The sequence below is a fragment of the Oreochromis niloticus genome, unplaced genomic scaffold, assembly GCF_001858045.2.
Source record: "Oreochromis niloticus isolate F11D_XX unplaced genomic scaffold, O_niloticus_UMD_NMBU tig00000734_pilon, whole genome shotgun sequence".
NCBI lineage: Eukaryota > Metazoa > Chordata > Actinopteri > Cichliformes > Cichlidae > Oreochromis > Oreochromis niloticus.
Window position 1 is genome coordinate 782,901 of NW_020327228.1, and position 72,089 is coordinate 854,989.

General features: G+C 42.4%; 1 protein-coding gene and 1 long non-coding RNA gene across 2 annotated transcripts; one reads left to right on the forward strand and one right to left on the reverse strand.

Moving 5' to 3' along the window:
- Positions 1–13,076: 13,076 nt before the first annotated feature.
- Positions 13,077–35,528, reverse strand: LOC102078980 (uncharacterized). Its single transcript, XR_002059649.2, has 5 exons — positions 35,467–35,528; positions 34,402–34,550; positions 33,531–33,670; positions 32,706–33,038; positions 13,077–13,334 (listed from the first exon to the last, which is right to left on the reverse strand). It is a non-coding gene; the product is annotated as an uncharacterized LOC102078980 (long non-coding RNA).
- An 18,310-nt stretch (positions 35,529–53,838) lies between these two features.
- On the forward strand, positions 53,839–59,678 carry LOC109199186 (CD226 antigen-like). The gene is made up of 4 exons (XM_019354520.1): positions 53,839–53,855; positions 56,912–57,176; positions 58,088–58,426; positions 59,338–59,678. Exons 2-4 carry the CDS (start codon positions 57,041–57,043, stop codon positions 59,676–59,678), a joined length of 816 nt encoding a protein of 271 aa, XP_019210065.1. The 5' UTR covers positions 53,839–53,855; positions 56,912–57,040.
- The last annotated feature ends 12,411 nt before the right edge of the window (positions 59,679–72,089 follow it).

Consider the following 72,089-nt stretch of genomic DNA (forward strand, 5'->3'; position numbering starts at 1 on the left):
AGAATGGCGCAATGAAAACAGAATAAGATAAGATGAATTTTTTCGAGTAGAATATAGGCAGTAAGAGTTTTGTAATTAACTTTAAATTATGTTTGCCAAAGACAATGCAGTAAATTAACCCAGTTCTACCTGCTAGCTAAAGATGTTATGCTTCTCCCCCTATTACCGTTTAGGACGACTATAGAAAGTTACTAAAATAACCATTGATGAAAACTTAGAAAACTTTAAGTATTTACCTTTGTCATAGTTTTCGATTCTTTGGTATCCTTTTGTCCTCCACTTTCTCAAACACCAGGGACAGAAAAGGCGCAACTGACGAAAGACCGCGAAGACTAGACGCTAGGCGGTGCAATCTGCTCCTCCCTCTTTTTAAACGAGCCAATAGGAGCTGCTCACATTAAAAACAACTTTATTTAAAAAGTCATTTTATACCTGATACAAAAATTTTAAAAGTCAAACAATGCACAAGTTTAAAAGAACAATTTTATTTATTTAAGCATAGGGATGGTTAATATGTTTAAAAAATAATACATAATATTTATCAAATAATTGTCACCCAAATCAACATCATAATAAAATATAATTAATAAAATATATAATAATGATAAGAAGAATAATAACAGTTTACCTAAAAGCTCTTCTAACATTAGACTGCTTTTGAAAAGTTTCAATAGTGTCAATACACCATAAGGACAAGGGAGTTTCACAGTTGAAGTGTGACTGCTTTAAAGACCCCATTCCCTCTCCTTTCCACTAGTTCAAAGAAAATATAAATTATTTCTGGTTATATAATTTGAGGTCACAAGTTTGAAGAGTAACATTTTAACAGATCGGTAATATACTTCAGGAGCTTTACTGGATCTGATTAACCAAAACTTCCAACTTCCATGTAGCTAACTGTCTTTTCTCTAATACAGTAGAGTGTCTCTGATCTACTAAAAATCCTCAATTGCATGTTTGCTCAAGTAAATAGTCTTAATTGTTTGAACAACCAGTAATCCTTAATTTGCAAATGCCAAATCTGGATTTTGTCTGTGTAATTCACTTTTATCTTAGGTTTTTTATTTGTATTTTTTGCTTTTCTTTTTTTCTACTCTTGTGTCCGTTTTAATCACTTATTATTGCTGCTGTGACAAGTGAATTTACCTAAGAAGAATCATGAAGTCCTTATTTTATCTTATCTGAGCCTCACCATGCAGAGCGCTGAAAGTTCAAATTAAGTACTTAAAATGAAATCTAAAATGAAAAAGTAACCGGTTTCAAACCAGTTATTTGGAATAGTGTGCAGAGTGTTTTGAGTAACATTGAATGTTCAAAAACATCAAAGTTCCTATAGTCTCACTTGACAGCTGGGTTGTAGTGTCTGATAACACATAACATCTTGAGGTCTCAACGTGGACTAAGTACATTCGCTAGCCAAGGCTAAATACTGAGAGGGTCAAAAATGAAGGGTAAAGAACATCTGACTGTACGTAAGGATAGCAAAAGTGATAGACTGAGGTTGTGCCAAATATGTTAAAGTTAGGGTGATTCGTTAGAGAATGGTATCCCATGAGTGCCGTCTGCAGGTTATAAAAGAGAGTTACTTTCTTTTGAGATTCTTTTTACAATTTGACTTTCAGAACTCCCTGGGTTGTGTGCAATCTGTGATGGGCTTGTTTGGAATAAATCCTCCTTTATTCAAATAACACTTTCTCAGGCTCTTCACAGAAGAAGAATCCTCACATAAGCATGTGCTACCATTTTGAACCAATGTAGACATTTACCATCACTGACCCAACTAGGACCTACATTGGATGCCCACCCATATGGATTTAATGTTAGAAACCCATGTGGGTCCCATATATACTAAACAATCTTGAGCCCATGTAAAATATATGCCCATATTAACTTAACATAACCCATTTGGGGCCCACATAGACATGTTTTCAGGGTCTGACTTGCATTTGCCTATGTGTGACACATATAGTTTGACCAGGTGGCCCCCACCTATGTCATCAGTACCAAAAAATATATACTGATTACCTAACTTTGCCCCACCTGGGGCACACAGCAAATGCTTTTCTTTAAATGACTGTGTTTGCCCATGTCTAACCCAGCCAGGACCTACTATATGTTTCCACTTGGTTTTGCCCATATGGCTTTCATGTGAGAAACCCAAGTGGGTCCCATATGTACTAAACAATCTTGAGCCCACGTAAAATATATGCCCATATTAACTTAACATAACCCATATGGGGCCCACATAGACATGTTTTCAGGGTCTGACTTGCATTTGCCTATGTGTGACCCATATAGTTTGACCAGGTGGGCCCCACGTGTGTCATCAGTGCTAAAAAATATATTGACTACCTCACCTTTGCCCCACCTGGGGCCCACATAGACATGTTTTCAGGGTCTGACTTGCATTTGCCCATGTGTGACCCATATAGTTTGACCAGGTGGGCCCCACCTGTGTTTTCAGTGCTAAAAAATATATTGATTACCTCACTTTTCCCCATATGGGGCACACAACAGCAGCTTTTCTTTAAAAGACTATGTTAGCACATGTCTAACCCATGTGGAAAACCCAAGTGGGTCCTATATGTGTTTCCCATTTTGGACCAAGTGAAGTGTTTCCCATGTTTGACCCAGCCAGGACCTACTATATGTTTCCACTTGGTTTTGCCCATATGGCTTTCATGTGAGAAACCCAAGTGGGTCCCATATATACTAAACAATCTTGAGCCCACGTAAAATATATGCCCATATTAACTTAACATAACCCATATGGGGCCCACATAGACATGTTTTCAGGGTCTGACTTGCATTTGCCCATGTGTGACCCATATAGTTTGACCAGGTGGGCCCCACCTGTGTTTTCAGTGCTAAAAAATATATTGATTACCTCACTTTTCCCCATATGGGGCACACAACAGCAGCTTTTCTTTAAAAGACTATGTTAGCACATGTCTAACCCATGTGGAAAACCCAAGTGGGTCCTATATGTGTTTCCCATTTTGGACCAAGTGAAGTGTTTCCCATGTTTGACCCAGCCAGGACCTACTATATGTTTCCACTTGGTTTTGCCCATATGGCTTTCATGTGAGAAACCCAAGTGGGTCCCATATATACTAAACAATCTTGAGCCCACGTAAAATATATGCCCATATTAACTTAACATAACCCATATGGGGCCCACATAGACATGTTTTCAGGGTCTGACTTGCATTTGCCCATGTGCGACCCATATAGTTTGACCAGGTGGGCCCCACGTGTGTCATCAGTGCTAAAAAATATATTGACTACCTCACCTTTGCCCCACCTGGGGCCCACATAGACATGTTTTCAGGGTCTGACTTGCATTTGCCCATGTGTGACCCATATAGTTTGACCAGGTGGGCCCCACCTGTGTTTTCAGTGCTAAAAAATATATTGATTACCTCACTTTTCCCCATATGGGGCACACAACAGCAGCTTTTCTTTAAAAGACTATGTTAGCACATGTCTAACCCATGTGGAAAACCCAAGTGGGTCCTACATGTGTTTCCCATTTTGGACCAAGTGAAGTGTTTCCCATGTTTGACCCAGCCAGGACCTACTATATGTTTCCACTTGGTTTTGCCAATATGGCTTTAATGTGAGAAACCCAAGTGGGTCCCATATATACTAAACAATCTTGAGCCCACATAAAATATATGCCCATATTAACTTAACATAACCCACCTGGGGCCCACATAGACATGCTTTCAGGGTCTGACTTGCATTTGCCCATGTGCGACCCATATAGTTTGACCAGGTGGGCCCCACCTGCGTCATCAGTGCTAAAAAAATATATTGATTACCTCACTTTGCCCCATCTGGGGCACACATAGACATGTTTTCAGGGTCTGACTTGCATTTGCCCATGTGCGACCCATATAGTTTGACCAAGTGGGCCCCACCTGCGTCATCAGTACTAAAAAATATATTGATTATCTCACTTTGCCCCACCTGGGGCCCACATAGACATGTTTTCAGGGTCTGACTTGCATTTGCCCATGTGCGACCCATATAGTTTGACCAGGTGGGCCCCACCTATGTCATCAGTGCTAAAAAAATATATTGATTACCTCACTTTGCCCCACCTGGGGCCCACATAGACATATTTTCAGGGTCTGACTTGCATTTGCCTATGTGTGACCCATATAGTTTGACCAGGTGGGCCCCACCTGTGTCATCGATACTAAAACATATATTGATTACCTCACTTTGCCCCACCTGGGGCACACAACAAAAGCCTATCCTTAAATGACTGTGTTTGCCCATGTCTATCCCAGGTGGAAAACCCAAGTGGGTCCTACATGTGTTTCCCATTTTGGACCAAGTTAAGTGTTTCCCATGTTTGACCCAGCTAGGACCTACTAAAAGTGCCCACTTGGGATTGCCCATATGGGTTTAATGTGAAGAACCCAAGTAGGCCCCATACAAAAAGCCCAGTTTGAGCCCATGCCCACATGGTACCCATCCAGCCCGAGCAAAAACCAGGTGGGGCCCATATATACATGTTGGCTGGGAAACGGTGCATGCTGCCACATACTCTCTCACGTCTCTTTCTAATGTATCCCACCAAAAATGTCTCTTAAGATAGGAAGCAGTCCCACCTTGACCGGGGTGGCAGAAAAATTTGGCAGTGTGCACCCACTCTAACACATTAGAGCGGCCAGATATGGGCACAAAACACGGGCCTGGGGGACCTGTGCCCAGATCTGGTTCAGTTCTGAGAGCCCGACCTATGGCATACTGTATCTCCCATGTGACTGCCCCGATTTTGCAGGTGGCTGGGCGGATGGGTGGGCACTCAGAGGGCTCCTCATCCACCTTGAACTGCCATGAGAGTGCGTCGGGCTTGATGTTTCTGGAACTTGGGCGATAGGAGATTGAGAAGTTAAAATGAGCAAAAAATAACGACCACTGGGCCTGACGTGCATTAAGTCTCTTCGCATTTCTTAAGTAAGTCAAGTTCTTATGATCTGTCGAGACAACAAATGGGTGTTCAGCACCCTCCAATAGGTGCCACCTCTCCTCCAGTGCTAATTTCACGGCCAGCAGCTCCCGATTCCCTACATCATAATTCCTCTCTGCTGGGGACAGGCGGCAGGAGTAATAAGCGCAGGGTTGTAGTTTTGATGTGGTGTCGGAGTGTTGGGACAGAACAGCACTCACCCCCACATCGGAGGCATCCACCTCCACCACAAAAGGTTTACTAGGTCTGCTTGGGTAAGGATGGGTGGATGGCAAACTGGTGTTTCAGTCTATGGAACGCTGCCTCAGCCTCAGGTGTCCAGCTAAAGGGGAGTTTTGAAGAGGTGAGGCGAGTGAGTGGGGCTGCCACTAAACTGTAGTTCTTGATAAAAAGTCTGTAAAAGTTGGCAAACCCCAAAAAACGTTGTAGTTGTTTCCGATTGGGGGGCTTCCGCCACTCAGTGACTGCTTTCACCTTCGCCGGGTCCGTCTTCACCTGCCCCCCTGCCAAGATGTATGCAAGAAAGGAAACAGACGAAGCATGGAATTCACATTTTTCTGCTTTGACGTACAATCTGTTTTCCAGCAGTCTTTGGAGCACCGCTCGACCATGGAGAACATGTTGTTGTAAGTTCTTAGACTAAAGCAGAATGTCATCTAGATAAACGAAGACAAAACGTACCAGGAAGTCCCGTAGGACGTCATTTACCAGAGCTTGGAAAACTGCGGGTGTGTTTGTTAAACCGAAAGGCATCACTAAGTATTCAAAATGGCCTAAGTGTGTATTAAATGCAGTTTTCCACTCATCACCTGCTCGTATTCGTACTAAATGATACACATTGCGTAAGTCCAGCTTGGTGAACACTGTGGCGCCCTGGAGTGACTCAAAAGCCGAGCTAATCAGAGGCAAGGGATATTTGTTCTTAATCGTTATGTCATTTAAGCCCCGAAAATCTATGCAGGGCTGAAGTGACCCATCCTTCTTCCCGACGAAGAAGAATCCCACCCCCACCGGCGAAGATGATGTTCTGCTCGTGCGCTCCTAATATGGAGCTATATTAGGAGTGCGGTTCGAGTGGGGTCTGCAGAGTCCGTAGTGGCCAGATCGTGCTGTCACGGCCTGAGGCCAGTGGGAAAACGGACTCTAAGGCAGACAACACTCGGAGACGCTGGGACTGAGGGTGACAAAGTTTTATTTACAGTGGTGCAATTAAAGTAAAGAGCGAACAACGGTGAGGGGTGCTCAAAGTGCTTACCATAACTTAGAATTGCTCAAAGCAAACAAGAAATAACTCAAAAAACACTCACGAGGAACCGAGGGCTAGGAGCACCCCAAATAAACTTAAAATGCGCTAGAAACTACTCTACTACTCTGGAACATGAATTTAAATGTAATTTTAGCTTAAAGGCACACTATAGCTGTGTCCCAAAACGTCGGCTGCATCCTTCGGAGGACCCTGCCTTTGCGGTCTACATGGGCCGGGTCCTTCGAAGACCGAGAAGGCCGCAAGTGCGAGGCTGTGAAATGGGACGGTCTAGCCTTCAGATTTGCGTCACCGCTGTGTCAGTGGAGTTTAATAAACTCGGCCGTCTGCTCCTTGCTATCTAAAATATAACAGGACACTGGCGTAAATTCTCGACCGTCTCACACTTCTGTTTAATCAGTTTTCTGTTTGACGTTTATTCAGCTGTGTGAAAATCCCGGAGGAACCCACCCGATGGATTAATAAAGTTTTATTTGATCTAATAATCTAATAACTTTGATCTCAGCCAAACCGATTTACTCCAGAACAAATAAAACACAGAAAAAAGCTTAACAATTACATTTTTAAGTTATCCGAGTGACTTATATATCATGTTTAACCTGAGTAGCGAAAGAGCGGGGGTCTGAAAACGATGAAGCTGGGAGTCCACTGCTCTCGCCGGCTCGAGTGACCATTGAACCCCCCGGCTTGCTATTGTGCGGGTGCGTAACAGACGTCTCCGAAAACGTTGGCGCACTTTTGCAAATATGCAATGTCTTGATAAGCCAAGCAGATATTTGGAATTTACACAGGTACTTTCTCGCCTGAAAACATGTTAATATGAAAAAAGTTTATTTTGTGACCCAGAAAGATTAATAAGAGTAATTGTAAAACTTAGTAGCAGCCGCCATTGTTGGAAACTGAAATTGGCTGGGCCGTGCTATGAATTCTGGGATATGGTGGGCCACGAAGGACACACCCGTCCCATCCTTCAAATTCAGGGAAATGAAGGACGCATTTGTCGGCCGCATTTGAAGAAGTCGACGAATTGGGACAGCCTTTGTCACCTTGCTGTGACGTAATCGGCCTTGAAATGCGGCCTCCAGAGGATGCAGCCGACGTTTTGGGACACAGCTTATGATTCATAATACTGGAGACGCACAGCTTTAACTCAAAAAATTCATAACCTTTTACTTTGAAACACACATGTGTGGGGAGTGAGGGTTTAGTCACTGAAAGTGGGGAGAACAGGTGTTAGATGCAGGACACGACAAGCTGGTCCAAAAGCACTCGCAGTGACAGTAAGCAGTCTTACGGTGTGTTCACACCGAGCGCAATAGAGGCGGCTAGAGCGTCAGGTTTACATGTAAAGTCAATGGAAAAGAGCGATGACACGCGATTGCGGGTCCCGCAAAAATTCGGAAGCATATTTGCGTAGCCAAAACGCCAAAACGCCTGAAACGTGCGTCAGTGTACCGCATCTGCCGCATTTGACTCGCAAAAAAAACACGTGCGTCAGTTTTCGTGTTGCATTTTGTGCATACGCGTGTTTCGCCTCTACCGCTCGAGTTGGAAAAATTTGAACTCCAGCGTCAAATCGCACCGTCACAACCAAAGGGGCAGATCCAACCAAAGCCCTTCATTCTTCAATGGAGGGAAGGCTAATCAACACCGTAGCAAACAACCCGGAGCTGTACGACACCAGCTGCTTTGTGTACCGAGACAGGAATATAAAGGACCGAGCTTGGAGGAAGAAATGTGAAGAGATCGGGCAACCTGGTAAGTTGATTCATTTCTCTTTTTACATTTTTCACTGAACTGGGGAAGCCGCACAAAAGCTAGCAAGCCACCGCTATTTTCCCACTAATATACAAATACCATTCTGCTTTTATGCATGTTGTCATATAGGAATATATTTTGTTTATTAATAAACAGCACACAGTGGTCCCGCTCATCCGTCACTGCCTCGCTTTTTCGCTGATTTTTCTTTTTTGCACAGTACAGCATTGCATTCTGCAGCCTGATTGACAAATCTCCTCCGTGTCGTGTCTCCTGCGCTTGTCAAATTTATCATGTTTGGTTTTGATAACCATCACGTTGTCAGGTTTGCTGAGTGGAGGTGGAGTAGAGGACTCAAACGCAGGACTCACGGTGAAGGTTCAGGGTGTTTATTGTGAGGGACAAATGGCAAGAACACGAGATGGCTGACTAACTGAATAACTGAACTGAAAGAATGGCTGACTGATCTGAACTGAAAGGCAAACGCCAGGACTGGACAGTAGTGACAACATCCACATTAACATCAATGACACGACAGAGAAGTGGTAAAACTGAGGAACTTAAATACACAGACTGGATGATGACGATAATTGGACACAGGCGAATACACAGCTGAACATAATGAAACAGGAAATGGCAGGAGTGGTGAAAACAGAACATGAACTGAAAACGCTGGGTCAATGACCCAGGAATCCTGACAGTACCCCCCCCCCCTCAAAGGCCGGCACCCGACGGCCGAAAGAAAGGAAAACCAGACCTTGGCGGGAGGAGGGGTCCAGGACGGAGGGACGGAGTCCAGGCAAAGACAGGTCAGTTGGGCGGCCACGTGGCCAGTGGCTGAGCTGAAACAGTTCCGGTGGGCGGCCGCGAGGAAGACGGCGGCGGCCACTGAGCAGGTCCGGTGGGCGGCCGCGCCGGCGACGACATCCAGAACATGGCCTGGGTGACGGCGTGGCAGCCGCAGGACCAGGTGAGGCTAATGCAGAGGCAGAAGCTGAACCATGCAAAGCAGAAGCTGGGCCAGGCGAAGCAGAAGCCGGCGAAGCAGAAGCTGAAGCTGAGGCTGGACCAGGCGAAGCGGAAGCTGGAGCCGAGGCTGGACCAGGCGACGGCATGGGAGCCGGCGGTGACGGAGCAACAGCTTCGGAGGCTGGGCCAGTAGGCGCGGAAACCCCTGGCTGAGGAGCGGCCGGGCCAGCGGGTGTGGAAACCCCTGGCTGAGGAGCGGGAGAGCTCACAGCTGGCTCTGGATGCTGTGGCTTCGGGTCCGGGAACTGAAATGGATGGTGAATGAGTGACTGGACTACAGAAGACTGGACTACAGACGGTGAGAGAACGGGTGACTGAACTACAGGATGCTGGATGGCAGACTGAACTGGCTGGACAGGCTGGAGAGGACAAGACTGGAGGACAGGAGACTGAGCTACAGGGGCCTGAGGAACAGGAGACTGGGCTGGAGCGGGCTGGACTGACTGGGCTGGAGCGGACTGGACTCACTGGGCTGGAGCGGGCTGGACTGACTGGAGTGGAGCGGGCTGGACTCACTGGAGTGGAGGCTGAACAGCAGGCGAGTGAACTGACTGGAGTGGGGGTGCTAAGGGACGAACAGAGGTGGGTGAGGCTGACAACGGAGCTGAGGTTGGTGTGGCTAACGGCTGAGCTACAGACTGAGCTAGTGACGGAGATAAAGCTACAGCCTGGGCTAGTAAAGCTGGTGCCTGAGCAGGGGACACCTCAGCTAGCCTAACCCGGGATAGTGCGAGGGCGTGAAAGGCTGGATCAGGAGGTGGATGAAGTGGTGGACTGATGGGTGAGCAGGCTAGCTCTTCCGAGCCTCCAGAGCATGAGGGCACTGGCTGGAGAGCCTCGGCTGGGCCTCTGGCATGGTCAGGTTGGATTCTGGCTGCCCTCAGCCTAGGCGCTGGGACAGGCACGGGGGTGGCTGGACACCAGTCACCCCCACCCGAGAAACAGGAGCGGGTGTGGAGGTATACTGGGTCACAGCTGCCCTCGTCCTGGGAGCTGGCACAGGTGTGGGTATAGGCTGACTAATGGGAGTGGAAATACTGACTGGGAGAGTGATACTGACAGGTTTAGGTGACTGAGTATTTTTAACAATGGCCTGAGCTGATGAAACCGGAACAGGCTGATAGGTGGACGAAGGAGCAGACTCAGATAAAACAGTGCTAGAGTGACCAGGCCTAGGGTTTGCATACACAGGGACGGTAACGGATTTATCAGAGGTTGCTCTGGCCTTTCTGCCATCACCATTTACAGTCTTTGGGGGAGCAGAACAAATCTTCCCAGTCCACAGAATCCTCCAGGAGGGAAACATCCCATGAATCAGCGATGGGTTTATTAGTGGTTTTAAGTGAAGAATCAAATGAGGGTGGAAAACAGTCACTAGGACTGACTGCCGGGAGTTGCTGAAAATAGTCCATGTTATGGCGGCGTGTGTGCCGCTTTCTCCGGGAAGAGGAAGCGGGCGGGGTACACAGGCGAGCGTCTGGCACGGGAGCCTCTGTTGAGCCGAGGTGGGAGGCGTAGCCGCTGTGCAGGGGCGAAGTGGAAGAGCCGGTGAGTAAAACGGCTGGCGGGCGAGCGAGGAGCGGAGCAGCGGGAGAGCGAGCGGCCGAAGCTCGGCCTGTGACGCCCACTCTCCGCGGCGAATGCTCCAATGCAGGTGAGGCAGCAGGTGGAGAACCGCGGCGTCTCCGAGGCCCGCCCAGAGCCAGACGGGTCCCCTCAAAGACGTGCTCCCTCTCTGAGAAGAGCCGCTGTTTCCCCCTGAGCTTCTCCGCCCAAATGGAGAGCGCTGCGTCCTGCCACTCGAACAGGTCTGAATCTGCTGAGTCCACAGCGTGTCGTTGTGGCACGGGTCGTGTCATTCTGTCAGGTTTGCTGAGTGGAGGTGGAGTAGAGCAGCGGTCCCCAACCTTTTTTGCGCCACGGACCGGTTTATGCCCGACAATATTTTCACGGACCGGCAATAAGGTGTCGCGGATAAATACAACAAAATAAAACTAGTGCCGGTACCGAAAAAAAGAAGATTTATTCATAACACACGTGAAAAGACCCAGGAAAACCGAGTTAACGATAAAAACGATAACAAAATAACGCTGAAAACCGATAAAAACCCTGAAAACCATACATTTCACACCTGAGCCTCAACTCTCGCGGCCCGGTACCAAACGACTCACGGACCGGTACCGGTCCGAGGCCCGGGGTTGGGGACCGCTGGAGTAGAGGACTCAAACGCAGGACTCACGGTGAAGGTTCAGGGTGTTTATTGTGAGGGACAAATGGCAAGAACACGAGATGGCTGACTAACTGAATAACTGAACTGAAAGAATGGCTGACTGATCTGAACTGAAAGGCAAACGCCAGGACTGGACAGTAGTGACAACATCCACATTAACATCAATGACACGACAGAGAAGTGGTAAAACTGAGGAACTTAAATACACAGACTGGATGATGACGATAATTGGACACAGGCGAATACACAGCTGAACATAATGAAACAGGAAATGGCAGGAGTGGTGAAAACAGAACATGAACTGAAAACGCTGGGTCAATGACCCAGGAATCCTGACACGTCCAATAGAAAAAACAGCGCAAAAACACCCATAACTATGACCCTCATTCGGAAATAGACACCTGCAATGCGAGGGAAAAAGGCGCACAAAAGTGGCAGGCAGACGAAGACAAAACACGGCATGATAATACTTTTACGTTTTGCAATCTACGAAGGTTTGCACTTTGAGAATCAACTTGTGAGAACTGTGACTAATGTTCATGTGTGTGGGGAAAAAGTGTATAAAGTGCGTGGCGAGGGGCTAGTTATTCTGACAACCCCTGCTGCAATAAATGAGGGACCACTGTATATACTTTCTCTATGACTATTGTTTAAAACCTGTTAACATTTAATATTATCTGGACAGAGCCAACTGATTCTGCAGCAGAGCATCCCCTGTTGCTTCTCCTTGCTCCCCAGTCCCTGAGCTCCTGCTGCTGCACCCACAGGTATGTAATTGTAGCATCAGATCTACAGCAAGCACTGATAGCTTTTTACTCGGTGGGATTCCCTTGTGATCACCTTTACTAAATATCTACAACTAATCTGATTATATCCTGTTGTTGTTTTTTTTCCAATGTTGAAATTAAAATCTAGTAGCAGCCTTCTCATTTCTTTGTGTTTTGTGCTGTTTTACAGGCCCACAGAGGAGGACAGCTCCGAGGCAGATGAGGGACGGGTCCCAGGACGGTCCATCGGCGGTGGAGCTGGCCATCCTGGTGTCCCTGAAGAGGCCACGCCAGTCTCCAATGGAGCATTTCCTCCTCAGCCTTGTTCCTGCTCTGGAGAGCAGCTGGGTCCTTTTTATTCCTGTCTCTCTGTAAATACTTATATTTTATATATTTATGTTTAATGTTTTTCTGTTTGAGAATTTTAATATTATTTCAAATAAATTTTTATAATGACTAATGTCTCAGTTCTACTACACAGCAAATGTTGGCACACGACTTGACACATGTAGAATTTATTTCATATTATACTAATGACAAAATATATTAATACAGTGGGATGCAAAAGTTTGGGCAACCTTGTTAATAGCCATTATTTTCCTGTATAAATCGTTGGTTGTTACAATAAAAAATGTCAGTTAAATATATCATACAGGAGACACACACAGTGATATTTGAGAAGTGAGAAGAAGTTTATTGGATTTACAAAAAGTGTGCAATAATTGTTTAAACAAAATCAAGCAGGTGCTTAAATTTGGGCACCAAAAAAAAATGAATGGAATAAATATTTAGTGTATATCAATGTGTGTGTCTCCTATATGGTCAAAGGAGTTTGCAAAGAAAAGCGTCTGGACTTCTTTAAGTTGCTTGAAGACGTTTCACCTCTCATCCGAGAAGCTTCTTCAGTTCTTCAGAATCGGTGTGTCCACGGTGTGGATGAGAGGTGAAACGTCTTCAAGCAACTTAAAGAAGTCCAGACGCTTTTCTTTGCAAACTCCTTTGACTACGATGACCTGAATGACTGAGAACCTTCACAGACATGTCTCCTATATGATATATGGGGTGCCTTTGTCTGGACGTGCTTCCCATCCAGAGTTCCACAGCAGAGAGGGAAGTTCCAGCGCTCCTGAAATCCCTCTGTGATGGACCGCCAGTCTCCAGGTGAAGACACAGCTATGAAGTCGTCCACTAGACAGTCCCAGATGGCCGTCACTACCTGGGGGGTGATCTGGCACACCGTGGACACACCGATTCTGAAACTGAACGCAATGGTCCTGAAGGAGTCCCCAGGTGGCAAGGAACCTGGACAGAATTGTTCAAAATTAGTATTATGTGTACTGCAGTTACAAAATGCATTATTCAAATTCCAAAATACTTTTGTGATGTCAGATTTAAATTACAAAACATAAATCTTACATAAAACATTTTGTAATTATAAGGATAATTACATAATATATATTACATATAATATAAAACAGTCAGTTGTGTTTTGTTTTAACTTTACCGTATCATAATTTGATTGGTAACAACTTTTACCACTACAGTGAGCCAATCACTCATAATTCCTCAACATGTCAATCAGGTAGGAATGAAGTAAGACATTAATAGAAATAAAGAGTTGTATGTTGACATGTAGCCCTTTCCTTGCTTAAATCATTGTTAATATTTTTGAAAAATTAACCTGTGATAAGACAGCTTATCAAGATAGAATATGCTAGATAGAACCATATAACTAAAGATGAACCAAACTGTTCACAATGTTATCTAACTCTCAGTTTGAAGAAAGGCTGCTGACCCCTGTTATAGAGTCTGACAGCTGCGGGGATTATATACAAATATTCAACTATACCAGAATTAAACCAGGTCTAAATAAAGAAAAAGGAGTGAGTATCACTACAAAGATTACCAACAGTGGTCCTCATACCACAGTTTGATATCAGCAAACACCGAGAGCATACACTGATAGACACCACAACCATGCTATCATTGTTAACATTGATAACAGCATAAATTGAATTAAATCGGGACTTGATGAGACCTTTCGAGTATCACTAGAAATATTATAAACAGTCGTCTCCATACCACAGTTTGCTATCAGTAAACACCGACGGCATTCACTGATAGCATACCACAGCCATGTTAGCAGTGTATAAACTAGAGATGGACCGATCCAATATTACGTATCGGTATCGGTCTGATACTGACCTAAATTACTGGATCGGATATCGGCGAGAAATAAAAAATGTACTCCGATCCATTAAATATCAAAAAAGCACCTCACCAAACTTGCTACACGGCGTAACTCGGCTCATAACAGTAGCGCGTTGCAGCAGTATGCGTCACGCAGGCACGTGCAGAGGGGGGGGCTAGAGGGGCTTGAGCACCCGCCCCTTTCCTGATGAGTGCCCAAAGTGCCCTTTTGTTGAGGCAACTTAAAAAAATGTATTTATTTATTTTTTATGTGTGTGTGTGTGCGTGCGGAGTCCTGTCAGTGCCCTCAACAATAATATTTAACTATTAATAACAGTTTTGCTAAATAAAAGGATCTGGCTTGCATCAGTCACATGATCACATTTAACCAATGATCGCCCTTGACGGCAGAACGCGCTGGTTACGAGCCGGGAAAGAGCTCACAAAGAGCACGCGCATTTTTTGCGGTCCGGAGCTGTAGGAGAAACACATTAACTCAGAGACACAGACTGATGCGACAAAACCAGTAAGTAGGTGTACAGCGCACACTGTAGTGTGTAGCACACAGGAGTATTAGCTTATTACGTACACGTTGGCAAGTTGTCTTGTTGCAAATGACGAACTGAAACAAACGAGCGTGCTGTGTGTGCAACAGCGCGACAAACTTTACCTGTCCTTTTATTAACTGCACAAGTAGTGCTGGTCATAGCTGCTGGCTACCTGTGTAAGGCTGTCATGGGTCTGTAGCTCTGTCACCGTTTTAGGGAACATATTTAGTTTTAAAGTAAGTTACAGGGCTTTTCCTGCCTTTCTGGAGGGATTATATTTCACTAAAAAAATGATCTAATATGCATGTCCACATAATTATGCATTCTTATAATTATAATATATTAAAAAACACGCTGTATTTTAAAGAACATACATTAAGAAGCAGATTATATTAGATTTATATTTTAAATAAGACAAAATTTGGATTTTACAGCAGTAAAATTATTGTATCTCTACAGTTTAAAAATGTAATAAGCTTTCTGCCTACACAGACTGGATAGTGAAACAAATGGAATCATCATAAATACATTATTTCATATTTATTACTTCCCCCTCCTCAATGCTTTATTATTGTAGCTCTAGTAATAAATAATAATGTAAGGATTCTGGATCAACACCGTGATGCCCATAGTATATACAGTATTCTGAAGAAGGTCTAAAATGTCACTGTGTGTGCGTACATGTGTGTGTTTTATTTAGATGGATTAAAAAAAATTATTATTCATGATATAACATTGTCCAGACATGCCTGGTAAGGACATGAGGAGGAAACAGTAGGAGCTGTGTGAGGCTACTAAAGGCAGTGCTATAACATTTTTCTGTCATCATTGTATTATTGATTAAGTGCAAGAGTTGTTAGGTGTGGATAATTAAATTATAGTTTATTGCAATAGCAAGTTGTGCCTTGTTCTCTGATAGACAGCAAGTGGAGAGTGATATGTGAAATGATTGGATGGAAGGAAGAAAAGAAGCAAAGAGTGATTCACAGGCAGAGCCTAAATTATTTCTCACAGTTTTTGTTGCCTTATGGTTCCAAGCGCAATCTTTGCATTTTGTTATTATCTCATGATACTTGTTTAATCAGCTACCATCTCTCCTGTGGACTTTTTAATGTCTACAGTCTCAGATCAGCACAGCCCTGCCCTCCAGCACCATCAGCAGCAGGAGCACCCCTCAACAGCAACATTGTACCCATCAGGCAAAACATAGGCTACGTTTGCTTTGCCTTGTTGCCCATATTAGATTCTTGATGAATGTGTGTTGTTGTTATTCAGCCTCGTTCAATGTGCCCCTTTTTAACTTTGAGCACCCGCCCCTTTAAAAGTCTCTGCACGGCCCTGGCGTCACGTGATAGAGTGGCTGTGTGTATGAAACCAGTATTTCATCTCCAAGGAAGTTATCCCAGAGAGAAGTAAAGCAAGTGTATAAGTTCATCTCAATGTTTGTAAAGCGTTCCCACGTTAAGCTTAACAACCGATATATGGAGCGAGTGCCTCTTCTTGCTGCTACTTCAATCGTGAAACTGCTTAATGATCAGCTGATCGGCTTTTCTGTCACGAGTCCGTCTCTCTTGTTTGTTTTTGGCCCACTTTGCACCAGAAAGAGGAAACCAGCGGCTGAACAACAGCAGCACGTTTAAGCTTGATATGCTGTTGTTAGAATTTATTTAATATTACTTTCTACACCAGGATCCCTTTCTACGTAGCTGACGGCTGGTAACTGTGCAGGGGCGGATCTAGCAAAGTTTAGCCGGGGGGGGGGCGATAGAGCATGAACAGGGAAAAGGGGGCACAAAGACATACTTTTCTTTCTTATTCTCATTTAAAATGTCTAGCTTTTAATAAATAATTATCTGAATCTTACAACCAAAGTTTTAATCTGATGTAAAATATATAGAAGTCCATTGCTGTATATAGTAACTGTTAAGTCTAATATACCCTAGTAAGCTATAGTACTTTTTCCTTTGGGAAAGTACCATTTGTGAATTCTGCAATTCTGTTGAAGAAAGATGTTGAATCTATTTAATTATTCTTGAAAAATAATTTATTTCTGTGCCTTTTTTTTTTTTTTTACCCTGCATCAAATTAAAGTTGATTACATCGATTAAGCATCATGAGGTGGAGGGTGGGTGGTTGCATATTCTTTGTCATATAAGCCTGCATGAATAAACTTTCTGAATCAGTTATCATCCGCAACTGAAAATAGTTGTGCATGATTACTATACCTTTCTAATGTGATGTTGTTGTCCCTGGCTCTCTTTCTCCGCCCCTCCCCCTCTTCCCAGCGCAAAGCACAAGCCTCGCATGTGGAGTGAAGCGGAAGAAAAGGGCAAGAGAGAGGGTGAGAGAAAGAAAAAAAAACCCACGGCTCGCGATAAGGAGCCGACTTGCGTCGTTCACGTCAAAGACCCGGCTCTAAGAGCCGTTTCGTTCGCGAACAGCACATCAATAATCCAAAGTTTAGGCGCAGCAACCACAAAGGCCTGGTCTCCTCTATGTTTCAGTCTGCTTCTAGACACAATGAGAAGCAACTTATGAGCTCTCTTTGGAGTTTTGTTTTCAGTATTTTTAGTTAAAAGGACAGAGAGGTACGAGGAGACTCATCCATTTAGAGACTTTACAACAAGCAATAAAATCTTAAAATCAATTCTAGAACATACTGCAAGCCAGAATAAATGAGCCAAGACTGGGGAAATATGGTCGTGGTTAGGTGGTCCTGTCAAGACTCAAGCTGCAACAAGCCGAAGAGGAGAGAGCAGACGCTGGCTGGTATCAAAATAAAGACTATTACGGTAATCAAGCAATGCATGAATCAATTTCCCAAAGTCAGCAGATGACAACGTTCTTAATTTTTGCAAGGGCCCTGAGTTGGAAGAAGCTGGCTTTTACAAAGGAGTTTATTTGTTTCTCAAATGAAACCTTGTGTTAGGGTTCAGAAATTGAAGGAGGAATACAAAATAATGACCATTGATCCGGCCGGGTAAAGTTAGACGAAGATTTAATGACACACGTGTGGAGAGATCTAACCCTGTTCGCAGACAGCATCAGATCTCTGTCTACCAATACTCAAACAAAGGTTTTATAGGGTTGGGGTAATACAGCCCCCCCCTTTCATGCATGAAGCAGACACAATACAGCGTACGTCAACCCAAAACCACAAACGTTCAGTTTGACAACTTGTGACACAGTTCAAAAAGAACATCACGTCTTCGCCTCCATGCAGGTGTCTTCCCCCACAGCTCGTCTCACCGCTGTCGCTTATCGCTGGAATCAGCAGATCGGTTTCCTGAAACAGCTCGGTCGCGTACGCCGGCACTCTTGCAGTTATAGCAGAATTAAATCTGAACTCTTTACCACAAAATGAGCCTACTACTATGTGTACGTATGTGTGTGGTTATGGTAAATGGCCTGTATTTATATAGCGCTTTAACAGTCCCTAAGGACCCCAAAGCACTTTACATATCCAGTCATCCACCCATTCACACACACATTCACACACTGGTGATGGCAAGCTACATTGTAGCCACAGCCACCCTGGGGCGCACTGACAGAGGCGAGGCTGCCAGACACTGGCACCACCGGGTCCTCTGACCACCACCAGTAGGCAACGGGTGAAGTGTCTTGCCCAAGGACACAACGAGCGAGACTGTCCAAGCTGGGGCTCGAACCGGCAACCTTCCGATTACAAGGCGAACTCCCAACTCTTGAGCCACGATCGCCCCAGTTATGTCATAACCGCAGCTGCACTTTGTCTCACCTCTCACCTTCTCCCCAGACAGATTTTTTTGTAACAGGAGTTCTGGACTTTTTACAACAGAATGTATTTGTTTCTAAAATGAAAAACTGCCACCAGAGAACACTCCCAGATTTTTTTACAACAGAAGTTCTGCACTTTTCTAGAGGACAAAGTTCACCCTTAAGAGAAGAACATGGGTCAGAAGGTCCAAATAGACAAATCTTGTTTTTTGATCATATACATTGAAAAAATGTAATGCCAACCATGATTTAATGTCATTGAGGCAGTCTAGCAAAACATTTAAACAGCCTGTAGAATTCTTTTTAAGAGGAAAGTAGAAACTGTTTCGAGGTGACCAACTGGGAGACACTCTGTGAGCCTCACGCTGAGGACATCAATGGGCTTACTGAGTGTATCACAGACTACATAACTTTCTGCATCAACTCCATTGTTCCAGCTCAGACTGTTCATTGTTACCCAAATAACAAGCCGTGGGTGACTAAGGACATCAAAGCCCTCCTCAACAACAAGAAGAGAAGAAGACCCTGGAAAGGCTCATCCTGGACCAGCTGCGACCCATAGTAAGACCACATCTGGATCCCCTTCAATTTGCTTATCAGCCTCGTCTCGGAACAGAGGACCTGCTCAATCGTGTATACACCCATCTGGACCAGCCGGCGAGCACTGTGAGGGTCATGTTTTTTGACTTTTCCAGTGCTTTCAAACCATCTGGCCGACCCTCCTGGGAGATAAAGTTAACAGCGATGCAGGTGGATGCTTCTCTGGTGTCCTGGATTGTTGATTACCTGACAGGAAGACCACGATATGTACGTCTCCCACAGTGTGTGTCTGACAAGGTAATCAGCAGCATAGGGGCACCACAGGGGACTGTCCTCTCCCCCTTCCTCTTCACCCTCTACACCACAGACTTCAACCACTGCACAGAGACCTGCCATCTTCAGAAGTTTTCTGATGACTCCGCGGTGGTTCGATGCATCAGCAGGGATGATGAGACAGAGTACTGGGCTGTGGTCGCCTCCTTTGTCACGTGGTGTGAGCAGAATCATCTGCAGCTCAACGTGGCAAAGACCAAGGAATTAATAGTGGACTTCAGGAAGACCAGGAAACACTTGACCCCTGTTTCAATCCAGGGGGTCAGTGTTGACATTGTGGAGGACTATAAATACCTTGGAGTACACATTGACAATAAACTGGACTGGGCTCAAAACACCACAGCACTTTACAGAAAGGGCCAGAGTCATCTCTATTTTTTGAGGCGACTGAGGTCCTTCAACATCTGCCAGAAAATGCTCAGGATTTTTTTTACGAATCTGTTGTGGCCAGTGCGATCCTCTATGCTGTTGCATGCTGGGGGAGCAGGCTGAGGGTCACAGATGCCAACAGACTCGATAAACTGATCCGTAAGGCCAGTAGTGTTGTGGGGATGAAGCTGGACTCCCTCAAGGTTGTGTCGGAGAGGCAGATGTTGTCCAAGATAAAGATAATGTTGGATTCAATTCAATTTTATTTATATAGCGCCAAATCACAACAAAAGTCGCCTCAAGGCGCTTTATATTGTACAGTAGATAGCACAATAATAAATACAGAGAAAAACCCAACAATCATATGACCCCCTATGAGCAAGCACTTTGGCGACAGTGGGAAGGAAAAACTCCCTTTTAACAGGAAGAAACCTCCGGCAGAACCAGGCTCAGGGAGGGGCGGCCATCTGCTGCGACCGGTTGGGGTGAAAGAAGGAAAACAGGATGAAAGACATGCTGTGGAAGAGAGACAGAGATTAATAACAGATATGATTCGATGCAGAGAGGTCTATTAACACATAGTGAGTGAGAAAGGTGACTGGAAAGGAAAATCTCAATGCATCATGGGAATCCCCGGCAGCCTACGTCTATTGCAGCATAACTAAGGGAGGATTCAGGGTCACCTGATCCAGCCCTAACTATATGCTTTAGCAAAAAGGAAAGTTTTAAGCCTAATCTTGAAAGTAGAGATAGTGTCTGTCTCCCGAATCCAAACTGGAAGCTGGTTCCACAGAAGAGGGGCCTGAAAACTGAAGGCTCTCCCTCCCTTTCTACTTTTAAATACTCTAGGAACAACAAGTAAGCCTGCAGAGCGAGAGCGAAGTGCTCTAATAGGGTGATATGGTACTACAAGGTCATTAAGATAAGATGGGGCCTGATTATTTAAGACCTTGTATGTGAGGAGCAGGATTTTGAATTCAATTCTGGATTTAACAGGAAGCCAATGAAGGGAAGCCAAAACAGGAGAAATATGCTCTCTCTTTCTAGTCCCTGTCAGGACACTTGCTGCAGCATTTTGGATTAGCTGAAGACTTTTCAGCGCGTTTTTAGGACATCCTGATAATAAAGAATTACAGTAGTCCAGCCTGGAAGTAATGAATGCATGAACTAGTTTTTCAGCGTCACTCTGAGACAGGATATTTCTAACTTTAGAGATGTTGCGCAAATGGAAGAAAGCAGTCTTACATATTTGTTTAATATGTGCATTGAAGGACATGTCCTGGTCAAAAATGACTCCAAGGTTCCTCACAGCATTACTGGAGGCCAAGGTAATGCCATCCAGAGTATGAATCTGGTTAGATACCATATTTCTAAGATTTTCAGGGCCAAGTACAATAACCTCAGTTTTATCTGAATTAAGAAGCAGAAAGTTAGCGGCCATTCAGGTCTTTATGTCTTTAAGACATTCCTGCAGTTTAACTAATTGGTGTGTGTTACCTGGCTTCATGGATAGATAGAGCTGCGTGTCATCTGGATAGCAGTGAAAATTTATGCTATGTCTTCTAATGATGCTGCCTAAGGGAAGCATGTATAATGTAAATAGAATTGGTCCTAGCACTGAACCCTGTGGAACACCATAACTGACCTTAGTGTGTGAAGAGGACTCTCCATTTACTTGAACAAATTGGAGTCTATTAGATAGATATGATACAAACCACTACAGCACAGTACCTGTAATACCTACAGCATGTTCTAATCACTCTAATAGGATATTATGGTCAACAGTATCGAACGCAACACTAAGGTCTAGCAGGACAAGCACAGAGATGAGTCCACTGTCAGAGGCCATAAGAAGATCATTTGTAACCTTCACTAAAGCTGTTTCTGTGCTGTGATGAGCTCTGAAACCTGACTGAAACTCTTCAGATAAGCCATTCCTCTGCAGATGATCTGTTAGCTGTTTGACAACTACTCTTTCAAGGATTTTTGATATGAAAGGAAGGTTGGAGATTGGCCTATAATTAGCTAAGACAGCTGGGTCTAGAGATGGCTTTTTAAGTAAAGGTTTAACTACAGCCACCTTGAAGGCCTGTGGTACATAGCCGATTATTAGGGATAGGTTGATCATATTTAAGATTGAAGGATTAATTAATGGCAGGACTTCTTTGAGCAGTTTTGTAGGAATGGGGTCTAAAAGACACGTTGATCGTTTGGAGGAATTAATTATTGAAGTTAACTCAGAAAGATCAATTGGAGAAAAAGAGTCTAACGTAACATCAATGGTACTAAAAGTAGCTGTAGATAATATTACATCTGTGGGATGATTATTGGTAATTTTTTCTCTAATGATAAAATTTGTGAAGAAAATCATGAAGTCATTACTAGTTAACGTTAAAGGGATTGTTGGCTCAGTAGAGCTCTGACTTTTTGTCAGCCTGGCTACAGTGCTGAAGTGAAACCTGGGGTTGTTCTTATTTTCTTCAATCAGTGACGAATAGTAAGATGTTCTGGCTTTGCGGAGGGCTTTCTTATAAAGAAGCAAACTATTTCTCCAGGCTAAATGATGATCCTCTAAATTTGTGACACGCCATTTCCTCTCCAGCTTACGAGTTATCTGCTTTAGGCTACGTGTTTGAGAATTATACCACGGAGTCAGGTACTTCGGATTTGAGGCCTTGGTTTTCACAGGAGCTACAGTATCCAGAGTCGTATGTAGTGAGGAGGTAAAATTATTAACAAGATAATCGACGTCTGTTGGAGTAGCGTTCAGATAGCTGCTCTGCTCTATGTTGGTACAGGGCATTGAAGATGATAACAGTGGGTGGATTATATTCTTAAACTTAGTTACAGCACTTTCAGAAAGACATCTACTTTGATAAAGTCTACTCTCCACTGCTGTGTAATCAATTATTGTAAATGTAAATGTTATCAGGAAATGATCAGACAGCAGAGGGTTTTCAGGAAACACTGTTAAATGTTCAGTTTCTATGCCATATGTTAAAACAAGATCTAGAGTGTGATTAAAGTGGTGGGTGGGTTCTTTTACATTTTGAGAGAAGCCAATTGAGTCTAATAACAGATTAAATGCCATGTTGAGGCTGTCATTTTTAGCATCTACATGGATGTTAAAATCACCCACAATAATTATTTTATCTGAGCTGAGCACTAAATCAGATAAAAAGTCTGAGAAATCAGAGAGAAACTCTGTGTAAGGCCCAGGTGGATGATAGATGATAACAAGTAAGACTGGTTTCTGAGTTTTACAGCTGGGGTGGACGAGGCTAAGCATCAGGCTTTCAAATGAATTAAAAGTCTGTCTTGGTCTTTCGTTAATTAATAGACTGGTGTGAAAAATTGCTTCCACACCACCCCCTCGGCCTGTGCTTCGAGATTTCTGGTAGTTAGAATGACTCGGGGGTGTTGATTCATTTAAACTAACATACTCATCCTGCTGCAACCAGGTTTCTGTAAGGCAGAGTAAATCGATTTGTTGATCAATTATTAAGTCATGTACTAACAGAGACTTGGAGGAGAGAGACCTAATATTTAATAATCCACATTTCACTGTTTTACTCTTTGGTTCAGATGTGGATACTGTATTGTTCTTTCTTTGTGGTTGTTTATGTTTAAGTTGTTTATTGCTGGTTTTTGGTTTGTTTTTTGTCTTTTTGGGAGCTGACACAGTCTCAATGGAGATGGGTTTTTGGGGGGGTAGCAGGAGGAGAGAAGCTGCAGAGAGGCGTGTAAGACTGCAACTCTGCTTCCTGGTCCCAACTCTGGATAGTCATATTTTGGGGGGTTTAATAAATTGGTCCATATTTCTAGAAATGAGAGCTGCTCCATCCAAAGTGGGATGGATGCCGTCTCTCCTAACAAGACCAGGTTTCCTCCAGAAGGTTTGCCAATTATCTATGAAGCCCACATCGTTTCTGGGACACCACTCAGACAGCCAGCAATTTAAGGAGAACATGCGGCTAAACATGTCACTCCTGGTCTGATTGGGGAGGGGACCAGAGAAAACTACTGAGTCCGACATTGTTTTGGCAAAGTTACACACCGATTCAATATTGATTTTAGTGACCTCCGATTGGAGTAACCGGGTGTCATTACTGCCGACGTGAATTATGATCTTACTGTATTTATGTTTACCCTTAGCCAGCAGTTTTAAATTTCCTTCAATGTCGCCTGCTCTGGCCCCTGGAAGACAATTGACTATGGTTGCCGGTGTCTCTAGCTTCACATGTCTGAGAACAGAATCACCAATTACCAGAGTTTGACCCCCGGCGGGTGTGTCGCCGAGTGGGGAAAAACTGTTAGACACATGAACAGGTTGGTGGTATACCTGGGGCTTCTGTTTAAGACTATGCTTCCTCCTCACCGTCACCCAGCCGCCCTCTTTCCCCAGCTGCTTGGGGTCTGCCGGGGAACAGCTAGCGGGGCCTATGCTATCTTCGACTGCACCAGCTGCAGGGGCCTGGCTAGCTACGGGTGAATGAAGGGTGCGAAGCCGAGTCTCCAATTCAGTAATCCTGGCCTCCAGAGCTGCAAATATGCTACATTTGTTACAGGTATCATTACTGCTAAAGGAGGCCGAGGAGTAACTAAACATCTGACACAATGAGCAGGAAAGTGCAGGAGGGACAGGTGAAGTAGCCATGGTGCTAACGAGTCGGCTACGAGCTAAGCTAAGCTAGTGAAACAGTAAAGAGACAGTGAATGAATACTTTGGCTATAAATTAGGCAGTGAGCACACAGAAAGGCTGATTCAGATGAAGCACGTTAAGATTATACTATGAAAAAGGGATGTATCAAAAGATTTAAATTAAATTGCTAAGCAGAAAAGCTACTCAGAAACACCACTGTGTTTGAGCAGGAACAGGAAGGTCCAGTTCCTGTAACACCTCCCACCCACTCCATTACATGCTGGCCAGTCACAGGAGCACGTTCAGTGAGAGACTGAGATTACCGAAAAGCACCACTGAACGACACAGGAAATCATTCCTGCCTGTGGCCATCTCCCTGTACAACTCATCCACTTAACACACTGTTTACTGCAACAGCTACACGTTTCTTTTTAGCTATTTATTAATAAATGACTTATTTATATATATGCCTGTATATATTGTGCTATTCTTAGTTAGTGTATTGTCTGTCTTGTTAATGTCTTTTTCTAATGGAGCACTGTAACAAAAAAAAAAAAAGAAAAAAGGGAACAATAAAGTATTCTGATTCTGGTTCTGAATATATTGTTCATTTACCTGTTACTACCACAAACCAAATCCGGTCGTTGGTACTTCCTGGCTTGTGTAGCCATTAGGTAACAAAAGCTCAACATTGTGCCTAGCATCCTGGAGCACTGCTGTTGTGTTTTGGAGTTTTTACATGCTTCGGGGCTTGTACGTGCTTCGGGGTTTGTATGTGCTTTGTCTCTAGGGGCCACTGTAAATATACTTTTATTTATTCACTAAAATAACATGTAATAAATAAATCATAATTTTTTAAAACAACTTTAAAACTGAAACAACACAAAACACTACAAACCACAACACAATTAAATATAAATTAAAATATGAAAACAATTAAAGCTGCAAGCAGCATTATGAGGGCCCTCGCGCCCCCGGCGCGTCGAGCCACGCCCAACACCTACAACCAGCACGTCCGATCTGGAACATGACACTTCCTGTTCCCACTAGGTGGCGCTGTCCCTGATGTCAAATATGGCTGGAGCCTTATCATATGTGTGCTCTTTGGTGCAGGGCGGACAATGTAAATGATGATGACTTGTATTTATATAGCACTTTTCTAGTCCCTAAGGACCCCAAAGCACTTTACATATCCAGTCATCCACCCATTCACACACTGGTGATGGCAAGCTACGTTGTAGCCACAGCCACCCTGGGGCGCACTGACAGAGGCGAGGCTGCCGGACACTGGCGCCACCGGGCCACCACCACCAGTAGGCAACGGGTGAAGTGTCTTGCCCAAGGACACAACGACCGAGACTGTCCGAGCCGGGGCTCGAACCGGTAACCTTCCGATTACAAGGCGAACTCCCAACTCTTGAGCCACGATCGCCCCTGTATGATGTATGAGGGAATGAGAGGCAATAAGATTTTCATGGCGAGTCATCCAAATTCGCCATGGCGCCACGGCCTCACCGTATTGTGAAAACTCAAAAGCTCCGCAATTTAACATGGCCCAGGTGTGTAGTTCACACTGACCAAATATGAAGCTTATACAACCAAATCCCAAGGAGGAGTTCGAAAAAGTTCGAGGCATGGAAATGGCAAAATTAGAGCCAAAATGTCATCTTCACTTCGAAATGGCGGACTTCCTGTTGGGTTTGCGTCAATGGTCCCATAGACTTTTTTGTTTGTCTTGGCATGATATGTCTGTGAAGGTTCTCAGTCATCCAGGTCATCGTAGTCGAAGGAGTTTGCAAAGAAAAGCGTCTGGACTTCTTTAAGTTGCTTGAAGACGTTTCACCTCTCATCCGAGAAGCTTCTTCAGTTTTAAGGTCAAATGGCCGAGAGTCCCAGATTTAAACCCAGTGGGGGTATCCCCCCAAGGAGGGACAAAGGACCCCCTGGTGATCCTCTAATCACATGCGCCAAGGTGTGAAAGCGGGTGTGGGACCTAATCAGCCAGGGTTTCGGGTGAGCTCATTGTGAAACCTGGCCCCACCTTGTCATGTGAATTCCTGAGGTCAGATGGCCCAGGATGTGAGTGGGCGTTAAGGCGCCTGGAGAGGGAACTCAAAACTGGATTATAGATGGCAGACAGTTGGTGTCGTAAACCACCGCCTCTGTTCAAAGATGGTCGCTCACAGTGGACATAGATGGCCTCTTTCACTCCTCTTTCAAACCATCTGTCCTCTCTGTCCAAAATGTGAACATTGGCATCCTCGAAAGAGTGATCTTTATCCCTAAGATGCAGATGGACTGCTGAGTCTTGTCCTGTGGAGGTGGCTCTTCTATGTTGTGCCATACGCTTGTGAAGTGGCTGTTTGGTCTCTCCGATGTAGAGGTCTGGGCATTCCTCGCTGCACTGTACCGCATACACCATGTTGTTCAGTCTGTGTTTCGGAGTTTTGTCTTTCGGGTGAACCAGTTTGTGTCTGAGTGTGTTGCTGGGTCTGAAGTACACTGGGATGTCGTGCTTAAATCTGTGACTCTCGTCCATTTGACCTTAGAACTGAAGAAGCTTCTCGGATGAGAGGTGAAACGTCTTCAAGCAACTTAAAGAAGTCCAGACGCTTTTCTTTGCAAACTCCTTCGACTCTTGGCATGATACACGTGTGCCAGATTTCATACATGTAGCTCAAACGATGTGTTCGTAGGGCTGCATTTAACAAGGCATAGGTGGCGCTCTAGAGCCATTTCCCAGTGCTCATACGTAAAACCATTAAAATACAAAATTTTTCACTAGACCTGGCATGTGTGCAAAATTTCATGAGTTTTTGAGCATGTTTAGGCCCTCAAAAAGGCCCTTGTTTTGCCTGAATAATAATAATAATAATTAAAGCTGCAAGCAGCGTTATGAGGGCCCTCGCACCGCGGCGCGTCGAGCCACGCTCAACACCTAAAAGTAGCACGTCCGATCTGATGTCACATTGATGGAATTCATGCATTTAACCACCAGCTAACATTTCATCTCATTCAATCATGATTATAGTCATCCCACTAGGTGGCACTCTAACCATTACTGACGAATGGCATAACAAACATTTCCGAGGTCGAGTCTCATCATGCCTGCGAACTTTGGGAGAGACTGGACATTGTGTTTTTGAGTGACAGCAGATTACTGCTTTTTGGCGAGTGATTGAAACTCCACGTGCCGCCATGACCACCCCATTTCCCTGAACGGAAAAAGCTTCGCAATTTAACATCACAAAGGTCTTTAGATTCCACACACAGGAGATTGTGTCAATCTGATGAAATCCCTCGGAGGAGTTCGTCACAGAACGGTACCTGAAAAGAGGGGAAAATGTCGCCAAAATTACACATTCGTTTTAAAATGGCTGACTTGATGTTGGATTTGGGATATTGCTCCAAGAGACTTTTTTGTACATCTTGATATCTTACATAAGCTTGCCAGATTTCAGACTCATAGATAAAACACAGAGCAGGGGCTGATGATTTGAAATATTGTAGGGGGCGCTGTGGAGCCATTTTGCGCCATTTAATGAAAATGATCCCGTAACAAGATAGTGCTCATCACATTGGAGGTGTACGCCAAATTTCAAGACTTTTTAAACTTTCCAAGCCCCTCAAAAGCCACTTCATCTTTCATGGTGAAATGCGTTGCCACCAGGGTGCGCCGTTCAGTTTAAAGTCACAATTTTCTCACTGAAGCATCACGAGGGACTCATGTTAATATTCACCGCTTTTGAGGTGGCCACGATGAACCTGTGAAAATCAGTGCAACAAAGTGAAAGACATGACATTTCCTGTTGCCACTAGGTGGCGCTCTATGCATTCTTGACAATGGGCACATCAATCTGTTCAGGGCGGGACTGACATCATGCCTGTAAGGTCTGGTACTGATCAGATTGGATTTCATTGAGTTACACTAATTTGTTTCTTCATGGCGAGACGTCAATGTTCGCCATGCTGCTGGGGTCACACCCTTCCACGAAAACTCACAGTTTTCACTGCAAGCCAAGACCAACTCCTTAAGGCTTTCCTGGAGAAATTTGAGGCTGCAGAGGTCACCCATCAATATACTGTACCCCAAAGTGTAAAACATGACATTTCCTGTTGCCACTAGGTGGCGCTGTCCCTCATGTCAAATATGGCAGTTGAAATATGTTCAGGGGTGGAGCCTTATCATATGTGTGCTCTTTGGTCCAGGTCGGACCATGTATGACAGAATGAGAGGCAATAAGATTTTCATGGCGAGTCATCGAAATTCGCCGTGGCGCCGCCGCTTCACCGTATCGCGAAAACTCAAAAGCTCCGCAATTTAACATGGCCCAGGTGTGTAGTTGATACTGACCAAATATGAAGCTTATACGACCAAATCCCAAGGAGGAGTTCGAAAAAGTTCGAGGCATGGAAATGGCAAAATTAGAGCCAAAATGTCACCTTCACTTGCAAATGGCGGACTTCCTGTTGGGTTTGCAACAATGGTCCCATAGACTTTTTTGTTCGTCTTGCCATGATACACATGTGTGCCAGATTTCATACATGTAGCTCAAACGATGTGTTCGTAAGGCTGCATTTAACAAGGCATAGGTGGCACTACAGAGCCATTTCCCAATGCTCATATGTAAAACCATTAAAATACAAAATTTTTCACCAGACCTGGCATGTGTGCAAAATTTCAAGAGTTTTTGAGCATGTTAAAGCCCTCAAAAGGGCAATTCATTTCGGTAAAAAAAAAAAAATAATAATAATATAATAATAATAATAATATATAATAATAAATAATATAATAATAAATAATGTGGATGCCTTAAAGCATCCACACAATAATAATAATAATAAACGGAGCAGATACAATAGGGCCTTCGCACTCTTAGTGCGAGGGCCCTAAAAATAAGATGCACCTTCTCTGTCATATGGGCCTGCATGAATAAACTTTCTGATTCCTTTATCATTTGCAACTGAAAATAGTTGTGGATGATCACTATACCTTTCTAATGTGACGTTGTTGTCCCTGGCTCTATTTCTCTGTCTTTCCCTCCCGCTCTGTTCCATTCCTACTGCGAGTGTAACTGCCGCCCCTCCCCCCTCTGCCCAGCGCAAAGCACAAGGTTCGTGTGTGGAGTGAAGCGGAAAAAAAGTGCGAGAGAGGGTGAGAGAGAGAGAGAAAAAAAACAAAAAACAAAAAACACGAATCCCAATATGGAACCGGCTCACGTCGTTCACTTCAAAGATCCGGCTCTAAGAGACGTGTCGTTCGCGAACGAAACATCACTAGAACTGAACCTGAAACAATCAGTGCAGAAGCTTTAACAGTGGAGTGATGTTTGGAGTTCACTCCACATAAAATGTAAAAAATAAATCATATAATACAAAAACCAACTATTTACATTTCAATGTTTAACTATTTAAATTTTCAGCTTTTTCTTTTTAAACAAATTTAAAGTGAAACAACGCATGCCAGCCTTGCGCAAAGCACAAGGCTGGCATGCGGAGTGAAGCGGAAAAAAAAGTGCGAGAGAGAGGGTGAGAGAAAGGAAAAAAAACCCAAACCCACGGCTCCCAATAAGGAGCCGGCTTGCGTCGTTCACTTCAAAGACCCGGCTCTAAGAGCCGTTTCGTTTGCGACCGACACATCACTATGTGTTTGTTTATTGTGAGGCTGAAACATCTGAACCTGTGATTCAGTGATAACAGCTCTGTCACACCAAACAAACTACACTGTTTACACAATTTACAATGTTTATATATGAAGCACTTCAAATAATATGATAATAATACTAAAAGTGCAAACTGACAGACAGCTTTAAAAAATGCAGCTAAAAGATGATTCTTTTAACACCACAGTGAGCTCAGTGTGATTGTGTCATTAACCCTGATAATTATTGAATTAATCTTCTTTAATTTCCTAATACAGTTGTTACACAGGCAAACCGGGGTTTGTAAGTTTATAGTACAAAGATCAGCTCAAATGTTCTCAACCATGAATTAATTAATTTTAAAACAAAATTCAGAGGAGATGATGATGCAAGAGAACAACAATTTATCAGAGCTGGTCCAGATGTGTCAGGGATCACTGATGATTTCAGCAGGAGAGGTTCAAATTTACAATGTGATCATGCTCCTCCAAAGTTTGTAGAACGATCCAGGCAGTGATTCTGGAATTTGGAAACTGCTTACAGATCAGTAACTCTGCTCAGCTGGTTTCAGGAACATTACAGCAAGAGGACAGAAACACAGCTACAGTATTTTGCCTTGATTTAAACATGGCAGACTGACAGCAGCTGTTCTCTCTGTGTAACATCAACACCTGAAACATGCAGGGAGGACTGAGTCTGCTCAACTACACATGGTTTAAATTCTAAGGTTAAAGCTATCAGGACATAATGTACGTAAATTAATAAATGAAAAATGAGCTCAGTGTGAAGCCTCACACTCTCACAGATGAGGATGTTTAACACAGATTCCAGAGCGAGCAAGACTGTGCTAAAGAAAACTGATGGAGGTCATCTAAGTGGATGGATGCTTGACTTCAAGAGTTATTAGGATAGGTGGGACAGAGCTGTGATCATTTACCAGATCACAGGTACAGCTGTGTTTTAGCCTCATGCTAAAGAAACACATTTTCAAACTAGTGATGATTTTACTTTTCAAAAATAACATGTATTTTAATGAGCTCTCGCAGATCTTCAGTCTTCGTTTTTCTGCTGATTGAGCCAAACATGATGGCTGACTTCACATCGGTTGTTAAAAACCCCTGGGAGTTAACTGGTAATTTTAGTGTGTTAAAAAAAACAACAACCAAGATTTGAAATTCTATCCCTAAATATAAATCATCACATCAGACACTGTATGCTCTATCACTGTTAAAATAGTGGAAACGCAGGTTTGTTGGGTTTTCTTTTGGTTTGGCGGCCATGTTTCAAAACAATATGGAGGCTGCAGTTTTGGTCGATCGCGTTTCCTGTTTTTAAATGAAAACACAAAAAAATCCACCAGTACAGTACACTATATACCAAACATCATACTTAAAGTCTGATACACTGAAAACAATGTTTCAGGGGTGACAATCACGCATCTATAAAATTGATTATTTAAGTTTTTACACTGTATAAATATCTCAGACATTTTCACTGGTTAAAACTCAGTAAAATTACATTTGTAGAACATTTGATGGTTTCCTGGTGTAGAGTTACTTTTAATATTCAGTGCAGTTATTGTGCTTAATCGTTTTTGTTTTTTTTCTTTATCCTGTGTTTGATGCTGAGAGTCTCTGTAAGTCATCAGTGTCGATAAATGAGGAAAGAAACCCCAGGAAGTGCTGAGAGGACTGTACCACGTGTACCGTATCATGGGGGAATTATGTTTTCTATGTTTTATTTTTAGATTGTTTATCTTAGTTTTGAATTATTTTGGATTCGATTAGTTAACCGGTTGCCACACATCAGCTCACCAGTGCATCACTTAAAGGTTCAGCCACATGCTAATATTTTCAGGAACAAGAAAATATTAACTTTCAAACAAAGTCAAATCCATAATTAATTATCTCTGAATGGTTTTGTGTTGCCTTTGACTTTCATCAGGTGCAAAATAGTTGAGTTTAAACCTGAATATAACTCTGATCAGAGGAAGTGTGAGGTTGTGAGAAAGTCTCTGCCTGCATTCATAGATGTGTCCTTTCAGCTGCTCTGATCCAACCTTTGGTCTCTAAGGAAGAGGCTTCAGGGAGATGTTTGCTACGTTGGACTGTAGGACCATCAGAAATGTGTGCAGTAACAAAACAGGCAGCACTGAAAGGAGCTCTAAGTGTTTGTGTTGTTCAATGATTTGTGCACAACAACAACAATGGGACCTCTCTCATCCATCAGTCATCATGTGGACATTTTTCTGACACACTTTGAAGCTGATGGACGTTTTGTGTCTGCACTAAGTACGTTTTCAGCAGCTATGGCACCGGCAGGATTCACTTTCACAGACTCACAACCACCAGCTTCACCCCTCCCCTCCCCCTCCAGCTGTAGGCTTTAACATTGAGTTTCCCCACACATGTTTACAGACGAGTTAGAGAGCAAGAGAAGAAGAGACTGATTCATAAATGTCTTTGTTTCTGCTCTAACCTTACCCAAACAATGCTGCTCTACAACTCTAGACTACCAGCCACAAAGACAACAGCTGGAGGAACATCTGTCTACCTCTGACATCCACCAGCTCATCCATACAACAAACACACATCAACAACCAGGAAGCAGCTTCACCTCTGATCACACACACACTCAACTCTACTCACTCACCTGGAGAAACCCTGAGGTAGATGATGCTGATGAGCTCCCATGAGTGAGTTTCTTCCATGTAAACAGCACACTCGTATGTTTCAGCATTATTAATCGTCACATCCTTCAGAATCAAAGACACGTCTCCATCCTTCATCTGTCTGTCCTGCAGATCCACCCGGTTCTTAAAAGATGGATGCTGGTCGTCTGGATCGAAACGACAATGCTAGTACAAAAACACATTTTCTGGCAACAGGTCATCTCTGCTCCAATACACACGTCTGATGTTGTTATTTGGAGCTCGACATGTCAGAGTGACGTCCTGTCCAGACTCAGCTGTGATGGTTTTCTGGTCTGCAAGAGGAAACAACACAGAGCAGAGAGGTTAAAGGTCAAAGTACAATTATGATCAAAATGAATGACTTTAAATATTTTGTTTATTTCCTTTGACATTTGAGTTTTTAGTCATGTTGGATTTAATGAACCTCTGAACATCCAGCAGGTCACCAGTGACCCACTGAGGGGGAATTTTAGCCTCATGCTAAACATGCAAAGTGTCAGAAACTACAAGATGTTAGCTTCCACAGAACAACAACATGTGCTGATAATAAGTGAACATAATGTGTGAGAGAAAACAGGCTCTTATTATAAGACACTGTCACTCAGAAAAATAAAGGTGCCAACTGGAATCAAAAGTGGTTCTTTGATGCCATAGAAGAACCTTTTTTGGTGCCACAAAGAACCTTTCAAACAATGGTTCTTTTAAGAACCATTTCTTTCAGTGGTTCATTGAAGAACCTTTAAAGGTGCCCCAAAGAACCATCAAGAAATGGTTCTTTGGGGCACCTTTAATGGTTCACGTCATCCCTTGTCGATGCCAGCAGCCGAGTCTGCAGGGTGGTCTGGAAGAGCAGAGTTAATGTTCGACTCCTCCTGGTCAAGCTCTCCAGCTGGATAAGCCAAGGTCTCCCCTCTCGCCGCTGCCTCTTAACACAGAAACACAAATTGCATGTGAACCAGGAGGTGCAGATTTTTTTTGCTATTCTTTTCTAAATCCAGGCTGGATCACGTGGAGGTATTTGGAAAACTTTTTTGGCCAGCGGACGACTGTTGTCTTGCAGAAAGTCAAATCAAACATATGGGATACACAATCAATTCACAAGAACACATTATAAAAAACAAGTCCAGTTCTTGCCTGATTTCAAGTGAATTCTGCATCAAAACAGGGTAACAGAAGTAAAACGAGTGTTTGCAGCAAATGTGAGCACAAAGCCTCACTTTGTACAAGCCTGCTATTAAAGTTCTCCTCTATGCAGACGACTTTCCTGTTTTCAAGGCACAACTTGGATCTGCTATACGAATCTTATGGATACACTAAATGAAACAATAGTGTGCACGACTCCAGATTCTGATCCCTCATCCTAATATGGTCCCAAAAGGCTCACAAAAACCAACATAGCGATAGCAATAAAGCAAATGTTGAGGCTTCAAAATACAAAGTCCATAAACCAATGGCTGACATGGGTTTTATCATAAGGGTGATAAATATACAGATTTCAGTGTGTCTGAGAGATTTGATGTTCATTTACCTGCAGATGCACTATACGTGCCTGCTCTGTGGTTTTTCACATTTTGCACATCACTATTTAATACAGGAAGTAGGTGAACTAAAACAAGTCATCTTTCTTTGTGAGAGGACAATATTAATGAAACAAACCTCAATGACATCATAGAGATCCCTAAAGATGCTCCTGCTGCTTGTCTTCCTCCTCATCCTAAGCTTCCTTCTCCTTGTCCTCGCCTTCCATCCAATTGTAATTCAATCTAATTGTGTTTCTCCCCCTCCTCTTCCTCATTTTGTTGGAGCTGTGAACAGAATTAATGTGAATCTGGATTAATTTGTGCAAACAAGAAAAATCTACAGCTTTTTGGTCAGAGGTGGTCTTGTGATTTAAGCCAGGTAGAGTAGATTTATGTTTTGATGCCTCCTGCTTCATCTCTACGACTGGCTGCTGAGCGATATTTACACCCTGGCTGGATTACAAACTTGTCAGAGTGAACTTTTGCCCAGCGTTGATAGCTCTTGTTAGTATAATGACCTCTTCTTGGCTTAATGTATGATGGTGGATAAATGAAATGTACAAAGAAAATTTAACTATATTACAAAAGAACATCTATCTTGGAAACATCAAATGACCAGAGCATAACTTGTCAACTAGTCCAAAAATAAGTTACACAGGAACAGTCAAAGACACACATTCTCATGTGTCACATTTCTATTCATTCAAAACACTTATGCATTGCTGTATTTTATACAGCTCATACAGAATTCAAAGTACAGGTTCATGTGAGTATTTAATGTACAGCTCAGATCTACTGAATTTTCTAGAGCAGACACAGAGCTCATGTCAAAACAGGCTTCAGGCGCCATTTTAGTGACTATAACAATATTATAAATTTTAATATCGGTCTAGCTGACATCACGTTATGTACACAGCACGCAATTGAACCACATATTTTAGAAGCCAAAGGTTCAAATTAGCTGGGAGCACCTTCACTTAATTATAACAGTGGTTTTGTTAGGAAAACAGTTCTGTATACAGGTGGGTAGGACGTTTTGTCAGAGTAGGATGGTTTTTCAGAACACCGAATACTAAATTGCTCTGACGTCAACGGCTAACGTATCTAGCTAATCGCTACTGTTAGCACAACATTAACAGCAAGCTACAATGACGAGTAACAAAAACAAAACAGTAATAAGGTTTTAATGAAAATGTTTTACCTTTTCCAACAATCTCTGTCACACCTGGATTACAGATGTTAAGTTTCCATCCAGCCTCGTGTCTCCTTCACACATGATACAAAAATTAAATAAACTCACCTGCACAGACAAACACAACTAACAGGAAAGTCAAGCAGAGCGTTCCAGCAGACATGTCTGTGTTGACTTTACAGGCGATCCAACACTTTCATGGTTATAAATGTGTGAGTCTGTTATTTTCAGTGACAAACAGAACCTGAATTTCAAACTTCACCTCATTAGATTAGCTGGTGATACAGATTAACTGGTTTTTATCTTAACTGGTCAGATTTATTTACATATTCCACTCTCCGTGTTCTAGATGATGGATCCCCAGACTCTCATTTTCACTGACCGGTCGTCTCTTTAAGTTACCGTGTCATGTTGTTTGACAGCACTTAAGATCTCCTGTGTGCTCAGTCAGAGTACCGGTAACTGTGATATCTATATATGGGCACTTAGTGCAGACCTTCCCAAAGTGTGGGGCCCGCCCCTAGGGGGGGCACAGAGCCATTTCAGGGGGGGTGCGACATGAAAAGGGAAAAAATCAAAACAAAACAACAATGCTTGGACACTGCTAGAATGGGGCGCCTACACAAACGCAAAGCAGGAGATGAAGCATAGCTGAATATGTTTCCAAACCAACTTCATTCTAAGCCAAAGACTAGAAAATATGGTGAAGCATATCCTCCCTTTGGTTTCACCTGCACAAGTGCCAAGGTAGGTCTCCCTGCAGAATTGGTTTTCCTTTTGTCGGGAGCAGCCCTGGGCTGTTCAAATCACGGACAAACAGGATCCCACATTCTTGATTTTTAGTTCACAAACACTTGTTGTAATGACTAACCACTCCTGACATTTTGGAGATGTTAGCTCTTTATACAGTAAAGTTACAGTGGGATCAAAATAATATCAGGCTGATCCTGCCACAATTTGTTCTCCCTGTTCAAATCACGGACAAAAGCATCCAACAGTTGTTTATGTTTTTGAACCCATTTTGCAGAGGGATTGAAAAATGTATTGATAACAATGTTGAATATTATTACACAGTGGAAAAAAACAACTACTGTAAAACAATTACACCGTGACGCCTCTGCCTTTCTAAATAAAGGGACAGTAGCTGCGTGTGTATGTAAGTGTGTAAAACCTGAAGATAGTCAGATTAACAGTATTTCGTCTCTATCTGCCATTCTGCAATTCATCTCATGTAAACAATAACGTGGGGCACAGCGTGACGTGAAAAGAGGCACATACCTTTGACGTTGCCTGACGAACTCTGTATTCCTCGTCCACACGTAAACGCAAAAAAGGAGTTTTAAAAAATCTCCGTTTTCGGTGATTTGAAACACCGTTTCCGTGTGGACGAAACAGCTGCGTGTTCAAAAATACCCGTGTAGCTGCGGAGGCAGCGTAACAGAGTTAGTAGTTTATTTTCTTACTGCCTGTCATTTATTGCAGATTACTTGTATTTTCTTAATTGTTTACTAAATGTTTGAGGTGTGAAATAAACCGCAATGGAGCAAAATATGAGTGTGTGTGGTTGGAGGATGTGTTCGTGCATGCGCGTGCGTGCGCGAGCATTTTTCTTGTAAAACAAGGGGGGCCCAGCAAAAAAAGTTTGGGAACCACTGACTTAGTGGAACATCACTAAACACTCGAGAGGCTTAATTTACTTCCTAGTCCATTAGCTGGCACAACGGTATAGGAACATGTAGGGCATCTAATAAAGTCCCAAACACAACTTAAAAGCGGCATGTAATCCATTACATATTTGTAGTTTATATAATGCACTCCTTTGTTCATTTTAAAGAGAAAACTGAAACAGCACACTGCCGTGTCATGATCAAAAAGGAAAACAAAGAAAATTATTCGGAAGAGAAAATTTTCACAAAGGCTTTGTTTCCTTTCTTAACAAAGCAAAATATAACAGCTATTCCATAGACTGAAACATTAAAGCGCATCCTGGCATAAGATTGCATTTGTCCCCAACCACTGGGAATACTCAGGTTAACTTTTGTGGAGTGGAAAATAGTTAGCGTTCATCCTCCAGCTTCACTATGTTTATACTATACTAACATAGCTGTGTGGCATCATTATATACCAGCTAGTCCAACTTCAGTATCCCTACAAAAGTCACTCCTGTTTAGTTTTCTCTCTTAATTTATGTTGGAAGTGACAGCAGAGCTATACGTTAAATCTCTCAGTCAGAACATGGTATATCATGTTTTGGTGGAAACTAGCGAGCTAACGTCCTGCTAAAGCCGTTAAATATAGTAAATTCGTTTTCATGGATGCCTGAATGATAAACTTAATTGTTACCTTGTATAGTAGCCACAGCGATCTTTTTAGTACAGATGATAGAATTTAGACAGTTTGAAACTCTCAGTAATGCTGCAGTCCTCATTTGATTTTGTGACCTGAAGCAGAGTTTGGGCCAAGACACGACTAATGAAGTCAGACTTTTCTGTTTCGTTTTCACCAGATACACCGTGAAAACGAAACAGAAAACACAAAATACATATCCTAGATGCTTCTTATTAATATAAAGTTAAACATAAATCAAAAAACTAGAGAATACAACAAAATATCAACTAAATAATCAAGTACAGCTTAAAACATGTACCTCGCTACGCCTTACAAATACTGCAATTTTTTCATTTCGTCAGAGTGTCACGCTGCTTTAACCTTCACTGAGAACAACACATGTGCACCACAAAATCCGGTCTGAGCTGGAAGTGCAGCTTGTTGATAACTACGCAACAGAGCCCTCTACTGGACACTACCCGTAGATATACAGGCTTATGTCAATAAAAAAACCCGCACCTTTACACCTGTTAAACAGTCAGACCTGCTTTACATTTCATTGCTTTAGTTATGACGCACTTATTTATGATCGTCCCATAGCCCAACCTACCAAAAGAGACTATATATTGAATTCCTTAAGAGATGTTGACTGACAAGTGTAGACGGGCTGAAATACATTTGTTATAATAGCTGATGAATTTAATTTTTATTTGAACCTTTAATGTAATCTCAGATTTTAAAATCACATTTTAAGTGAGCAACAGAATCAATATCAGACTTGGTCACTTAAACAAACTAAAAGTCAGATCTTGGGAACACGGACATGTCTGCTTTAACTGCATCACTCTGCTGGACCTTTCTGGTTGTCATGGTCTCTGCAGGTGAGATTTAACTATTTGTTTCTGGGATAATGAGGAATAAAGTATCAGTCTGGTTTATATTTGAATAATATTTATTACTTATGAGTTATTATCATATAGATTTAGTTTGTCTGTGTGTGAATGAGACAGGAGGATGGATGGACACTTAACATCTGTAATCCAGCTGTGACTAGGGATGGGTGTTGATAAGATTTTTTACGATTCCAATTCCATTTTCGATTCTGTTTCATGATTCGATTCTTTATCGATTATTTTTTAAAAAGGAGAACACTAAGGTTGAATAGCTTAGAACTTTGTTTTAAATCTTCTCTTTGAACAAGATAGAAATTTAGGAGTAGCATGGCCTTACAAACCCAACAGTGAGATCTTAAGAGATCCTTAAGAGATCCAGCCTATGGCTCTTCAATGGGGTGTCACAGGGTCCCCAGGAAAAAAAATTGTAAATGTAAAATAATAAAATAAATATTCTTCTGTAGCAATAACAAAGTATAACATAAATTATTCTGTAGCAATTACACAAGAATATCCAGTAATGTCCCTGCCTACAATTAAACACATTCACTTACCGAAAATCGGGGGCATCTGCTGTGGCAAATGGGTGCAAGCCTTTGACCACAAACTGGGTCACTGCTCGGTGACATTCGTCTATCCTGGCCTGAAAGGAGACGCTACCGGTAGACTGCAGCGACAACTGCCAGCTTACGCCAGCCAGACTCTGTCTGTCTCTCTCATCATGGTCACCTAAATGCACAGTAATGGCAGGTTTTGTAATAAGGCAGATCGCGCTAACATAATATGCACTGTTAGTTGATTATTTACCTGCCGCATTAACGGGAGAGGACGTGCAAACGTTACCGCTGCTGCTGGGTTGAGATTCACGAGTCCGGAGCGGAATTAAAAACACGACATTCATTTAAGGTAATCGCGCGTTTTGTGAGCAAATTCGTAGTGTTTCCTCCCTTAAATTAAATATCTACTTTGCAAGTATTGCAAGTTGTCATCCGTTCTCGTAAAGTATAATCGAACTTTTGAGCATTTGAGCCGCTTAGGCGCCGTGTTTCCTGCCAGGTAAATGACGCACCACAACGTGGTGACGTCATTCTGGGCGACAGAAATCGATAAAGGAATCGTTTGCAAATATGCCAAACAATTGCAAGGAATTGAAACAGTGGGAACCGGTTCTCAACAAGAACCGGGGGCGTTTATCAATATGCGTACTTGTGCGTACTTGCGTTCTCGTGTACTCGTGATACGTCATCAGTCGGAGACCAAGTACTGTTCCAATTCGAAGTACGCATCACGCCGAGAACGCGAAAAAGTCCCGGATGTGTTCTCGATCCGCCCATTTTATCGAGCATGCATCGGTGTAGACTTGGGACAGCTAAATATCCCAGAATGCATTTCGTCCAAAACTCAACAGCGGACTCCCGGCACATCGTCGTCGTCCCCCCCCCCCCCCCCCCGCTCGCGGACTTCTCTCTACTCAGGTTAAAGAAACCCCAGCAGCTGTCTATAGTATTGAGTGTCCACTAGAATAGAAATAAAAGCGTTCTAACATCTCACCTGCTTGTTTTTATTAAGGTATGTACACGTATGTACATATACACTATTTTTATTAATAGAGGTTTCACTACTGAGGTTAAAAATGATATATAAGTCACGTAGATCACTTCTAAATGTTAATGTTTGGTTTATTTCAGTGTGTTATTTGTTCCTGAGTAAACCGGTTTGGCTGTGATTAAAGTTAAGCTTCATAACATGTTACTCACAGTTAAATTAGGAGGGGACGGCAGTAAAAACTCCGGACCTGTGACATCATCACGTACGCAGGTGTTCCGACTGTACAAATCACAGGTCCGTGCTCTCGTACTTGAGAATTGAGAAACATCCCACGAGTCCGTGCTCGCGTTCTCGGCGGGTACGTACTCCCGTGCGTTCTCGGCGGGTACGTACTCACCGAGCACGCGAGTACGTACTCGCGTACTTGGGCATTGATAAACGGCCCGGGTTTCGATACCCATCCCTAACTGTGACAGAGACAAAGTGTGTGTCAGTGGCGGAGCGGGGGGGGGGCTTACTGGGATTAAGCCCCGGTTGTTTTTTTCAGAAGCCCGGGATCTTTTGGAGTGTAATTTTTTCATAGTTAGATGCCTGACTGACAACTGTATAAAACAAAAACTACACACAATATCCGAAGCACATAGTGCACACTGTGGGAATTTACGACTGTGCGTGAATGCCCCCCTAATATTGGTATGATCCGAGCTCAGGCACTAAGCCACTGAGCGAGGGTGCGCTGTTGGAGAAACGGAGGGAGGCGGAGAGAGGCAGACAGAGGAGAGCTTAAGTTCCACCAGGTACCAAAGCAAATCATTCGTGCTGTACAAATGATGTAAATATGACGGTTTATCGCGAAAGATCAGAGATGGGCAGTAACGCGTTACTGTAATCTGATTACTTTTTTCAAGTAACAAGTAATGTAAGGGATTACTATTGCAAAAACGGTAATTAGATTACCGTTACTTTCACGTTGGAACGCTGCGTTACTGCGTTACTAAAACCGTGATTTTTTGCAAGAACGTCTCATGACAGTGACGTAAGCGAGTGCGACGTTAGTGACAACAGCTGTCTGCAGATCATAATATATCGAGTGCGGACAGAGTGTAGCATGCAGCCTTTAAAGCGTGGAAGTACTGACCTTATTTTGAGTTTGATTCCATAAAAAGTGACAAAAACATTAGTGTCCGTTGTGCGTGGGAAGAAAACTTCTTTTTACAGCGAAAAAACCCCTAAACTTCCAAGCAAGCACCGAGTGTACTACGATGTAATGTGAAATTCACAGAGAAACTCGCGGATTCTTCCACTGACCGCTGCGGCACACCTGCACCAGGGTAAACCTCCGCCTACCCCAGTCCTGCTTTACAGGTGAAAATAGAGCAACAGGACCACTGAGTCTTTGATTTTATTTATTTTCTGCTGTGTTTTACTTGCATCTATTTGAAAGAGTGAGTGTAAAGACAAAAAAATATTTTATTTTATGTGCTGGAATGTGCAGAAAATAGGTTTAATTGTTAAACAAATTTCTTCCAGTCAGAAAATGTTGCATATAATTTAATTTTTGCTTGATGCATAAAGTTAAAAGATTAAAACTAATAAAACAAGTTTTAAAAAGAGACGTTTCCATTTGATTACATTTTGTATGATGAATTATGCAGAAAAAGTAGAATTGGGCTGAAAGATCTATCGCTTTATCACCTATTCAGGTTGTAAATCGTGTTTTTAAAAAGTAACTAAGTAACTAAGTAATTAATTACTTTTGAAAATAAGTAATCAGTAAAGTAACGGGATTACTTTTGGGGGGAAGTAATCAGTAATTAGTAACTGATTACTTTTTTCAAGTAACTTGACCAACACTGCGAAAGATTGATATCAAACTGATTACTTGACCCATATTACGTTACTTGCTCTTCAAGTGAATCAACAAATGGCGAAATGAAAAGCCGAACAACAACAATGTTGTTGTTTTTTTTAGCTTACATGTGTGTTTATTTCATATTTTCAGTTGTTACCATCCACGGCTAAATAAATCGGTTTCAGTAATGCACTGACATACAAGAATGGACATAAGGGGCTTCGTTCAAAGAAAAAAACTCTGGTAGATGTTATTTTATATATTATGCTAAGTATGTTGTTCAGTATATTCCTATGCAAAACAAGAGGAATTTCAATACACAGCAGTATATTCACAGTTTAAACCAGATATTTACATACACTTTATGGAAAACACAAGAACATTTTTTTACTGTACAACATCAATTTAGAGTAAACTTGTTTTGTTTTGGATAAATAAATATGAATTAGTTAAATGTCAGAATAAAGAGAGACAGAGCTGTCTATTTTTTATCACTTTCATCAAATTTAGGAGTACATATACACTAAGTTTATTGTTAATTAATAAGAAAACTCCAGACGATTCCATTCTGAGCTGAAGAAGCTTCTGATAGGTTAGTAGAGTCCATGTGAGTAAATTGGTGGCACACCTGTGGATGCATATAAGCCTGTGTTTTGCCTTATATGCCTGTCAACCAAAACACCAGGAAAAGAATTGTGGAGCTCCATAAGTGTGGCTCAATTTTGAATACAATTTGGTGCCATTTGCAATTAAGAAATAGACAATTTCTCTCTTTACTCTTAAAGTTAACAAACATGTTTTTTATATTTATCAACCTAAAAAAATTTAAACATTTAGTCTGATTTGATGTTACAATTAAAAAAGTGTTCGCATTTTGATCTGAAGAGTATGTACAGTAAATATCTGGTTTCAACTGTATATTTGATGATTGTCAGCACAAAGAGGGAGAGAGAGGAACAGAGAGGGAGAAGGAGAGGAGAATGAGGACAGAACAGAGATGGAACAAGAGCAGGTGAGACACACATGTTAGTCAAATGGTTGTTTAGGACATAAGAGCTAAGCAGGGAAGATAAGGGAAAGGAGAGGAGAGGAGAAAAATGCAACCGCCTTCGCTGAGAGCCAAAAGAAGAAGTAGGGCACTTTTGCACTAAATGGCAAAAGTCTCTTACCGACAGTATACCCACTCGCACCCGAGTGAATTAATTGCCTCTGGTTTCTTCCACAGAAGAGCGCTGACTTCACCCCACACACCCACTACCTTTTCACAGCTCTTCAGCCAATCACCTGGCAGAGAGCAACAAACTGCCAGGTGACACTTGTTACAATGTATATACACGGCGTTTTTTCCTCAATAGTTTCGCCACGTTAGCGCTAGCAAGCACTCTCTGCTTATGAGCAAAAACAAACAAACAAACAAACAAATCAGGGGAAGTTTTAGGAGTGACAGCGAGAGAGAGAGAAAGACAGAGAGAGAGAGAGAGAGCAGGAAAAGAGAGAGAGCGAGTTTTGAGATGTGAGAGATTTGTGACGTTTAGCGTGTTTGGAGTGTGTAGTTAATGTGTTGTCTTGTGTAGTTAGTGTGTAGTGTTGTGGATAGTTTTGTGTTGTGTGTCAGAACAATGACGCGACTGCTGTCTCCAGGTAGAAACAGGAGTGATACACCTGCTGCTGTCAGACCTGCAGGCTGTGATGTTCTCCTTTATAGTGGACAGAAATTATGTTTTTGGAGTGGCACAAATAATTTGTGTGGCATCTTATTGAATGAAGAACAGCTGATTGTTCTGTGAATAGTTTGAAATGGTTATTTTAAAAAAGGGTAAAAGGTAAATGGATGCAAATAACTTTGTAGTTTGCAAAACTTGTGCATAGAATTTTAAAATTGACAATTTATATTTGCATTTAAAGTTATGACATGTAATTTATTAAACATGTTTGTGGTTGTTACAGTAAAAATATAACTTTTTCTACTTTGATTTTATGTTTTTTGTCTGATTTTAGATCAATTGTGTTAATACAGTATGTCAAAATGAAAACATGACTGTAAATTCAGACACGTGAGGTTGTGCTGAAAAGGATGATACCAAACAAGGCAAATAAATAGTTTTTAAAGGTAAAATGTGGAGGGAAAATCAAAAGTTGTAAAAAATGGCCAATTATAGCCTGGACCCCAGAGGGTTAAACGTTTTTTTTTTTTGTTTTGTTTTGTTTTTGTTAAAGTAACGCAATAGTTACTTTTCAAGTAATTAATTACTTTTACAATACTGTAACTCAGTTACTAACTCAGTTACCTTTTTGAACTATAATTGACTTACTTTTTCAAAGTAACTTGCCCAACACTGGTCAGTTTTCTCTGTTCTATCATGGGGACAAAAGAATCGGGTTTAATAATACAAACAGCTGTAGCTCCATAAAGGCAGCATGCAGAGACTCACAGTGTCTTATAATGAGAGGCTGCTTTCATACATTATGTTCACTTATTATCAGCACATGTTGTTGTTCTGTGGAAGCTAACATCTTGTAGTTTCTGACTGGGGGTGGGTTTGATTATCGATTTATTGATTAAAATCGATTCTAGCTTGGATAACGTAAAATCAATTCATTAAAATCCTGAATCGATTTTTAGATATAATTTTATTTCTCCCGAAACGCCAGAATCTCAGGTTAAACCTCACAAAATTTTAACAACCACCAAATAGCTATAAACAGATGGTGGTGAAGGTAGCAGAGCACAAAACTGGAAGGAGGCTTCCTGCCATTTAGGACATTTGTCTTTAAGGATGCCTCCGTAAAGCACACAGCATCATCAAGGACCACAGCCACCCAGCGCATCAGCTGTTCTCCTTGTTACCATCTGGCAATTCAATTCAATTCAATTCAATTCAATTTTATTTATATAGCGCCAAATCACAACAAAAGTCGCCTCAAGGCGCTTTATATTGTACAGTAGATAGCACAATAATAAATACAGAGAAAAACCCAACAATCATATGACCCCCTATGAGCAAGCACTAACTCAGAGGCTGAGAGGCTGCCAGGGTGTTTTTGATGCCCCAAATCATTATTGTCTCTTATCATTAACAGAAATAAGAATAGCTTATTCTTATTTCTGTTAATGATAAGAGACAATAATGATTTGGGGCATCAAAAACACCCTGGCAGACGTTACAGGAGTCTGTCTGCTTGGACTACAAGACCTAAAAACAGTTTCTACCATCAAGCCATACGACACCTCAACCACAACACTTAAACACACACAACACAGTCCACAGGACGCACTCAGAAGCTACCCTGCAGCTTCACAAGTACCTTGTATAATCTGCACTGGTCACTTCACTTTATTAGTATTTATATTAAGGGAAATCATTTGCAATACTGTACTAACTGCAAAAAATTTTTTGTACTACTCAGTCTTCTCATTCCTTTTTGCGCTGATTCTGAAGCTGCAGGTTTTTATCTCTCTCCAAACAATATTGACTGAACCAGCAGCAAAAGAAGATCCAAACTACACATAAACATCATCATGAATTCACTCTTAGTTTTGCTTTTTTGCTTCCACCGCAATAAAATCACACTTCATGCACAGCTCTCTCTCTCTCTCTTTCTCTCTCTCTCTCTCTCTACTTTAAGAACAGTTTCCCATCTAAAAATCTTTTTTCTGCATTGCTCGCTTGTTTATTACGCACAAGTCTACCGTTGTTTACAGCGCTGTCGGACGCTTTTTTTCCCCCTTTTGCTTACTTCCAAAAAGAAAGCCTCATTTCTGCTGGTCAATAGTACAAATGTAAGCTTTTTAAAGTTATGCAAAATTGGAAAACGCTTAGCTGTGTCTCTAATAAAACCTCTGTAACTTTGCCCTGCCTTACTTCACTTACTTCACTTCAGCAGCATCAGGTAATGTTCATGTGTTAATGGTTTTCTTTCATTTTTGATCCACTGCAGAATATTTTTTAAGGTTATCTGATATAAAATACCAGGCAAGAAAAGTCGCCTTCGTGTTCTTCTGTGTTTTATCCTCAGTTACTTTGACACAAAGGGATCTGCTGTGATGCTTACACTTTTGATAAAGTCTCACAACTGTCAGATTTCTTTTTATATATATAAAAATATGGAAATGTACTGATACATAATCAGAATTATAATATTTCTGACTGAGGCAAAATTTCCCCAAATTGAATCGAAACGTGGATCGAATCAATTTGGGACCTTGTGAATTGGAATTAAATCGATTCTAGAAATCAATGATGATAACTCAGCCCTATTTCTGACACTTTGCATGTTTAGCATGAGGCTAAAATCCCCCCTCAGTGGGTCACTGGTGACCTGCTGGATGTTCAGAGGTTCATTAAATCCAACATGACTATAAACTCAATTGTCAAAGGAAATAAACAAAATATTTAAAGTCAATCATTCTGATCATAATTGTACTTTGACCTTTAACCTCTCTGCTCTGTGTTGTTTCCTCTTGCAGACCAGAAAACCATCACAGCTGAGTCTGGACAGGACGTCACTCTGACATGTCGAGCTCCAAATAACAACATCAGACGTGTGTATTGGAGCAGAGATGACCTGTTGCCAGAAAATGTGTTTTTGTACCAGCATGGTCGTTTTGATCCATATGACCAGCATCCATCTTTTAAGAACCGGGTGGATCTGCAGGACAGACAGATGAAGGATGGAGACGTGTCTTTGATTCTGAAGGATGTGACGATTAATGATGCTGAAACATATGAGTGTTATGGTTACATGGAAGAAACTCACTCATGGGAGCTCATCAGCATCATCTACCTCAGGGTTTCTCCAGGTGAGTGAGTAGAGTTGAGTGTGTGTGTGATCAGAGGTGAAGCTGCTTCCTGGTTGTTGATGTTTGTTGTATGGATGAGCTGGTGGATGTCAGAGGTAGACAGATGTTTCTCCAGCTGTTGTCTTTGTGGCTGGTAGTCTAGAGTTGTAGAGCAGCATTGTTTGGGTAAGGTTAGAGCAGAAACAAAGACATTTATGAATCAGTCTCTTCTTCTCTTGCTCTCTAACTCGTCTGTAAACATGGGGGGGAAACTCAATGTTAAAGCCTACAGCTGGAGGGTGGAGGGGGAGGGTGAAGCTGGTGGTTGTGAGTCTTTGAAAGTGAATCCTGCCGGTGCCATAGCTGGTGAAAACGTACTTAGTGCAGACACAAAACGTCCATCAGCTTCAAAGTGTGTCAGAAAACTGTCCACATGATGACTGATGGATGAGAGAGGTCCCATTGTTGTTGTTGTGCACAAATCATTGAACAACACAAACACTTAGAGCTCTTTTCAGTGCTGCCTGTTTTGTTACTGCACACATTTCTGATGGTCCTACAGTCCAACGTAGCAAACATCTCCCTGAAGCCTCTTCCTTAGAGACCAAAGGTTGGATCAGAGCGAGCAGCTGAAAGGAGACATCTATGAATGCAGTCAGACACTTTCTCACAACCTCATACTTCATCTGATCACATTTAGGGGGTGTCCAAATGCATGGACTGCATCCTCCTGAGGCCGCATTTGTAGGCCGAATATGTCACAATGACCTGACCTGAAAGATAGGATCATTGCCAAGCTTGAAACCTGGACCCCCTGCAGCCGGTTACCAAGATTACGTGAAGTACCCTCAGAAGGTCTGCTAGATGATGTTAATGCAGCACTACGGACCATACCTACAGCAACGATTACCGACACTAACAAGCTGATCTACAATACGGCAGCAGTGATCAGTGAGATGCTTGGCTACAAGTTGAACAGCCACAAGGGGCAGTACCCTCCATGGAGAAGGAGGCTAGAGGCTAAGATCAAGGTAGCACGGAGGGAGGTTAGCCAACTATCGGAGTTGCAGAAAGGCGCGATGAGGAAGGTGCCTAAGAAGTACAGGAAGCTGTCCATACCTGAGGCCTTGGAAACTGTCAAGCAAAGACTCACAGCCTTGGCCAGCCGCTTGAAGAGATACACAAGAGAGATACAGGGAGTGCAGAATTATTAGGCAAGTTGTATTTTTGAGGAATAATTTTATTATTGAACAACAACCATGTTCTCAATGAACCCAAAAAACTCATTAATATCAAAGCTGAATGTTTTTGGAAGTAGTTTTTAGTTTGTTTTTAGTTTTAGCTATTTTAGGGGGATATCTGTGTGTGCAGGTGACTATTACTGTGCATAATTATTAGGCAACTTAACAAAAAAAAAATATATACCCATTTCAATTATATTTTTTTACCAGTGAAACCAATATAACATCTCCACATTCACAAATATACATTTCTGACATTCAAAAACAAAACAAAAACAAATCAGCGACCAATATAGCCACCTTTCTTTGCAAGAACACTCAAAAGCCTGCCATCCATGCATTCTGTCAGTGTTCTGATCTGTTCACCATCAACATTGCGTGCAGCAGCAACCACAGCCTCCCAGACACTGTTCAGAGAGGTGTACTGTTTTCCCTCCTTGTAAATCTCACATTTGATGATGGACCACAGGTTCTCAATGGGGTTCAGATCAGGTGAACAAGGAGGCCATGTCATTAGTTTTTCTTCTTTTATACCCTTTCTTGCCAGCCACGCTGTGGAGTACTTGGACGCGTGTGATGGAGCATTGTCCTGCATGAAAATCATGTTTTTCTTGAAGGATGCAGACTTGTTCCTGTACCACTGCTTGAAGAAGGTGTCTTCCAGAAACTGGCAGTAGGACTGGGAGTTGAGCTTGACTCCATCCTCAACCCGAAAAGGCCCCACAAGCTCATCTTTGATGATACCAGCCCAAACCAGTACTCCACCTCCACCTTGCTGGCGTCTGGGTCGGACTGGAGCTCTCTGCCCTTTACCAATCCAGCCACGGGCCCATCCATCTGGCCCATCAAGACTCACTCTCATTTCATCAGTCCATAAAACCTTAGAAAAATCAGTCATGAGATATTTCTTGGCCCAGTCTTGACGTTTCAGCTTGTGTGTCTTGTTCAGTGGTGGTCGTCTTTCAGCCTTTCTTACCTTGGCCATGTCTCTGAGTATTGCACACCTTGTGCTTTTGGGCACTCCAGTGATGTTGCAGCTCTGAAATATGGCCAAACTGGTGGCAAGTGGCATCTTGGCAGCTGCACGCTTGACTTTTCTCAGTTCATGGGCAGTTATTTTGCGCCTTGGTTTTTCCACACGCTTCTTGCGACCCTGTTGACTATTTTGAATGAAACGCTTGATTGTTCGATGATCACGCTTCAGAAGCTTTGCAATTTTAAGACTGCTGCATCCCTCTGCAAGATATCTCACTATTTTTGACTTTTCTGAGCCTGTCAAGTCCTTCTTTTGACCCATTTTGCCAAAGGAAAGGAAGTTGCCTAATAATTATGCACACCTGATATAGGGTGTTGATGTCATTAGACCACACCCCTTCTCATTACAGAGATGCACATTACCTAATATGCTTAATTGGTAGTAGGCTTTCGAGCCTATACAGCTTGGAGTAAGACAACATGCACGAAGAGGATGATGTGGACAAAATACTCATTTGCCTAATAATTCTGCACTCCCTGTAGAAGGCAAGAGAATAAACCAGCTGTTCTCCATGGAACCAGCCAAGGTGTACTCTCAGTGGCAGGGGAACATTATGAGAACAGCACCACCAAGGCTGGAGACGGAGCAATACTGGAAGAGCATGTGGGAGAAGGACGCAACCCATAACGGCAATGCTCATTGGCTAGTGGATCTGAGGGCAGACCACAGCGACCTCCCCGAACAGGGTCCAGTAACCATCACAATGGCAGATATTCAAGAAAGGGTCTCCAGTATGAAGAGTTGGACAGCTCTAGGCCCTGACATGGTTCATGCCTACTGGCTGAAGAAGCTGACTGCACTCCACGAGCGCCTGGCAGCACAAATGAACCAGTTGCTAGATCCTCAAGGACCCCCAGAAGGGACCGGTCCCCTCCAACTACCGACCAATAATATATATATATATCATAATAATCTGACAATACATATAATATTGGCCATATTATATTTACATTACCACAGTGAGATGATTTTAGTCTCATGAACAACATTAGCTAATTGTTATTTACTAACTAATCTTGAAATGACTGTTCAGTACAGAAATGAAGCCCAACAATCATGTTTTACAGTCCTGTGGTCTCAGCCTCAGATACTCAACTAATCAAAGTGATGTCATGACAAAAATGAATGACCAATAAAATATTTTTTCTCCTTCATTTCTGTCACACAAAGCTGTATGAAACGTTTCTCGCAGTTAGTATCATGGTTGCTAGGCAACCTGAACAGCACGACAAAGGCTAGTCTGATTTAAATGTGTAGTTTTGTTTTTGACGCCATCGTTGTGTTTGTCACATTAAGCAGGTCAGGTATACCTGTTAGACACCAAACACAGTTTCCACTGTGTGTGTGAAGGAGACACGAGGCTGGGTGGACACTTAACATCTGTAATCCAGCTGTGACAGAGACAAAGAAGTGTAATGGGTGTGTCAGTGTCATGTGTTGTAGTGTCAGGAGTCAGTATACAGCTACAAAGCTTTTTGTTCAGTGTATACAAACAGCTGTAGCTCCATAAAGGCAGCATGCAGAGACTTACAGTGTCTTATAATGAGACGCTGCTTTCTCTCACACATTATGTTCACTTATTATCAGCACATGTTGTTGTTCTGTGGAAGCTAACATCTTGTAGTCAAAGGAATTTGCAAAGAAAAGCGTCTGGACTTCTTTGAGTTGCTTGAAGACGTTTCACCTCTCATCCGAGAAGCTTCTTCAGTTCTAAGGTCAAGTGGCCGAGAGTCCCAGATTTAAACCCAGTGGGAGTATCCCCCCAAAGAGGGACAAAGTACCCCCTGGTGATCCTCTAATCACATGAGCCAAGGTGTGAAAGCGGGTGTGGTACCTAATCAGCCAGGGTTTCGAGTGAGCTCATTGTGAAACCTGGCCCCACCTTGTCATGTGAATTCCTGAGGTCAGATGGCCAAGGATGTGAGTGGGCGTTAAGGCTGGTACTGGTCCGTGTGTGTGGGCTTCCGGTAAACTTCGATGTTGAGGTTGCCATTCTCTTCAATGTGCACGGCGCAGTCCAGGAAAGGCAAACAGTTATCCTTTGTGTCTTCCCTGGTGAACTTGATGTTTTTATCCACAGCGTTAATGTGCGCAGTGAAGGATTCCACTTCTTGTGTCTTGATTTTGACCCAGGTGTCGTCTACATATCTGTACCAGTGGCTGGGTGCTCTCCCTTTAAAAGAGCCAAGAGCCTTTCTTTCCACTTCCTCCATGTAAAGGTTGGCTACAATAGGTGACACAGGGGAGCCCATGGCACAGCCATGTTTTTGTCTGTAGAAGCCTTCGTTGTATTTGAAGTATGTTGTGGTAAGGCAGAGGTCTAACAGTGTGCAAATCTGATCGGGTGTGAAGTTGGTCCTGTCTTCCAAGGAGCTGTCTTCTTGTAGTCGTTTTCTGACAGTCTCCACTGCCTCTGTGGTGGGTATGCAAGTGAAGAGTGAGACTACATCAAAGGACACCATAGTTTCATCTGGATCCAGGGTAAGTTTCTGGACCTTGTCGGTGAAGTCGGTGGAGTTCTTGATGTGGTGTGGGGTGTTCCCCACGAGAGGTGCAAGGATGGTAGCAAGGTGTTTCGCAATGTTGTAAGTAGCTGAGTTTATGCTACTGACTATGGGTCTGAGTGGGACCCCTTCCTTGTGGATTTTAGGAAGTCCATAAATGCAGGGTATGGCATCCCCTGGATAAAGGCGGTGATATGTAATGCGGTCAATGGTTTTGTCCTTTTCAAGGTTTTGAAGGCAAGCTATAACTTTCTTCTTGTAGCTGCTTGTGGGGTCTCGTTTTAAAGCTTCGTAGGTGTTGTTGTCACTGAGGAGAGTAGTGATCTTTGTGTGGTAATCTGTTGTGTTTAGGACCACGGTGCACCTTCCCTTATCCGCTGGTAATATAGTGATGTTGTGGTCTTTGCTCAGGGAAGCGACGGCCTTCTTTTCTTGTAGTGTGAGGTTAGACGGAGGGACTTTCGCACTGGAGAGGGTGGCTGAGACTTTCATCCTGATTTGCTCTGCTTCTGTCTGTGATAATTTATTAATCCGTATGGCGGTTTCTGTGGCTGTGATGAGGTCCACTATGGGCAACTGTTGCGGAGAAATGGCGAAATTGAGTCCTTTGGCTAAAACCCTCTTTTCAGGTTCAGTGAGATTCCGGTCTGAAAAGTTCTTTACCCATTTCTCCTGACTGTCTTCAGGTGTGTTTTCTTCTCTGTGTTGTGTGGGTTCAGACTGAGGGGTGTGGGTTTTTGAAAGCAAGGTGTGAAATTTTCTGCGTTGTCTTTCTTTTCCTTGAGAGTGTTGGGCCCGCTGAGCCTTGTCCACAAACTTGTAAACCTCTTCTAGGATTGGAGAGGGTAGAAGGGTTTCCAGTGCCTGCAGAGTCTGGCTGATCTTGATCTGGAGCGCATCTATAGTGAAATGGACCTGTCTTATCCTTTCACTTAAAAGGTGATTTTGAGCTCTCTGTAGAATCAAGTCTGCTCTGTGTCCCCTGACAGTGGATCCAAGGTGCAAGCTCTTAGGAACAACTCTGCTTTGTCTGCATCTTAGGTTGAAACGAAGGTGGTTCCTATAATCCACCAGTTTCCTTGATTCCCTTTCATACTCCCGTACCAATTGAAGGGTGTTCCTCCCAAAATGTACGGCAATATGTCTGTGAAGGTTCTCAGTCATCCAGGTCATCGTAGTCAAAGGAATTTGCAAAGAAAAGCGTCTGGACTTCTTTGAGTTGCTTGAAGACGTTTCACCTCTCATCCGAGAAGCTTCTTCAGTTCTAAGGTCAAATGGCCCAGACCTCTACATTGGAGAGACCAAACAGCCACTTCACAAGCGCATGGCACAACATAGAAGAGCCACCTCCACAGGACAAGACTCAGCAGTGTATCTGCATCTTAAGGATAAAGGACACTCTTTCGAGGATGCCAATGTTCACATTTTGGACAGAGAGGACAGATGGTTTGAAAGAGGAGTGAAAGAGGCCATCTATGTCCACTGTGAGCGACCATCTTTGAACAGAGGCGGTGGTTTACGACACCAACTGTCTGCCATCTATAATCCAGTTTTGAGTTCCCTCCCCAGACGCCTTAACGCCCACTCACATCCTGGGCCATCTGACCTCAGGAATTCACATGATAGGGTGGGGCCAGGTTTCACAATGAGCTCACCCGAAACCCTGGCTGGTTAGGTACCACACCCGCTTTCACACCTTGGCTCATGTGATTAGAGGATCACCAGGGGGTCCTTTGTCCCTCTTTGGGGGGATACTCCCACTGGGTTTAAATCTGGGACTCTCGGCCATTTGACCTTAGAACTGAAGAAGCTTCTCGGATGAGAAGTGAAACGTCTTCAAGCAACTCAAAGAAGTCCAGACGCTTTTCTTTGCAAATTCCTTTGACTACGATGACCTGGATGACTGAGAACCTTCACAGACATACTAAAATCTTGTAGTTTCTGACACTTTGCATGTTTAGCATGAGGCTAAAATTCCCCCTCAGTGGGTCACTGGTGACCTGCTGGATGTTCAGAGGTTCATTAAATTTAACATGACTAAAAACTCAAATGTCAATAGAAATAAACAAAATATTTAAAGTCAGTCATTCTGATCATAATTGTACTTTGAACTTTAACCTCTCTGCTCTGTGTTGTTTCCTCTTTCAGACCAGAAAACCATCACAGTTGAGTCTGGACAGGACGTCACTCTGACATGTCGAGCTCCAAACAACAACATCAGAGTTGTAGAGTGGAGAAGAGCGGACCTGAAGAACGAATATTTGCTTTTGTACCGGGATGGTCACCCTGTTCCATATCACCAGCATCCATCTTTTAAGAACCGGGTGGATCTGCAGGACAGACAGATGAAGGATGGAGACGTGTCTTTGATTCTGAAGGATGTGACGATTAATGATGCTGGAACATACGAGTGTTATGTCTTAATGGCAGAAACAAACTCATGGAAACTCATCAGCTTCATCTCCCTGAGTGTTGCTGTTCCTCCAGGTGAGTGAGTAGAGTTGAGTGTGTGTGTGATCAGAGGTGAAGCTGCTTCCTGGTTGTTGATGTGTGTTTGTTGTATGGAGTAGCTGGTGGATGTCAGAGGTAGACAGATGTTTCTCCAGCTGTTGTCTTTGTGGCTGGTAGTCTAGAGTTGTAGAGCAGCATTGTTTGGGTAAGGTTAGAGCAGAAACAAAGACACTTATGAATCAGTCTCTTCTTCTCTTGCTCTCTAACTCGTCTATAAACATGGGGGGGAAACTCAATGTTAAAGCCTACAGCTGGAGGGTGGAGGGGGAGGGGAGGGTGAAGCTGGTGGTTGTGAGTCTGTGGAAGTGAATCCTGCCAGTGCCGTAGCTGGTGAAAACGTACTTGGTGCAGACACAAAACGTCCATCAGCTTCAAAGTGTGTCAGAAAAATGTCCACATGATGACTGATGGATGAGAGAGGTCCCAGTTTTGTTGTTTTGCACAAATCATTGAACAACACAAACACTTAGAGCTCCTTTCAGTGCTGCCTGTTTTGTTACTGCACACATTTCTGATGGTCCTACAGTCCAACGTAGCAAACATCTCCCTGAAGCCTCTTCCTTAGAGACCAAAGGTTGGATCAGAGCAAGCAGCTGAAAGGACACATCTATGAATGCAGGCAGAGACTTTCTCACAACCTCACACTTCATCTGATCACATTTAGACTCAACTTTACAATACGATTTTAATTTGTAGCTTTGTTTTTGACACCATCGTTGTGTTTGTCACATTAAGCAGGTCAGGTATAGCTGTTAGAAACCAAACACAGTTTCCACTGTGTTATGATGATTTCTGATATGAGGTTCAGTTCTACGGTGCAGATCGCAGGGTGTGCACAGGTCAAGTGCCACTATGACCCTCCAGAAAATTACGAGGACAGGGGATGATCGTTCAGCTCTTTAATGGCAGATTTAGCGTGGGTGTGGGTATGTGTGGTTCTACAAACAGAATGGAAAAACAGAACACAAATTACAATCAAACTATAGACAACAATAATCACCATATACCATATTACAGCCACATACTTGTCTTATAAGCCCTACTACTAAGCTGACGGCCTTCACTTATAGTCTGAACCATATTTGGCAACAAAGAAAATAAACATCTTTCCATCAGTTAACTCTTGTGCCCCACTCACTTATGATGCTAACTAAAGAAGACAAATACACATAACAAATCACCAAATCAAACCGAACTCAGTTTGGCCTAGGCGAACTGAGCTTAGCTTAGCCCGCTTAGCTTAGCTTAGCGATAACTTAGCTTATAGAAAATGTACAAACAGAGGATGTCCAGAGTGATAAAACATACAGGCTATCCTTACACAAGAAATATCCTGTAACTCACCAGTCTTATGGACACACACTCTCAATGAACCCACATAAACTGCTCCCGATCATAACTTGTTATTCACACTGCCTCCATGAACACCATTTTTCATCGCAGTCAAAACATTACTCGCAAAACGTCCGCGCCCTCTAGTGGCAAGGCAGAAACTGCATCTCAGTCCTGCCCTCAGAACACACTGTGTGTGTGAATGAGACATGAACCTGGGTGGACACTTAACATCTGTACTCCAGCTGTGACAGAGACAGAGAAGTGTAATGTGTGTGTCAGTGTGATGTGTTGTAGTGTCAGGAGTCAGTATACAGCTACAAAGCTTTTTGTTCAGTGTATACAAACAGCTGTAGCTCCATAAAGGCAGCATGCAGAGACTCACAGTGTCTTATAATGAGAGGCTGCTTTCTCTCACACATTATGTTCACTTATTATCAGCACATGTTGTTGTTCTGTGGAAGCTAACATCTTGTAGTTTCTGACACTTTGCATGTTTAGCATGAGGCTAAAATTCCCCCTCAGTGGGTCACTGGTGACCTGCTGGATGTTCAGAGGTTCATTAAATCCAACATGACTAAAAACTCAAATGTCAAAGGAAATAAACAAAATATTTAAAGTGTTACGGGTCCGAAATTGAGGACGAGAGTAAAACAATCATGGTCCAAAAGAGGTCGATCAAACAATTGATTTTTAATAAATACACGCAGCGTGGAGAGGTGTAAACTGCAAAACAGTTGTACATCTCTACCCAAAATACACTCTAGATTGCTTTTATAACATCAGGGTATTATGACGCCCCCTCATGCGTTTACAAGCACATAATTTGCATCTTAAGAACATTGTTTGCCCCTTGTACAGACAATGATCTATTCTAAGAAATAAATGCAGACACAGAAGTTCCCCTTTCTGGCATCCTCTTTCAAATATGGTGATGATCTCAGGCCTTTGAGGTCACCATGGACTGGACATCCTTCTGTCACCTGTAACTAGGCAAACTCAAATACCACAAAAAGCTGAATACATTCAGGCCTTTGCTCAGCTACTATTTTACTGTAACAATATACTCAGCATATGAGTTTTGATATATATATATTTAACTCAATCATTTTAAAGTGGTTATAACTGCACCTATAATAAACATGTTAATATTTGATTATGATAACCCCTGTAATACAAATTATAACCTAATGGCAGCAGCTTCAATCAATGCTCTGATGAATGATAATTGATGCAATGATAAGGATGATGGTTATATACAGTTCAGCAGTAAACTAATTTCTTTAAATCTTACAAAAGTCAATCATTCTGATCATAATTGTACTTTGACCTTTAACCTCTCTGCTCTGTGTTGTTTCCTCTTTCAGAGCGGAAACTCATCACAGCTGAGTCTGGACAGGACGTCACTCTGACATGTCGAGCTCCAAACATCAGACGTGTGTATTGGAGCAGAGATGACCTGTTGCCAGAAAATGTGTTTTTGTACCAGCATGGTCGTTTCGATCCAGACAACCAGCATCCATCTTTTGAGAACCGGGTGGATCTGCAGGACAGACAGATGAAGGATGGAGACATGTCTTTGATTCTGAAGGATGTGTCGATTAATGATGGTGGAACATACGAGTGTTATGGCTTCATGGCAGAAACACACTCATGGAAACTCATCAGCATCATCTACCTCAGGGTTTCTCCAGGTGAGTGAGTAGAGTTGAGTGTGTGTGTGATCAGAGGTGAAGCTGCTTCCTGGTTGTTGATGTTTGTTTGTTGTATGGATGAGCTGGTGGATGTCAGAGGTAGACAGATGTTTCTCCAGCTGTTGTCTTTGTGGCTGGTAGTCTAGAGTTGTAGAGCAGCATTGTTTGGGTAAGGTTAGAGCAGAAACAAAGACATTTATGAATCAGTCTCTTCTTCTCTTGCTCTCTAACTCGTCTGTAAATATCATCCCAGCTTTAAACTCAGATTTAGAATCTGATTCAGTTATTCACCGACAGTTAAACTACAGGCATCATCAGCAGAAACAGTTGGCCAGTCTGCTTCAACTTCTTCATTCTGGTTCATTTGTTATTAACATTTATTAAAGATTTATTCTCATACACATTTAGTTTGTCTGTGTGTGTGAAGGAGACACGAGGTTGGGTGGACACTTAACATCTGTAATCCAGCTGTGACAGAGACAAAGAAGTGTAATGTGTGTGTCAGTGTGATGTGTTGTAGTGTCAGGAGTCAGTATACAGCTACAAAGCTTTTTGTTCAGTGTATACAAACAGCTGTAGCTCCATAAAGGCAGCATGCAGAGACTCACAGTGTCTTATAATGAGAGGCTGCTTTCTCTCACACATTATGTTCACTTATTATCAGCACATGTTGTTGTTCTGTGGAAGCTAACATCTTGTAGTTTCTGACACTTTGCATGTTTAGCATGAGGCTAAAATTCCCCCTCAGTGGGTCACTGGTGACCTGCTGGATGTTCAGAGGTTCATTAAATCCAACGTGACTAAAAACTCAAATGTCAAAGGAAATATTTAAAATATTTAAAGTCAATCATTCTGATCATTATTGTACTTTGACCTTTAACCTCTCTGCTCTGTGTTGTTTCCTCTTTCAGTCCAGAAAACCATCACAGCTGAGTCTGGACAGGACGTCACTCTGACATGTCAAGCTCCACACAACAAGATCAGAGCTGTAGAGTGGAGCAGAGCTGACCTGAAGAACGAATATCTGCTTTTGTACCGAGATCGTCACTTTGTTCCAGATGACCAGCATCCATCTTTTAAGAACCGGGTGGATCTGAAGGACAGACAGATGAAGGATGGAGACGTGTCTTTGATTCTGAAGGATGTGATGATTAATGACGCTGAAACATATGAGTGTTATGGCTTCATGGCAGAAACACACTCATGGAAACTCATCAGCTCCATCTCCCTGAGTGTTGTTGATCCTCCAGGTGAGTGAGTAGAGTTGAGTGTGTGTGTGATCAGAGGTGAAGCTGCTTCCTGGTTGTTGATGTGTGTTTGTTGTATGGAGTAGCTGGTGGATGTCAGAGGTAGACAGATGTTTCTCCAGCTGTTGTCTTTGTGGCTGGTAGTCTAGAGTTGTAGAGCAGCATTGTTTGGGTAAGGTTAGAGCAGAAACAAAGACATTTATGAATCAGTCTCTTCTTCTCTTGCTCTCTAACTCGTCTGTAAATATCATCCCAGCTTTAAACTCAGATTTAGAATCTGATTCAGTTATTCACCGACAGTTAAACTACAGGCATCATCAGCAGAAACAGTTGGCCAGTCTGCTTCAACTTCTTCATTCTGGTTCATTTGTTATTAACATTTATTAAAGATTTATTCTCATACACATTTAGTTTGTCTGTGTGTGTGAAGGAGACACGAGGTTGGGTGGACACTTAACATCTGTAATCCAGCTGTGACAGAGACAAAGAAGTGTAATGTGTGTGTCAGTGTCATGTGTTGTAGTGTCAGGAGTCAGTATACAGCTACAAAGCTTTTTGTTCAGTGTATACAAACAGCTGTAGCTCCATAAAGGCAGCATGCAGAGACTCACAGTGTCTTATAATGAGAGGCTGCTTTCTCTCACACATTATGTTCACTTATTATCAGCACATGTTGTTGTTCTGTGGAAGCTAACATCTTGTAGTTTCTGACACTTTGCATGTTTAGCATGAGGCTAAAATTCCCCCTCAGTGGGTCACTGGTGACCTGCTGGATGTTCAGAGGTTCATTAAATCCAACATGACTAAAAACTCAAATGTCAAATGAAATAAACAAAATATTTAAAGTCAATCATTCTGATCATAATTGTACTTTGACCTTTAACCTCTCTGCTCTGTGTTGTTTCCTCTTTCAGACCCAAAGATCATCACAGCTGAGTCTGGACAGGACGTCACTCTGACATGTCGAGCTCCAAAAACCAACATCAGACATGTGTATTGGAGCAGAGATGACCTGTTGCCAGAAAATGTGTTTTTGTACCAGCATGGTCGTTTCAATCCAGACAACCAGCATCCATCTTTTAAGAACCGGGTGGATCTGCATGACAGACAGATGAAGGATGGAGACGTGTCTTTGAATCTGAAGGATGTGACGATTAATGATGCTGGAACATACGAGTGTCATGTTTACATGGAAGAAACTCACTCATGGAAACTCATCAGCATCATCTACCTCAGGGTTTCTCCAGGTGAGTGAGTAGAGTTGAGTGTCAGGGGCGGATCTAGAGAAATTTTCTTAGGGTGGCATGAGGGTGGCAAAGAAATCAAATGGGGTGGCAAAATCAAAGCCTTTTTTTTTTTTCCCAAACACATATGCAGGTGGTTACATATGGTTAAAATGATTCAAATGCAGTAAGTATACACGTTTTTCATATAAATATAGTCTATAACTTAATTATTGTCTGTAGCCCACATAATTACACAATTTAGTTGCATAAAACATGTGAGTTTTGATCTTATGTACTGTATAGCCTGTATAATAAATAAATATGTAGCCCAATAAGTATGAAATCCAGAAAGCTACACAACATGGGGCGGTTCATCTACAAACACAAGTCTAACTTAAGTTTCACACTGTTTTTTGTTAGAAAACAATCACATTGTTACAGCTTAAATTACACAAAATGTCAGAAATCTGCACTGTCATGAACAAAAATTTAAACCTAATTTTTCATGATTTGTTGGATTAACCCACTGAGGTCTGAAATACAACCGGCCATTTTTGACTCCTTTTGAGTTTACGTTTGTATTTCACCCTCAAATTGTTTCATTTTATTTTTCCCCCTTGCCTTGTTTGGTATCATTCTTTTCAGCTCAACTGAATTTAGTTGTTTTTTTCACTAACATACTGCATTAGTATTACTGAAATCACACAAAGAACTTTAAACCCTAGTAGTATTTTTTTACTGTAAAAAAAAAACACAGACATGTTGAGTAAATTTTTATAACTTGAAATGCAAATATAAAATGTACATTTTGTAAACATATACAACTATTTATCTAAAAATGCAGCCAATACACCTGCCGTTTTTTTTTTCATTTTGTACAACCATTTAAAAATATTACTCAAACTAAAATGACAGAACAGTCAGGTGTCGCAATAAGATGCCCCACAAATGATGTGTGCCAGTAAAAAAAACAGTTTGTCCACCAAAAGACAGAGGAGAACAGCACAGGGATAAACCTGCAGGCCTGACAACAGGAGGTGTATCACTCCGCTGGTTTTCTACTTAGTGACAGTGTTTACATTGCAAATGTGCCTTTGTGACATTCATTAGTGCCCTCACTGACACACAAAACAAAACGACTACACAACAGAACAACTACACAAGACAACACAACATACTAAGTATACACTCCACACTAAACGTCACAAATCTCCCACATCTAAAAACTCTCTCTCTCTCACTCTCTCTCTCTCACTCGCTTGCTCTGTCTCGCTGCTGTTACCATCACTCCCAAAACTCTCCCCTCTTCCTAAACAACAAAATCCCACGTGTTGACTTTTGGTCGATTGGTACATTTTTCCACCGATAGGAAAGAGGTGGCTTTTTTCCCCTTACTGTTTTCGCGCTGTCCTTAGAAAACGCTTAAAACACACACAGACAAAAATGTGACGACAGTATTTAGTAAAAAGCGTGGCTTATATATATTATCATAACTCTGGATTTACTGGCCTGTAATTAAAATGTAAAAACTTTGAACTCCGAACTTTCAATATGGGCTGAAATAGAGACTCAGCGTGGCTGCAGCTTGTTGCTATGTCATCTTACATCAGTCATGTGATTTGGAGGTGCAGTGTGTCCGTGGACCCCACAGGGTTAATAACACTCACCTTCCTTCCATTTCCAGAGTGTAACATCCAACCAAATGTGTTAAATCCGAAATTCCTATGGTGTTGTTCAAAATGTGCTCTGGCACAATCATAAGCATCGCTTGCTACTGAAAACAAGAAAAAAGCCGGTCCTGCTGTGGGCTGAACCATTTGTTAATGGTGGAGGGGGGGACACTATGCAATATATTCAGTTTTAGCAATTATATTCACTGCTGACTGTAACTACGCTCAAACTGTTAATGCTATCTTATTTTAATAAACAACACTGTCATATGCAAAACTGGGGTGGCAAGGGATCATTTTAGGGTGGCAGTTGCCACCCCATGCCAGCCTTCTAGATCCGCCCCTGTTGAGTGTGTGTGTGATCAGAGGTGAAGCTGCTTCCTGGTTGTTGATGAGTGTTTGTTGTATGGATGAGCTGGTGGATGTTAGAGGTAGACAGATGTTTCTCCAGCTGTTGTCTTTGTGGCTGGTAGTCTAGAGTTGTAGAGCAGCATTGTTTGGGTAAGGTTAGAGCAGAAACAAAGACATTTATGAATCAGTCTCTTCTTCTCTTGCTCTCTAACTCGTCTGTAAACATGTGTGGGGAAACTCAATGTTAAAGCCTACAGCTGGAGGGGGAGGGGAGGGGTGAAGCTGGTGGTTGTGAGTCTGTGAAAGTGAATCCTGCCGGTGCCATAGCTGCTGAAAACGTACTTAGTGCAGACACAAAACGTCCATCAGCTTCAAAGTGTGTCAGAAAAATGTCCACATGATGACTGATGGATGAGAGAGGTCCCATTTTTGTTGTTGTGCACAAATCATTGAACAACACAAACACTTAGAGCTCCTTTCAGTGCTGCCTGTTTTGTTACTGCACACATTTCTGATGGTCCTACAGTCCAACGTAGCAAACATCTCCCTGAAGCCTCTTCCTTAGAGACCAAAGGTTGGATCAGAGCAGCTGAAAGGACACATCTATGAATGCAGGCAGAGACTTTCTCACAGCCTCACACTTCATCTGATCACAGTTAAACTCAACTTTTTTGCACCTGATGAAAGTCAAAGGCAACACAAAACCATTCAGAGATAATTAATTATGGATTTGACTTTGTTTGAAAGTTAATATTTTCTTGTTCCTGAAAATATTAGCATGTGACTGAACCTTTAAGTGATGCACTGGTGAGCTGATGTGTGGCAACCGGTTAACTAATCGAATCCAGAATAACTCAAAACTAAGATAAACGATCTAAAACTAAAACATAGAAAACATAATTCCCCCATGATATGGTACACGTGGTACAGTCCTCTCAGTACTTCCTGGGGTTTCTTTCCTCATTTGCTCACACTGATGACTTACAGAGACTCTCAGCACTCTCTGAAGCCTCTTCCTTAGAGACCAAAGGTTGGATCAGAGCGAGCAGCTGAAAGGACACTGTTACTCAGTGATGAAACAGACGTTAAGCTAGTTTAACTTTATTTTATTAGACTCTATTGCTGCACACACATAAACATCTGCTCGTACATTTCCTTTTGCTCTTTCCTCATTACAGTAAGAGTCCAAGTGCAACAAAGCTTACAAATCAAAAGAATTGACTCTCTTAAAAGAAAATTTAAAGCATATAAGTGAAGCTTTGTTTTTCTCCACTCCCATCCTTTTCCTTTTGACATGAATACACTGTAACAGTGGCAACATAAATTGTGGCATGAAACATAGTAATACCATTACAACAATACAGTGTCAGGATCCTGGGTCATCTGACCCAGCATTCTTAGTTTTCCTGTGTTCCGGTGTCTTGTTAAGTTCATTTGTTATTCTATGGGTCCTAAGTTGTTCAGGTTAATTTACTGGATTTCCCCTCGTGTCTTTATCCCCCTTGTCTCCCTCTGTGTGACCGTGTATATAGTGGTGTGAGTTATTGTGCTTTATTCATACTCCTTGTGTTCTTTGTTTTCCTCTTTCTGTCATGTTCTCTCTCTGTGTTATGTTTAAAGTCTGCGTCCTGGAGTCAGCATTTTCATTTTCGTGTCCTCCCTGCGATGTCATGTGTAATTGTCCCCAGCTCTGTTCCCCGTGTGCTTCCACTTTCTTCATTACCTTCTGTGTATTTATGTCAGATTCTCCCTTTGTTCTATGTCGCGTTGTCCCACATGCAGTGTGTTCCCTTGTGTGCCTCACTGTGAAGTTTAGTTTGTGTTTTCCCAGTATAGTTTAGTTTTGTATCTTTTCCTTGAGTCTGCAATAAAGCAGTGCTTTTGAGTTTATATCCTGTTTACCGTGAGTTTGCATTTGGGTCCTCTCTTGCCTGCACAGAGCCAAAATATGAGATACAGATATTTTAAACTGTTTGTCTTAATCAAATTTCCATTGTCTTTCTTTAAGTTCCTTAAGTAACCTGAAAACAGGAACTCCTTTTTTGTAAGGCATTCTGCTAGGTACTCTTTTGTGTTGCATCAAAGGACTCGCTCCACCTTTTGAGTTTGGATAAGTTCTTTCATGCTGCTTATCTCAAGACGCACTATTTTTTCAGTGACTGATTTTGTAGACTTGAGTGCATCAACAAGTGAGTGATTATCAGCAGTGTTGGGACTAACGTGTTATTAAGTAACGCGTTACAGTAACTACGTTATTATTGTGGTAACGAGCACGGTAACTAGTTATTATGCCAAAATCAGGAACGCGTTACTCGTTACTGGGATTTAGATAGGCTCATTACTCGTTACTTCGTGTGGTGGATATCGCGGAGCTTCCACAGATTCAGTAACATTAGCAAGTGGTGGAGGCCAGCAGGTGGATAAGAGAAAGGGGAGGCAGGAGCAAGAGGGATGATCTGATATCGTCGTGTTGGTGTTGTTCCCATATCATCATGAAAATGTTGTTCCAGGTTCAACATTGCAAGTGACCAATCACATTGTTGTGACGTTATTCTTTTGCGCGCCAAGCCATTCCTGCATTTATGAAATTCCAATGTTGCAAGGACAATATCAATTCTGCTAACCGTTTATTAAAGGGTTAGGGTTAGGGTTAGGGTCCGTTGATCGGCGGACTGAGGCGGTTTCTCACAGCTTAAGTACAGTTTTTTGGTTTTACGGCGGTTTTTCCCGAAGTCGCAAAAGTATGACGTCACAACATTCTGATTGGTTACTTGCAATGTTGATCCTGGAACATCATTTAGTCTGATGATCTGGGAACAACACCACCAGTGTGAACTGAACTTCAGGTAAGAAGTTATAACCTGCAGTCTATCTGGGTCAGATATAAACCAAGTTTAGGTGGAGTTTATTTTCGTTATTCTGACTTTTTCGTACTGCGTGCTAGCTAGCATGACGGGGTTGCTATACAGCTGGGTGGGTGCTATGTTACTAATGTTGAACTGTATTTTGTTCATATGGTTAATTATGAGAGTTGCCAACCGTCCCGTAAAAAACAGAATCGTCTCGTATTCAGAGAAAATATTACGCGTTTCGTATTGAGCTGAAAAGGAACACAGTTTGTCCCGGACTTCAGCTACAATGAAAAAGACACAAAGCTGGATTTATTCTGTGTCTTTGCTGCACAGCTGCCTCTTCTCCTCTTCTTCTCTCCTCTCCCTCTCCTGTTCCTACTTCAATCATGAAAACTGATCAATGATCAGCTGATTGGCTTTTCTCTCTTGTTTATTTATTGCCCACTTTGCGCCAGAAAGAGGAAACCAGCGGATGTCGCGTTAAACAACAGCAACAAGTTTGATCAGCTGTTGTTAGAATTTATTTAATATTAATTTCTAGTATCAGCTGATGTTTGCTGTTGCCACAGCTGTAAAAGCTGCTGGTCATGATATCGGTTTGGTTATCTGGTGAGAGGGAAACATGCAGATGAAACCAGGAGATGTCCTTATTGAATCATCAGAGCTGAACAGGTGATGAAGAAACAGGTTTACCTTTTAGGTGACATGAATGAGTTGAAGGGAAGTTATGAACTGTTTCTGAGAGACAAATAACACCAGGATCCTTTTCTAAGTAGCTGACAGCTGGTAACTGTGCAGGGGCGGGTCTAGCAAAGCTTTGCCAGGGGGGCAGGTAGGGCATTAACAGGGAAAGGGGGGCACAAAGAAATACTTTTCTTTCTTATTCTCATTTAAAATGTCTAGCTTTGAAAAAATAATTATCTGAATTGATAGGTTTGTAGCGTAAACCTATTCGCTGGAACGTTCAGGACAATTTGCTACACAGCAAGAACAAGACACAAGTAGGCAAAGTCCTTTGGGTTACTCATGCATGAGGGAGACCTGCCTGGAGCCAAGTGTCGTTCCACCTACTTGACCTCCGTCAGACTCTCAGCCAGGTTCCCCATAGCACTCCTTTTATTGTGGTTACTTGAATATGCATAGGGTCATTAACATATGATGTATACATACACACGAAGAGTACCTTGCCTGTGGTTTTGTAAGTGCGTGCGTCTGTGTGTGTGTGTGTGTGTGTGCAAACTGCTGACCAAAACGGTCATAAAGCAGGAACAACATCCTAGGTCATAAAGCGGGTAACCTCCCCACACCCAATCTATGGTTCACCCTAGATAACACAGTGAAACCATACAAAGGGCAGGAAGTTTTACCACATCAAAAGAAGCAGATCTTCCAGATAGGATGTATCTGCAATAAAACACTACAGCCCCTCACCCAGAACCTCGAGAATCTGGCGAGGGGAGAACAAAAGAATTCCTTTCAACACACAGTTAAAGTACAAATGGTAAGAATAAAAATGACAAACATTTAACAATTCACTCTAACATGAATCTTACAACAAACGATTGATAGATTGATACATATATACCATCAGAACAGTGTACATCACTGTCACAACAGTGTTTGTTGTCATTCAAAGGCTTTATGATTTTTCCTATAATGGTGGGCCGGTCTCTAGTCAAAATGCCCGGGACGATTTTTTTGTCCCAGTCCAGCTCTGTATGCAGCTCATTTGCAGTCTGGTGTTACCTACATCTTCCTATTCAAAAGGCAGAATTTCCGAGTTCTGAGTACAATCGAAAGCACCACGACTGCAGTTTTTATGTTGGATGTAAAAAGCGCACATGATGCTGTGACGTAGGCTAGAATCATGGCAGCGGTCAACAACGGTCCAGGCGTGGGATTTCTCTCGTGGAAATGTGCACATTATTTTTTCCTTTCTATTGGTAGGTGGCACAGTGCACTTATGGCAAGTAAGCAAGCTAGAAGACTGGCAATCTTGCTGGGTATCCAGTTACGGAAGCAACACATTAACAAGAGAATTCTGAGTAAAACCAAAGTTACTTTCCCTAGTAACTAGTTACTTTGAAAGTAACGAGTAACTTGAAGTAACTGAGTTACTTTTGATAGAAGTAACTAGTAATGTAACTAAGTTACTAATTTAAAGTAACTTACCCAACACTGATTATCAGTGACACAGGTTATAAGTGTTGGATGTTTTACATTAACAGTTGTGAGTTCAGAGCGTAGCGTGGATAGGAAAATGGCATTTTCAATACCATCTGACATGGCAAGTGTTTCACCAGTTAGTGTATTGCGTACAACCCTCTTGACTCTCTTTGACTCCCATGCCAGCAGTGAGAATCTTCCACTGTTCCCCACTGAGATGATGCGATCTCCTCCCTGTGTGCCTCCATCTGACAGATTTCTGAATGAGGTATCACTGAACACAATCAGCTTCAAAGCAGTGTCACTTCCTAGATACTGAAAATTCAAAGCAACCTTTTTTCATTTCAGTTTTCACACTATAAAGTTTGCTTCATGCAAAATCTGCAGAGTTGCAGTTTTTATAGTTGATGCCAAGCTGCTGGCATCAAACATTACATCTGGTCTGTCCTGTCATGCCACCCAAAGAATTTGACCAATCTTAGACCTGAGCAGATCCCTTTCCTTATCATCAGGGGGTGAATCTTTTTCCATAGCTCTTGAAGGCTTTACATTTATAGGCTGCATATGCTGATTGTAGCGATCCTGATGTACATGCACTTTCTTGTCAGTGATAAAAAAGGTTGTTTCAACATACCATTAGTTTTGATGTTCCTTACATTCCACCTAGAATCCATCTCGTATTTGCATATACCACTGTATCATTGTTCAAAGTGTATGTTATAGTTTGTCATGTTTACAGTGCGGTGTCTCGTTATCTGGTTGAATAAAGAATAAGAGTATTGTGTTAATACCAGTGTCCTTGTTCAAATCATCCAACGGTAATTCCGTCGCTCTTGTCCTCCCAGAGAGCGCCAAACAACAGCGAATGGTTGCTTATCTTTTTTGAGCTCTGTGACTCGCGTCTAGATCATAACTTCATTCTTTGAGCTTTCATATGGCTTTAAGCTAGTTTAGCTTCACTTTATTGGACTTCATTGCTGAACACACATACATATCTGCTCATACCCTTCCTTTCGCTTCTTCCCCTTCACAATAGGAGTCCAAGAGGAACAAAGCTTGTAAGTCAACAGACACATCTCTCAATGCAGTCAGAGACATCCTCACAACCTCAAGCTTCATCTGATCAACTTTAGACTAAACTTTAAAATCAGATTTTAATTTTCAGCTTTGTTTTTGACGCCATTGTCGCGTTTGTCACATTAAGCAGGTTAGATATAGCTGTTAGTAACCAAACACAGTTTCCACTGTGTGAGTGTGAATGAGGCATGAACCTGGGTGGACACTTGACATCAGTAATAGCTACAAAGCTTTTTGTTCAGTGTATACAAACAGCTGTAGCTCCATAAAGGCAGCATGCAGAGACTCACAGTGTCTTATAATGAGAGGCTGCTTTCTCTCACACATTATGTTCACTTATTATCAGCACATGTTGTTGTTCTGTGGAAGCTAACATCTTGTAGTTTCTGACACTTTGCATGTTTAGCATGAGGCTAAAATTCCCCCTCAGTGGGTCACTGGTGACCTGCTGGATGTTCAGAGGTTTATTAAATCCAACATGACTAAAAACTCAAATGTCAAAGGAAATAAACAAAATATTTAAAGTCAATCATTCTGATCATAATTGTACTTTGACCTTTAACCTCTCTGCTCTGTGTTGTTTCCTCTTTCAGAGCGAAAAATTATCACAGCTGAGTCTGGAAAGGACGTCACTCTGACATGTCGAGCTCCAAACAACAGCATCATAACTGTACACTGGAGCAGAGCTGACCTGAAGAAAGAATATCTACTTTTGTACCAGGATGGTCATTTTGTTCCAGACAGCCAGCATCCATCTTTTAAGAACCGGGTGGAGCTGCAGGACAGACAGATGAAGGATGGAGACGTGTCTTTGATTCTGAAGGATGTGACGGTTAATGATGCTGAAACATACAAGTGTTATGGCTTCATGGCAGAAACACACTCATGGGAACTCATCAGCTTCATCTCCCTGACTGTTGTTGTCCCTCCAGGTGAGTGAGTAGAGTTGAGTGTGTGTGTGATCAGAGGTGAAGCTGCTTCCTGGTTGTTGATGTTTGTTGTATGGATGAGCTGGTGGATGTCAGAGGTAGACAGATGTTTCTCCAGCTGTTGTCTTTGTGGCTGGTAGTCTAGAGTTGTAGAGCAGCATTGTTTGGGTAAGGTTAGAGCAGAAACAAAGACATTTATGAATCAGTCTCTTCTTCTCTTGCTCTCTAACTCGTCTGTAAACATGTGTGGGGAAACTCAATGTTAAAGCCTACAGCTGGAGGGGGAGGGGAGGGGTGAAGCTGGTGGTTGTGAGTCTGTGAAAGTGAATCCTGCCGGTGCCATAGCTGCTGAAAACGTACTTAGTGCAGACACAAAACGTCCATCAGCTTCAAAGTGTGTCAGAAAAATGTCCACATGATGACTGATGGATGAGAGAGGTCCCATTTTTGTTGTTGTGCACAAATCATTGAACAACACAAACACTTAGAGCTCCTTTCAGTGCTGCCTGTTTTGTTACTGCACACATTTCTGATGGTCCTACAGTCCAACGTAGCAAACATCTCCCTGAAGCCTCTTCATAGAGACCAAAGGTTGGATCAGAGCAGCTGAAAGGACACATCTATGAATGCAGTCAGAGACTTTCTCACAACCTCACACTTCATCTCATCGCATTTAAACTCAACTATTTTGCACCTGATGAAAGTCAAAGGCAACACAAAACCATTCAGAGATAATTAATTATGGATTTGACTTTGTTTGAAAGTTAATATTTTCTTGTTCCTGAAAATATTAGCATGTGGCTGAACCTTTAAGTGATGCACTGGTGAGCTGATGTGTGGCAACCGGTTAACTAATCGAATCCAGAATAACTCAAAACTAAGATAAACGATCTAAAACTAAAACATAGAAAACATAATTCCCCCATGATATGGTACACGTGGTACAGTCCTCTCAGCACTTCCTGGGGTTTCTTTCCTCATTTGCTCACACTGATGACTTACAGAGACTCTCAGCATCAAACACCGAGCCGGCTCCTTATTGGGAGCTGTGGGTTTTTTTTTTTCCTTTCTCTCACCCTCTCTCTCGCACTTTTTTTCCGCTTCACTCTGCATGCGAGCCTTGTGCTTTGCGCTGGGCAGAGGGGCCCTAGTTACACTCTCAGTAGCACAGGAACAGAGCGGGGGAGAAAGAGAGAGAGAGAGAGAGCCAGGGACAACAACGTCACATTAGAAAGGTATAGTAATCATCCACAACTATTTTCAGTTGCAGATGATAAAGGATTCAGAAAGTTTATTCATGCAGGCCCATATGACAGAGAATGTGCATCTTATTTTTGTTTTCATATTTTAATTTATATTTAATTGTGTTGTGGTTTGCAGTGTTTCGTGTTGTTTCACTTTAAATTTGTTTACAAAAGAAAAAGTTGAAAATTTAAATAGTTAAAAGTTGAAATGTGAATAGTTGGTTTTTGTTCAGACAGTGAATGGAATGATTCTTATACAGCATTTTTCAACTCTACCAAATTACTCCAACATGCCACATTCACCCAACCACACACTTTCTCTTAACTGAGTGCTTCCTAACTACACTCATACACATTCACACTCACGATATGCAGACTGGAGAAGCCAGGGATCGAATCACTAACCTTCCAATCAATAGGTGATCTGCTCGGCCTCCTGAGCTACATCCACCCACTGGCAAAAATGAGTAAACCCTCACTAGGTTTTGGATAAAGTGTACACTCACAAACCTGTCAAACCTGCACTTGAAACATTGGCTAACATTGCGGTATAGTATTGCAACATGGCATTTGTGTTTTCTAACTAAAATAGGAAAATAGGAACATAAATAGTGCCGCATTGCCAGACCTGGCCCGCATCTGGTTGACATACACTCTGCCATGACACCAGTCAGTCAGAAGTGCCAGCTTGATGCCAGATCCGGCCAGGCCTGTTTTCTATGAGCCTGGGCCACATAAACCAAACCACAATCGAGCCAGATATGGCATACCATCACATAGACAGTGCCATGTATGGCAGGCCTGGCCCATATCTGGATGACAAACGTCTTATCGTGCCAGAAGTCAGCCAGCAGTGCCGGCTTGATACCAGATCCGGGCCAGACCTGCTTGCTATGTGGGAAAAGGGGATGGATTCTGTTCTGTTCTTCACTGACAGCTGACACCTCACACCTGTTTCTCATCTGCAGATCAGACAGAAGGAGACAGAGATGAACTGTGATTAAGACGATCTAAGGACAGACATCAATGAACTTTCCTGACCATCAAGCAGACATTTCTGATGATCATCATGCTCACACAGATCAGATCAACAGTGTGTGTCTGTGCAACACGTTCTCACTCCCAAAGCGTAACATTTTACGCTAGGTGACAAATCGTCAACATATTACGTTTTCGGGCACCCAACACGTTCCTACGTGACGACATCGGAAAACTGAGGATGTATGAGAACCGTTTGGACTCAATCTACACATATTTGCTCTTTTCCTTAAAATCACTTGGGAAAACACTATTTCACGTCATTACATGGCTGGTTAAGGTTAGGAATAAGGTTATGGTTAGGCATAAGGTTATTGTTAAGGTTAGGAATAAGGTTATGGTTAGGCATAAGGTTATGGTTAAGGTTAGGAATAAGGTTATGGTTAGGCATAAGGTTATGGTTAAGGTTAGGAATAAGGTTATGGTTAGGCATAAGGTTATTGTTAAGGTTAGGAATAAGGTTATGTTAGGTTTAGGGCTGCAATACAGGGCGGGAACGTCTATTACCGCGGGAGCTTAATTCCACTGGATTTAATCCATAACCCGGCGCATACCATAAGAACGCGGAAGGTCACCTTTCGCGTTCCTCAGGAACGCCGCGGGACGTGACAAAACGTCGGGATGTTACGCCTCCGGAGTGAGAACGGGCTCGTCTGTGCTGTTAGTGACTACAGTTTATTCATCTTCAGTCTGTTCATGAGATTTACTGACACAAAGTCAAACTGTGTTACAAACATACATACATTTTTATGAGCTCTAATGTCACAATCACTGAGTGTTTTTTGTGTTGGCTTAGGTTAGGCAAATTAATTATTTTATGTTGGTGTGATTGTTTATTAGCTTCATGTGACTTTTTCCTCCTTGAGTACAGCCCACTGGAAAACACTTTGTGTAAAAATAATCCATTTGCCTGGCATTTTTTTAGTTTGTAAATCCATCTCATCAGATTTAAGAGGTTTTACAAACTGTTATAGGGGGTGTCCAAATTCATGGGCTGCATCCTCCTGAGGCTGCATTTCTAGGCCGATTACGTCACAGCGACGCGATTAAGGCTGTCCAAATTCGTCGACTTCTCCGAATGCAGCTGACAAATCTCTCCTCCTTTTCCCCGAA

What these genes read in the sequence shown, in the direction of transcription:
- LOC109199186 (XM_019354520.1), top strand. Translation starts at nt 57,041, where the DNA reads ATGAAGGATGGAGACATGTCTTTGATTCTGAAGGATGTGTCGATTAAT. An exon ending in CTACCTCAGGGTTTCTCCAG is followed by an intron (nt 57,177 to 58,087) that starts GTGAGTGAGTAG and finishes TTCCTCTTTCAG; the next exon opens with TCCAGAAAACCATCACAGCT. An exon ending in GAGTGTTGTTGATCCTCCAG is followed by an intron (nt 58,427 to 59,337) that starts GTGAGTGAGTAG and finishes TTCCTCTTTCAG; the next exon opens with ACCCAAAGATCATCACAGCT.